The 72089-nt window shown below is 42.0% G+C and overlaps 1 protein-coding gene across 1 annotated transcript; it reads left to right on the top strand.

Annotated features, from left to right (window-relative positions):
- Positions 1-17177: 17177 nt before the first annotated feature.
- On the top strand, positions 17178-64186 carry Slc26a4 (solute carrier family 26 member 4). The gene is made up of 20 exons (XM_035445882.1): positions 17178-17368; positions 19225-19364; positions 24118-24228; positions 25636-25820; positions 26241-26405; positions 36132-36284; positions 36386-36468; positions 42289-42436; positions 43776-43889; positions 47780-47857; positions 47978-48073; positions 48325-48431; positions 51104-51173; positions 52368-52460; positions 54446-54541; positions 55113-55343; positions 57087-57141; positions 58067-58212; positions 61293-61376; positions 63664-64186. Exons 1-20 carry the CDS (start codon positions 17178-17180, stop codon positions 63685-63687), a joined length of 2370 nt encoding a protein of 789 aa, XP_035301773.1. The 3' UTR covers positions 63688-64186.
- Positions 64187-72089: the final 7903 nt, after the last annotated feature.

Below are 72089 nucleotides of genomic sequence, written 5' to 3'. Positions count from 1 at the left end.
TCTTTTTATAGGAATTTCAAAGTAAGAACAAATGCTTACATGTAGAAAACCAGTACAAATATAGTTGTGTTGTATTGGAGAATATTATTTTAGGGCATGTTACTTTTGTTTATGTTACATTTATCTAACTCTGTGAAGCTGTGTTACTATGCCTGTCTAAAACACCTGATGGTCTAATAAAGAGCTGAATGGCCAATAGAAAGGCTAGAGAGGCAGAAGAGAGAAATAGCCGGGGCTGGCTGGAAGAGAGGAGAAATATCTGGGAGAAAGGGTCTAAGATATGGGAATGAGAGAGGAAGTAGAAGGACTTTAGGGGCCAGCCACCCAGCCACCTAGTTACACAGCCAGACATGCAGAAGGAAAGACAAGGTATATACAGGAATAGAGAAAGGTAAAAGCCCTGAGGCCAAAGATAGTTTGGATAATTTAAGTTAAGAAAAGCTGGCCAGAAACAAGCCAAGCTAAGGCCAGGCATCATAAGTAAGAGCAAGCCTTTGTGTCTGATTTATTTTGGGAGCTGGGTGGTGGGCTCCTCAAGAAGCCAAAAGAGTAAAACATCACACAACAGTGTTGGGTTACTTTTTCATGGAATTATTTTTCTAGTCACCTCTGATAGAAACAACAGACTAAAGTGACTCCATCCACACCTAGCTTCCTAGGGTGAGGAGCCATTGACCAGAGTTATGAGCAACTTCAGTGACTAGGAAACATTTTGATCCTGAAAGACCCCTGGAGGCTCAGGCCCCCAGGATCTCTGCCCAGGACCAGTGCGACCCCAATCACCAGGTGGAGTTGAGAGCTTGATGCAAACAATAAGAGGTTTTATTGCAGTTGTTTAACGAGCTAACCCCATGTTAGCTCTGGCCTTTCATCCATCCACCATGGCCGATGGCTGGGAAAGACGCCCAGAAGCCACGGCATAGAGATCTTATAGGGGAGTATCTAGGGGTACGCAAGGCTCAGGATTGGTGTGCCTCCAGGCTTGGAGGGCTTGCCCAGTGTTGATTGGCCAACTGGTTGTTATGGCCCATAGGCCCTCCCAGGGCGATTGCTTTGCTCTTCTAGTCATTGCTGTGCACTTGTCCGTAAAGCACACCCAGAGATGTAAAGCATAGCACTACCAGCTAATTTCTGATTGCTTCCTTGCCAGGAGGCAGGCATCTGACCTCCTAGTGACCAAGGCAAGGTCAGGCAAGCACGTGTTAGGCTGTTATGGCTGCCAATATGGGGAGCTGGTCCCTTCAATCCTTCTCCCAGAAATGTTAGACATCTCTTCGGAGGGAGAGTTCTCTGGTCTAAGGGGCATTATGAGTCCTCCCTCCTTTCGGAAAGGAATGTGATTTTGTGTCTCCTATAGGCAATGGCAACTTCTCAAATTTTATAACAATAATGGCCAGGCTGCCCAGAGGATAGTTCCAGATACTCCTTCCTCCAGCTCTTATATTTCTTCCTCTCTTTCTTTAATGCTCCTTGAGCTTTGGTAAGGGCGATATTGACACGTGATTATCTGTGAGCATCAGGCCACTATGCCAAGCAATGTTACAACTCACGGCAACACTTATTCTCAATAGTTTGAATAGTTGTGAGTCACCACAGTAGCTACCCCCCACTATAAAAAAAAATTTCCTTCCATTAATGTTGGTAGGAGCAGTAATCTATGAGAGTAAATACAACTGTTTAGAAGGCAATTTGACAGGCATATTACGTCCATTTAACAAAACAATAGCAGTTAGCATCCCTGGTAGGGCCTTGATTTCCCCAGCCATAAGCTTTGGCTTCAAGATCTGCATTCCTAGTTGGAAAATAGTTGATTGTGCCCACAACAATTGTGTTGCTATTGTATAAGTGAGTACATTTTACACAAGGTCCACTGCCAAGAGAGATCACTGGCAATAATTCCTTGGCAACCTTCATAGAGTCTAAGCAAAAAGAAGCATCTAGACTAGTCCCAGCCTGATTTCCTTGTCCTACAAAGTGTGTAGTATCATTTACAATAGGGTTTTGACAACAGTAGTGGCATGACTTCTATTTTGGCAGGGGGCCTCCTTGAGTGTGGCCTCCTTAACCAATACCTTAGAGGGAGGTAACTCCCCTACCCTCATGAATGACCTTGCTTTATGACCTCCTTATCTAATACCTCAGAGAGATAAATCATCCCTGGTACCAACAACCTTGTTTTGTGAACATACCTTTTCCCCACCCATACTAAGTACCTTCTGAATTTGCATTTCTAACATATTTTTACATTTACAAACACAGGCTGTTGTAGGATTTTTATTTTATTTTCAGTTACCTTGTTGGGTATCATATGTGCCTTATAAAACCATAATTTCCCCGAGAGTTTCCCAGCTGTGCCTGGCTCCTGCACCCTTCTTACACTGTTTCCCCATCCTCGCTGTTTTAGATGTGCGTGTACCTATTTCAAATGTTTTGCTAAATCTGTGAAACATAGGTTAGCATTATGTAATGAAATCTGTTTTACCAGAAGGCACGCAGGATCTTTGAAGGCCAACCACCATTTGTCACAAGCAAAGGCCAATCGGTCTTGGATTCAGTAGCCAAGGGAATGCTGGGGGCTGGGGGCATAAGGAGGAGACACTGTTGCTTAGGTCATCTGTTCTGTCCTCTCACAAGAGCTAAGTTGGCTACAGCAGCAGAGCTATTTTACTTTGCTTGTTGGAAACCACAGTCATTCCCCATTCAGTCTTTCTGTCTCCTCATTCAGAGGCAGAGCTACATGTCTCCACGGGGAACAGTGAAGTTAGACAGCACTGGTTGGCCGGACTAAGGTCAGAAGAGAGCAAGCATGCTGTGGCCTGCTGTACCTCCTAGAGAGGTGGTTGGTTGAGTCTGACAAGCTCTGTGCCTGTGCTATGGATGTTGCTTCTGCACTGACCACACTTGACTACTGAAAGAGCCCTGGAAAGCAGCCTTCCCCACCAGTCTGCTTTCTTAAAGGAGAGATGTATACAGCATACCCTGGAGAGATAAATGCCTACCGGTGGAACAAACATGGTCTTTCTCATCTGTACCATGAATGTACTGTTCGCGCTTTAGAGCAGCGCTTCTCAACCTGTGGTTCATGACCCTTTTAGGGGTTGCACATCGGATATTTACATTATGACTCATGACAGTAACAAAATACAGTTAGGAAATAGCAATGAAATAATTTGATGGTTGGGGGTCACCACAAAGTGAAGAACTGTATTAAAGGGTCACAGCATTAGGAAGGTTGAGAACCACTGAGTTCAAAGGATTCCCAAGGCTCATGCTCACTGAGCTTGGCTGTTTGTACAGTTTTTCTCACAGGAACTCCAGCTCAACACAAATTTTGCTACACTTACATTGGAGTGACCTGAACAGGGCCCTTGGTTTTTGTTTTTGTGTTTTTGTGGGTTGTGTTGTGTTGTTGTTAGTTTGTCCTTATCTCCTGCTGATTGCTTTAGTACTTTGCAAACATAATTTAAACACTGGTCCAAGTAATTCAGATCTACATTAGCTTCTCTGGTCTAGTAACTACTGAGACTTCATACTAGCTAGTGCTGAGGCCCCTGCTGAGTTCACTTATTTTCTTTTCAACCGCCTGTGAACACAGTTCTCTCTGGCCAGTAAACCAGGTATGAAACACTAGCTCACAGTCCCTGTTCCCTCAGCACATCCCGTCCTTTCTCTGTTGCCTTCTAGTCTGATATTGGTGGAAACTTCAAGCAGTGATAACCAAGGTCCTTGTATTGACACAGACTATGTAGTCTTCATCTCCAGGGAAAATGAATACGACTTCCATGGCACTCATCCATCCTTTGGACCCCAGCCTCTTGAGCCAGGCTGTGAGAGACTCTAAATTTTTTAAAAGTCTTTCCAATCCAAGAAGTTCAAAGGCACTATAGTCCCTGATTACCATTGTTTTCTGTACTGGGCCTTTACTAAGTGCCCCCATATGCATTCTGAGTCATAGATTTTTCTTCCTTTGTATCAAAGTTTGGCCCTCATGACGTCTTTTACCATGTTCACCTCACTCTCTCCAATGTCCAAATCTTACCATGGTTTTTCTGTGTTTTTGGATGACATGAAAGACTTTAATATATAAACACACAGACTTAGTTTCTACCCCACCGCCCATAATAAACAGCAAGCCAATGTGTCAATCTCATCTGCTTTCCCCACTTTTTCTACCAATTCATGGTAGTGCAGCAATAGTACCCACATATCTTTTTTTCACTGTGATTCCTTACTTGTGCAACCAAGTTCTTTCTGGCACACAGCTTAGCCTCAGTTGCATGTCTCATCAGCCACAGATGGAGCTGTGTACCGTCTCCATAGCCTTCTTATGCTCCTCTCCCATAGGATCTTGTCCCATGAATGCTACTTTCAGGAATTTCAATACATTTTATAGTTCTCTAGCCATCTCTTGGAAGCCCCCAAAATCATGTGGTTGACCCCGTTCATCCAAGAAGTACACTAATTCACACCATATAGAAATTGTTTCTCTGTGCCCACCCCCAACACAATCGCAGACACTCCATCTCCACACAGTTCAGTTTCAATGGCATGACTTATATAGCCTATATCAGGGGCTATAAGACAATTACCACCATAACGAAAAGGTTCACCATCACACACAGCACAGGAAAAGATGGCTCTATTGTGATTGCCTTTGCAGATGTCCCATCCTCAGATCACTTTTCTGCATGTTCTAACATCCGTACCAGAGGCCATGCAACTGTTTTTCCCATACTCATCTTTGGTTCTGTCATGACTTTTCTGGGAACTCTATTTCTATTCCTCTCACAGAGAAAGGGCAACAATAGACCAATGAAACTATTCCACCCAAGTCTAACTTGTTGGACCAACAAGTTTATATGATTTATTTTCAGTATAGGTGAAAAGTAACTTACAAGAACATAGTTAACTTTAGGGACACAAAGGGCTCTTCTGGTTTTTCCCCAACACTGTTAATGGTTTGTATGTTATCTGAGAGTTAGGGAACCTCATGAGTCCTCCCTGTAATGATAGCTTCTCTGGTTTAAAGACAGCAAGCCCATATCATACTTAATGGATAGAGTTCCACAACAGAGTGAAAGCTAAATAGTTTAAGTGAAATAAGTTGTTCTGTTAAGAGGTAGGGCTGGGAAGAGGGTACAGTAGGGTAAGATTATTTGCTGTGTGTGAGGAACTGAGTTTAAAGCCCCCAGCACCCATGTGAATGCACATGCACCTGTAACCCAAGAACTCTGGGAGATGGGAAGTGGAGATAGGAGCTCAGCCCTAAGTTCATTGGGAAACCATATTTCAAAGGAATAAACAGAGAGCAATAGTGCAGGACACATACTGCCCTACTCTGCTCCCTGAATGCATGAATAGCTATGTGCGTCTGCACACAAACATATACATAGACAGGTACCACACACACACACACACACACACACACACACAGATATACAGGGAAGAGAAAGAGGTTCTGAGAGATTGCTCAGTGGGTAGAGGCACTTGCTTATAGGGTCTATGACCTGTGTTAAATCCCTGAATCTCTCAGGTGACAGAAGAGAACTGACTCGAGGCCCTTTTGTACAGTAGGTGTATGATGGCCTTGGTAAGTACCTTCTTCTCATCAACGCCTCCTCAAGAGTTGTCTGAGTTTTCATGGCACTACAGGTCATCAGCCTGTAACCGCTAAAAGATCCTTTCAAGGATCCTTCCAAGATGGCTTCGGGGCAAGTATATCTTCCTCCTCTCCCTTGATTCCTGTCCTGTCTTTGTCCCTCTGGGGCGAGTAAATCTCCTTTGTGCTGAGAACTTGGTATGGTATGTCCTGTGCTCACTCTGCTCCTTTTATCAGGTGGCTCACAACCATGGGTAACTTCAGCTTTGTGAGGTATCCAGTACCTATAGCCTCCTCAGGCACCTGCACTTATGAGGACATTTGCACACACAGACGCATACACATAATTAAACATGAAATAAATATCTTTTAAAAGTAACCAAACTAAAGGTTTCTTTGAAAAACTAGATGTTGCCCCATGATGTTTTCTTTAGTCTTTAGAATTTCAGAGGTATCTATGAGGAAAGAAATTAGTTTGACACTTTGCCAGCAGCTTTAGATCAGTGACATATCGCAGCCCAAGGAAGAGTCTGTACCGCTTAGAACATGGGCTGAAACCAAGGGCAGTGTCCAGCAGACAGGGGCTTCATTCACTTGAAAGTCATTTTCATCCTGCAGCTTCTTCATAGTTTCTGTAGTGAAAATAAATTATAATCCCTTTGGGTGGGAGAAACTAAATCAGGAAGAAAAGTGATTCAAGGCAGCTTGAAGTTTATGCTGCCAGATTTGTTCAACATGTGACTCAAGCTGTGGGTTAGTTGCCTTGGCTGTTCTCCCAATTATCAACCTTTAGCTTGCTTAAAAGCCAAATCAGTGACTCAAAAGAGCGTGCCAGGAGGAAATTTTTAACAGATAAAAGTAGCTATTCCCTGCAATATCAAATAACATATATACATACACTCATGTACCTTTTTCTGGAATGAAGCTCAAAATACACCAACACCTAACATACACAGCCCATGGGGCTCTAGAACACAACTTGATTAGCTTAACATTTACCAAGCACTTACTATGTGCCAGGCGTTTCATTTAATTCTCACTTCAGCATTATGAGATAAGCACATAGTCTTATTTTAAAGATGATGAAATAAAGGCCAAAGGAAGCTAAACTTCTCCCAGGTCATAGATCCAGAAGTAACAGAGCCATGACTGAAACTCAGTCAGTCTGATTCTGAAAGACTTTTTTCCCTGTTAAAAGCTTGTATTTATTCATCACAATTACACACATGTACCCCCACTGTCCTCTTATTCCCTTCCTTCCCCACTGAACCCCTGTTCTTCCCAACAAGTCTCCTGCTTTGCCCCCTCTCTCCTACTTTCATCTCTCTGTCTCTGTCTCTGTCTCTGTCTCTGTCTCTGTCTCTGTCTCTGTCTCTGTCTCTCTCTCTCTCTGTGTGTGTGTGTGTGTGTGTGTGTGTGTGTGTGTGTAAAAGATGTGTACTTGACTCCAAAGCCACAGAGAAACCCTGTCTCAAAAAAACTAAAACCAAACCAAACCAAAACAAACCAAACCAAAACAAAAGTATTTGGGGGCTGGAGAGATGGCTCAGAAGTTAAGAGCACTGACTGCTCTTCCAGAGGTCCTGAGTTCAATTCCCAGCAACCACATGGTGGCTCACAACCATTTGTAATGAGATCTGGTGCCGTCTTCTGGCCAGCAGGCCTATATGTAGGCAGAACACTGTATACATAATAAATAAATAAAATATATATATATGTACTTGAGCAAAGGCAATTTTCCAGTTACTACACAACTGAGGAATATGAGTCTATGGGGGCCATTGTCATTCAAACCACCACAATGATTTTCCTGCATTAGTACTTTCTGTCACTGTGAATATTAGCCCACAGAAAGGAAGTTTCCAGGTCAGATCCAGTCAAAGTATGTGATATTCTCAGCAATAGGTCTATCTAAGTATTGAGAGGCTGCCAGAAGTAATAGCAAATCTCTACATTGTTTTGGGAACCCCTCTGCAGGTGGTCCATAGTTGTAGAAGAAATCAAGCTGAGGGAAATATTGGTAACAAGTTAGTAAACAGCATTCTTCCCTTGTCTCTGCTTCAGTTCCTGCCTCCAGGTTCCTGCCCTGACTTTCTTCCTTTATGGAATGTAAAGTGGAAGTGTAAGCCAAATAAACCCTTTCCTTCCCTAGTTGTATTTGGTCATGGAGTTTTATCACAGAAATAGAAACACTGATTAAAGCAGAAATTGCTACTAGGTTCATGTGATGTTACTATGACTGATCTGATCATGTCTTGGGCAGGACTTTGGAACTTTGCAGATTTTAATGAGCTATTGTGGAATTCAGGAGATAATCCTGAAGTAGTGCCAAAGATGGAGGCCTGCCTTGTGAAGTTTCATGGGGAAATTTGAGAGTCCTGTAAAGACTCTATTGGGACCATTCAAAATCTGTGGTTCTGGTCAGCCGGGACTGAAGAATCAGCTATGATTAAGAAGAGACTAGAGCCAGGCAGTGGTGTTGCACGCCTTTAGTCCCAGCACTTGGGAGGCAGAGGCAGGCGGATCTCTGTGAGTTTGAGACCAGCCTGGTCTACAAGAGCTAGTTCCAGGACAGCCTCCAAAGCCACAGAGAAACCCTGTCTTGAAAAAAAAAGAAGAAGAAACTAGAACCACTGAAGTCAAACCTTTGCTTTGCTGGAATGATCAATACTGATAAGCTGGGGATGAAGACTTAACCATGATTAAGAATCGATGAGTTTAAAAAATTATAAAAAATAGAAATGGTCAGAATCACAGGCCAAATATTCTAGGAAGTGTTTCCTCAGATCAGAAGTTGTGGTTATATCTAGCAGCTGAACTTGGTAATATATGAGTTCCCCCTATGACACTGATTTTGAAAGCATGAGGGGCTCATGGAGAGCAACCCAGGCTTGGTACTATAAGAGGCCAGGAGATGCCATTGGTGAAGGTACAGCCTCAATTGCAGTAAAAGCCCCAGGATTGAAGGAGTCATAGTGGGAAGTTGAGGTTTGGCATCATGTAGCAGGATCAAGTCCCTGAAGAGAGTCAAGGAATAGCTATTGATGAAGGTACAGCCTAGCTGAGGTGAATAACCTATCTTATTTGAGATATCAACATCTAGGGATGACCACAAAGTATGAGCCATCTCTCTAGTGCCCTGAATTATATAGGAAAGTAGGAAGAGCTAGCCATGTGGATTAAACAAGGAAGCAGCATTCCTCCATAGCCTCTGATTCAGCTTTGCTTCCAGGTATCTACCTTGAGTTCCTAACTTCCTTTAGTGATGGACTGTTACCTGAAAATGTATGATGAAATACATCCTTTCTCTCTGTCTTAATCAGGGTTACTATTGCTGTGGTGAAATACCATGCAAAGCAACTTTGCATGGAGAGGAAATGGTTTATTTGGCTTACACTTCCAATATCACTGTTCATCATTGAAAGAAGTCAGGACAGAACTCAGACAGTGCATGAACTTGGAGGTAGGAACTGATGCAGAGACCATGGAGGAGTGCTGCTTACTGGCTTGCTCCCCATGGCTTACTCATCCAGGACCAGTAGCCCAAGGATATCACTACCCATAATGGGTTAGGCTCTCCTAATTAAGAAAATTCCCTAAAGCTTGCCTACAGCCTAATCTTATGGAAGCATTTTCTCAATTGGGGTTCCCTCCTCTCAGATGACTCTAGCCTGTGACATAAAATCAGCCAACATACTCTCCAAGTTGTTTTTGGTCATGGCGTTTTATCACAGCTATAGAAACCCAAACTAAGATAGATACAAAATCCTTTGAGTAATGCCTAGTTATAACGTCCTTTGAGTAATGGTATAGCTAGGCCAAATGGTAGCTCTATTTTTACCTTTTTTATTCTACAACACTTCAATAAAGTCTTTATCTTCAATGATTTTCTAGTCTAATACTGAATACAGAAAAAACACTTTCAATGTGGCAAGTGTTGAATACATCTGTTTGACTGTTGGGAAGCAACTATCGCTGGAATATTTAAAGCGAGGCAGGAAGGGGGTAAGGATAGAGAGGATGGGCTCACCAGTTCCCCACAAAAGACTCATAGTCCCTTAAGTCCAGGCAATGTGAGTGACAGTGAAAATGGAGAGCCATCTTGAAAGATTTAAAAACTAAGGATAGAATGGAAGACACATTTATTTTTTTATTTTTTATTTTTATTTTTGTTTTTTTGTTTTTTGAGACACAGTTTCCCTGTGGCTTTGGAGGCTGTCCTGGAACTAGCTCTTGTAGACCAGGCTGGACTCAAACTCACAGAGATCTGCCTGCCTCTGCCTCCCGAGTGCTGGGATCAAAGGTGTGCGCCACCAACACCTGGCTTGTTATTGTTTTTGAAACAGGATCTTCCTCTCAGACTTCAGCAGTCCTCGTGTCTCAGATTTCTGAGTACTGACACTTTTGGGGACTACTTCAGAGCATAAATGGTGAGCAGAGCCTTACTGTGGTCCTTGCCTGAACCCAGGCAGTGTTGATGGAATGGAAGTCCTGAGGATAGGGTTGGGATTGGGATAATGGGTTAGTGTAGAATTCTTACAGAGCATGTATTCCTATATGACCCTGAGTTCACCTCCAGAACCATAAAAACAAAGTAAACTTGACTGCAGAGTCATCTCTCCAACCCTAACATGTGCACCTTTTCATCAGGACATGGCTATTATTGCATCTAGCTATCTAGAATTATCAAGATAGACGTATATACATTTTTCATGTAAGTAGGCCATTTTAAGTATCATGGTCATTCTTTTTCAATTATAGAATGACATACAGAGAGAGTGCAGATAAACAATATAATATATTGTATAATAAAATGTCTCTTCATTAGTATGAGTTTATATTTAGCTTAATAGGTAGTTGCGGTGGTGAGATGGCTCAGTGAAGAAAGGCACTCTGTGGGTAAATCTGAGTTTGATCCCTGGAACCTACATAAAGGGATAAGGAGAAAACCAATTTCTCTGACTTCCACATGAACGTGTATCCAAAGCATCATCATCATCATCACCATACATGCATATATGTATACATATGTGTACACACACACACACACACACACACACACACACACACATATATATATATATCCATGAGTATGCAAAATAATATTCCACAGTAGGCAAAGAACCATTAATTCTCAGATGAAGTGATGAGATAGAACTTCCATGAGATGACGGTGAGGTGAGCTGATGCTAGGATACACTGGATAATTTCATATGAGCTGGCTGTGGAGTCAAACTACTTGACTTCATATTCCAGCTTGACAAAACTATAGACAAATTGTTATTTAGCATATCTACATGTTTCCTCAAATGTAAAATGAGAATAACATTTTACCTACCTCAATGCAATATTTAGGCTTACCAGAGTCTTAAATTTTTTTTTGTTTTTTTTTGTTTTTCAAGACAGGGTTTCTCTGTGTAGCTTTGGAGCCTATCCTGGCACTCGCTCTGGAGACCAGGCTGGCCTCGAACTCACAGAGATCCACCTGCCTCGCTTTGGAGTCTTAATTTCTAAGTCAATTTTCAAGTCAAACTATACAGGACAATGTTCATGTGACTTACCTAATTTCTGTAAGATGCTATTCTACCTTCAAATTAAATCTATTAATCACATATGACTTAATTAGGAATGATTGAATAAAATGTATTTATTTGTTTTTATTTTATGTATATGAGTTATTTCCTGCATGCATATTTGTGTATCATGTGTAATTCTCCTCAAGGATATACCTCCAATGATCTTCTGAAGACAAACCACTGGGCCCTACCCCTTCAAGCATTTCCTAGTAGTATTTTTGTTTTTTGAAGACTGACAGCCACTGACCTACTAGAATACAAGTCCTCTGCGGGCTTGTCAGACTTGCTCACTGCTGTGCATCCAATACTTTAAAATGTGTCTCATATAAGTGTGTGGGGAGAGCTCAATAAATATTCACTGAGTGCTTGGATGAATGAATAGAATAAGTTAATGAGCAGAATACTTCAATATTCAATCAGTACAATATAGTATTTAAGCAACTTTCCCTTGTTTCCCTCCATAACACTTTATAGGATTTATGGGATCAGATTGGCAGAGATATTTATGAAAGTTAAGTGCAATTAAAATAAACCTGGAAGAGTTCTCAAATTGTTTGTTGCTTAGAAAAGCTATTATTGTTTCATAATATCAAGAGACAAATATAAATTAACTCAAAAACTTATCAAATGTATGGTCTGAGAAATGTAGTGAGTTATGATTGTTGTTGACATTAAAAATGTTTTAAGTTGAGGCTGCCAATTGATATGTGCCTTACTATACACCTGCATCATCTTCAGATGGATCCCAAGGATTATAGTTGGATAGAAATGTGTGGCTTAGAGCCCAGTGTTGGGTGCTACACCTGTAAGCTAGCATTTTGAAGGTAGAATGTTGGGCCCTTCCCCCATTGGGGTCTGCTGACCATCTCATGACCAGGAGCTTACTTCTTGTTTCCCTCCTTCTGATAAGGCCTGAATGCAAGTTCCTGTTATCCGCCCATCCTTACTGTCTGAGAGGCCTGGGAACATGGGTAGTTTTCCACCGTGCCTGCTGACTGGTATATAAGTCTTCCCTCCTTTGTAATAAATGGCATTCTCCTTGCAGGAGTGATCCACTGTCTTGTCTTTATTTAAATCCTCAGGTCCCTCTCCTGAGTCAGTGAGAAGTGTTGTAGCGCTGGTGCTACAGTGGAAGCAGGAAGATTTAGGAGTTTGAGACTAGCTTGGGCTATATGAGAACTGATCCCCCCCCCAAAAAAAAACAATGAATGAATGAATAAAATGTACCTTAAGGCTTTTGTGACATTGAGGAAGGTTTAAAGAGGAAATTGAAAATTCAAAACACTAGGCAGTATTTCTAGGCGGTCATTTCAGTGAGCTGGACTCCGTTCCAGAGAAAAGCAAGAGCCAGAGCAATGCACATGGTTAGCACTTTATGTCAAGGGAGCGTTTCTTGTGTGGTAACAGTGTGCCTCCTGATGACAGAATTCTAAGTGGCTGATATATTTTATCCATCATGCTAATGTACAGGACTCTTTCGCCAAAAAAAAAATGTCCAGGAGAGATGAAGAGAACACACCCAAAATAAAAGGGAGAAGCCAGGAACTGTGTTCAGGAGGTTTCCTAGGGTCCCTGTGCCCGGGACTCAGAACTTCAGAGGAATGGCAGGTCAATACTTGGCTGCTTCTGTCACAGTACTTGTCAAACCTCAGCCGCACAACAGCCTCCTTGGCCAGGATCTTGGGAGCATGGCCCCTATATAAGCACTTCTTAGGGCTCTTTTCAGAGGGGGACAGGTCATGGTCAGCATAGTCATCAGGTTATCAGCAGTCAGCTGCTGTGGTCACTGTAGCCCTTCCTTCTCTGTGCCTCTCTGTCTCAGCAAAGCACTGGCAGAGCTCCTTGGTGATTTCTGTCCTACTCAGCTCGAGTTCTGTTTTGTCATCTAAATCCAAGCCTAGTTCTCCCTCTTCATGCAGTGCTCACCTTCTCTTGTGGATGCCTGGCTTCTGATGTCAAGTAGAGGCTGCCCAGGAAGACTCCTGCCAGGGGATGTGCTGTTCTTCAAAGTTCCAAGGATACCCAGTCTCATAAACAAGAGAGTGCAGGGAACAACTCCAACAGGGAAGAAACATAGGAAAGTGAAAGAGGAATCGCTGAACTTTCTGTAGGCATTCTGGTGACTTCACATCCAAACCATTGCACAAGGACAAAATGTCACCAGTATCTTGCACATACTCTGTGAGAATATCAAAATGCAGTAGCCCTCGGTTTTGATGCCATTGCTGCTATCTACAATTGCAAAAGTTCAAATGGGCTCAAAGCTTGACGATCTCAGGCAGTGGGTAATCACAAGCCTAGTTCTCTCTCTCTCTCTCTCTCTCTCTCTCTCTCTCTCTCTCTCTCTCTCTCTGTGTGTGTGTGTGTGTGTGTGTATGAATTCTTAATAAACTCTTGGATAAATGATATATAGATCTAACAATAGGGTGGTCTTACGCTCCAAAAGCCTGAATAACAATGCTTTTTTTTTTCTGTTTGTTTTTTAGGATTGCTGTTGTTTGTTTTTGAGACAGGATTCAGGATCTCATCATGTAGTTGGTCTGGAACTTCTTTATTTTACTTATGTGCATTGATAGTTTGCCTGCATGTATGTCTCAGAGAGGGTGCTTGATCCCCTGGAATTAGGGTTGTAGACAGTTGTAATCTGTCATGTGGGTGCTGGGAATTGAACCCAGGTCCTCTGAGTGCTCTTAACCTCTGAGCCATCTCTCCAGCCCAGACCTGTAACTTTCTATGTAGACCATGTTGACCCTGGAATTCTGGCTGTGTTACTGCCTCTGCCTGCCGAGTGCTGGGATGACAGCAGTGTGTCCCCTCACCTGGCCTTTGAATCAGCAACAACCGAGAAGTAAGTATCAAAAGGTACAATATTGCCCTGGGATGTCTAATTGAAGTGACACACTCACTTCTTTGAAACAAAACCTGGATATGATTAAATTCTGGTAAATTAGACCCACCCACTTCTATGTGAAACAGGCGAGACCTTATTTATAAAGGCAGCGTGAGTAACTGAGGAGTTGAATGTGACTAGTATAGGGGAGAGCAGCTGTGTTTACTGCCCACTCGTCTCTGGTTTTATGTTTTATTTATCCATTTATTTTTAATTTACTTATTTATTTTGTACGGGGGCATATGGAGATCAGATGACAACTGAGTCAGTTCTTTCTTTCTTGTAGGCCAAGGACCAGGCTCAGGTCATCAGGCTTGGCAACAAGTGCCTTTTCCACAGTGAAGCATCTAGCTGGCCCATTTAGCTACTTAAAACATTGCCAGTCTTTTAGTTATGGGAAAAGTAATTTTTTTCTTGTTTTTTTGAGACAGGGTTTCTCTGTGTAGCTTTGGAGCCTATCCTGGTACTTGCTCTGGAGACCAGGCTGGCCTTGAACTCACAGAGATCCACCTGCCTCTGCCTCCCGAGTGCTGGGATTAAAGGGATGCACCACCAACGTCCGGCTGAGTAAACCAAATTCTAAAAAAAAAAAAAAAAGCTTTATTACATTTTATTTACTTATTTTTGTGAGTGTGCAAGCAGCATAGACTGCTGTGGAAGTCAAGGCTAACAACTCCTCTGAGAATTGAACTCAGGATGGCAGGCAGTCTTGGTAGCAAGCTCCTTTGCTCACTGAGCCATCTCATCTCATCACTCCCCAAACTCTTTCTTAGTGTTATTAATTTTCTACAACAGTATACAAAATACTACATCTCATCAATACATCTTCACACATATGCATGATTATCACTGAACCAAATTCTTTTTTTTTTTTTTTTTGGTTTTTGGAGACAGGGTTTCTCTGTGTAGCTTTGGAGCCTATCCTGGCACTCGCTCTGGAGACCAGGCTGGCCTCGAACTCACAGAGATCCTCCTGTCTCTGCCTCCCGAGTGCTGGGATCAAAGGCATGCACCACCAACGCCCGGCCTGTACCAAATTCTTACAGTGTGTTAGCTACATCTCTGTTTCTATGACCAAAAGCAATTTGGAGAGGAAACCATTCATTTTTGGCTTATGGTTCCATTAAAATTCACAATGGCAGAAAGGCACGGCAACAGGGAGAAGGCTGGATGATAGAATTTTGACTGTGTACAGGCAGCAGAGAGTGCTTTGGAAGTGGGGCAAGGTCTCTTTCATCTTTAATAGTCTGAAAACCCCTCTCGCTCCTCCTCTCCCTGCCCTCGACCCTCCTCTCTGTTGCACAACCTGGTCTCAAAATCATGAACTCAAGTGACACTCCCATCTCTGCCTCCCAAGTGTCTTGAGACTATAGGTGCGTGCCACCGTGCCTGCCTGGTTCTTGACCTCTTTGGGTCAAGTAATTCTTTGAAAATCTGTTGAAAACTGGTGACTCATTCATCCCTCATGGGTGGAGGGGGGAGGGGAAACCACACATGCTTGCAACATATTGACTAGGGGATTTACTCTAGAGTTCTCCTCAGAGAAATTTTGTTTCCGGGAATCTATAAAACTGTCATGGTCTGTATTTCCCAAGTGGGTGACTGAAACTTGGTGTCTAGAGGATCCATATTTTTGAGTTTCTTCCGCATTTGCGTTAGAACACTAACCGGGCATGAATGACCTGAAGTTCCAAGCCCTTCTGCCCTTGTTTTAACCATGCAGTGGTTTCAGCTGGTTTCCCAACAGAATACAAAACAATATAGTTCAGAATCCCTCACTCTTCCTTGTCTTGATTCTTGCTTGTTCCATTGGCTCACCTCCTGATTATCTAGCTGGAGGAGAACAAATTAAAGAGTTAAAGAGGCAGATGAGAAAGGGACCACCAACACACCTGAGTTTGTGAATTAGATACGTGCACAAAAATGAAAAGAATTTGTGTCTAAAATCAGTGAGTAGACTATAACCTCCTCCCCACACCCACTGACTTCTCCACTTGGTGTAAGTGAGCCTAGACCAGGCTGTGGATTCTGACAACCCAGGGACAGGGGTCTCCCAACACAGAAGCCTTGGCCTGTCCCTAGCCTGTTCCTGACCTCACAGCCCTAGTAGTTGTGGTACAAGTGAAGATCCAGTGGCACCTTTTTTTTTTTTTTTTTTCTTGGTTTTTCAGGTCAGGGTTTCTCTGTGTAGCTTTGGAGCCTATCTTGGCACTCGCTCTGGAGACCAGGCTGGCCTCGAACTCACAGAGATCCTCCTGTCTCTGCCTCCCGAGTGCTGGGATTAAAGGCGTGTACCATCAACACCCAGCGAGACAACCTTTAAGAATCACAGCCCTCTGGGTTTGGGAAAGGCAAGAATGCAGGAGAGGTAGGACTTTTTTCCTGGTTAAGATTCATGGGGAAAGATTGCTGTTTCTGTGTCCTTCCATTCGACCAAGGTGTCTCTGTTGCTCCATAAATAAAACGTCCCACTGCTTTTGGTGAGCGCTATAAAGGCAGCAGGAAGACTGTCCCCAGGGCATTCCGGGCAGGCAGAGAGCGCGAGAACCCAAACAGGTGAGTTCATCGCCAAAGATGCAGTAGGCTGCACCCCTCCCTGCTGTAACTCTCTAGGGATGGGACAGGTCAGGCGCCAGAGGACAAGGCAGGACAGGCCTCAGAAAAGGCGAGACAAAAGGAAACTAGGGATCGGACTGGGAAAGTCGTTGCACCTGTCCCCAAGTGGGACGGCCCGGCGCAGCCCAGAGTAGAGTGCGGGGAGTACAGGACCCCTTCCCTGTCCCACGAGCCGGGTCCGGGGGAGATTTCAGGACGCGGACAGCGCCCTGACCGCCCAGGGAGGGCACCCGCTCCAACTCCCCCAAGTGAGGCTCACTCCCCGGGTATCTGGTGCGGGAGACACTGAAATCAGCTCCGTCCTTCAGGTGGCCGTAGAGGAGGTTTGTCGCCAACGCCAAGGACCGCAGCACCGGACCGGATCTCCAGCGCGGCTGCCACAGGTGTCACCAGAGGCTGCTCCCTGGTGCCCGCCGCGGACTGCTGGCCTGGCGTTTCTGAGCGTCTTTCCTCAGTGTGTCCCCTCCCGGCCGGTGGTCCCTCGGGTTCACAGGCCATGGCAGCGCCGGGCAGCAACTCGGAGCCGCGGCAGCTCTCCGAGTACAGCGGCAGCTACGTGGTGTCGCGGCCGGTGTACAACGAGCTCGCCTTCCAGCAGCAGCGCGAGCGGCGTCTGCAGGAGCGCAGGACGCTGCGGGACAGCCTGGCTCGGAGCTGCAGGTACAGGGGCGGCCGGCAGGTGCCGAGGTGACCCTTCCCGGGAAGAAGCGCTCGCCCTGCGCTCGGCCGGCCGGGCGTGATGCACCCCGCCGCGCCCGTGCTTCTCCGGTCCTTCCCGGACAGAGGTGGAATTCCTGTAACTTTGGAGAAACTCCGGGCGTCCTGTCACGATACCACTCCAGTTTCACTTTTTCTGTTTTTCCCCTTTAAATGAAACCTGAAGTGCTCCTTGGGGTCCAGAGACTGCTTGCTTCCAGGCTAGCGAAAAGCAGTAGGAAAGGGACTCACAGCCACCGATGACAGACAATCCTGGCCTCACCAAGGTCAGGATTGCTCTCAGAGACTTGGGATAAAAGCTAGAAGACAGGTGTTCCAAGAGCTTTGGGAGGAAATGGGTCCCCCAGGGATAACCACCATGTCCCTAAACCCCAATGAACCCCAGAACCAAACACCATAAACTTGAAAAATTGGGCAGGCACTCAACTAATTGCCAGATTTTTCTTTCTTAAAAAAAAAACACTTTAATTATCTAATATTTAAAGTATATACAAAGTGGATGGAAAGTATAGTAACTCCTGAAATTTTACAATCACCCACTTCAATAATGATCATTTTGAGTTTAGCTCTTCTTATCTCACTCACCGCCATTCACTTGATTCCTCTAGCATTATTTTAGAACAATATTTTGTTAATTCTTTGAAGTTTGTTTTGTTTTGTTTTGAGACAGGATTTCTCTGTGTTGCCCTGGTTGCCCTGGAATTCACTCTGTAGACCAGGCTGGTTTTGAACTCAGAGATCCGCCTACCTCTGCCTCCTGAGTGCTGGAATTAAAGGCACATGCCACTACTACCAAGCTTTACAGCATGATTTTTAAAAATGCCATGTATTGGATCTTTGGTGTGTTACTGTTCTCCTTTGGTATCTATAGGAGATTGGTTTTAGGTAGCAAAACCCCCAAATTCCCAAATATATGTATATGTAGTTTAATATAAATGTTTAATGTTTGCACATAGCCCATATACCCTTTGGCAGTTTTATCTCTAGAATATAATGTCTAATAACATGTAACTACACTGTTAACCACTGTCACATCATAAAGTTTAGGAAATAAAGGGGGAAATGCCTTCATATGCTCAGTACATTTTTCTTATTTTTTATCTACAATAGGTTGAACCCAGGAAAGCATGTGGCCGATAAGGAGGACTGCCATATTTTTTTTAGTATGTTCCTCCAAGGATTTAAAATACATAATTATGTTTTATTATCCACCTAAATAATCCCTTAATATCAAACTTGGATGACCTATTAAAATTTGCAATTATTTAATAAATTTAATTTTAAAAATAACTTTAAAAAGTGGAAGTCCTATCTATTGGTAGTTTTCGTTTTATCTATATGTTGTTAAATTTACAATTGCTAAGTAACATGGCACAAAGTATAAATTCATTATACTACAAGTTTTGTTAAAAAGCTGGCTCTAAGCTTGTATTGCCAAAATATCCCTGTGTTTATGCTTCTTTAAAGAAGGCAATGCCAGTGTTAGGAGCCTAAAAATTAATCTCTCACACAGAGACTCCACACTGATCATTTTCTGGCTGGGTCAGAAAATGAGTTCTTGTGTAGGAATATTTTCTCAGAGGATTAAGAAGGTGGACTAGGGGAGGAGTCATTTAATCCTGTGTTTCCTAGAACAGTACACTTAAAAGGATAGATACAATTCTTGGCAAAAACACTGCAAGCATTTCAGTGTCAATATTTTCCTCGTGGAACTCATTATTTTTCTGACTAGTTATAAAAAAAAACAGCAGAGTTTGGTTCATGACTTTGATTTGCAACTGGTTATGGTCAAAACTGGATCAGATTATTTTCCTGCTTTTTGACAGTTGCTCAAGAAAGAGAGCCTTTGGTGTACTGAAGACTCTCCTGCCAGTTCTGGACTGGCTCCCCAAATACCGAGTCAAGGAATGGTTGCTCAGTGACATCATCTCTGGAGTTAGCACGGGACTTGTGGGAACCCTGCAAGGTAAGATGCGGGTGGCCAGGTCTCCAGTGATTGTGAGTTTCTGCAGCCCATAGATTCGTGCCTTCCCCACCCACCTCACGATGGACCCAGTGCTCACTCTTCTCTCAAGACCTTCATTCTTTCTCTAGGGTGCCTTAGCAGAAAGAGTCACCTGTTTCCTCCTCGCCCATGTAGATATTTTCCTAGGCAACACTGTTGTTTCTCTAGTTGTGTGGCTCCAGAGTAGAGGTATGTCCTAAGTCAGAGCTTCCCAAAGTTACCATAGTACACAGTTAGAAATATGCATTGCATTATGGTATGTTCTCCTGAAGGTGACATCTGAGTTTGCCAAAAAATGGAGAGTAATGCAGGGGTGGGCATGTGGAGAAAGAACTTGAAAATAGACTATTTTAGAAGCTTGTAATAAATGTTAGGCAATATTGTGCATAAAACCTGGCTGTGGCCAGGTAGTGGAGACACACCCCTTTAATCACAGCGCTCAGGCGGCGAAGCAGACAGGTCTCTGAGTTTGAAGTTAGCCTGATCTACACAGAGAAATCCTGTCTTGAAAAACCAATAAATAAATAAACAAATGCTGTAAATTGGCACAACCCAGGGCTCCTGGGGAATAGGAGCCTTCTTCACCCCATGGCTATTAAGACTCTGTCTAGCACAGAGATCAGCACATAGTAGGTGGCTCAATCAATATTTAATGGAAAAAGGAAGGAATTTCATTCCTGAGAATAAATCTTTTTTTTTCCTTTGGTTTTTCGAGACAGAGTTTCTCTGTGGCTTTGGAGGCTGTCCTGGAACTAGCTCTTCTAGACTAGGCTGGTCTTGAATTCACAGAGATTCACCTGCCTCTGCCTCCTGAGTGGTGGGACTAAAGGCATGCACCACCACCACCCAGAAATAAATCATTTTTATACATGAAAAATGTGGTGCTTTTTTGAGGGGGGGCACCAGTTATTCTCATTGTCATAGACAAATCTGTTATAAAGATCAACTTACTGCTGGAGGATGGCATTCAATGGTAGAGTGCTTGGCTGGCAGGCATGGGGTTTAACCCCCAGATAGATTTCGCTTAATTTCCTTTCATTATTACATGAATTCTGCAAAAAAAGATACTATTATACTACTATAGCCCCTTTAACAATGAGAAATCTATTAATTCTTGCTCCAACCTTGGAGTGGCTGGGACTCGTATAGTCTGACTCCTATGTTCTCAACTTGCACACTGTAGCTCTCCATTTTATAGGTAGCTTGTTTTCCAGAAATAATGCTATAAATTTATCTTTGCTAGGTAAGTTTCTGGAAAGTTAATTTGGCTCACACACACACTTGCTTATCACTCATGCACATAATAAACTTTTATGGCTAATTCTGTACATCAGGAATTCAGTCATCACCAACGGGCTCATCACCAACAGATCTTGTGGATCAAGTCCAATGATAGAGGTGGGGATAGAGCATGATGGGAACTTATCTGGGAAGGAAGGTCTATTTTAGATATTGTGGGTAAGGAAGACCTAACTGAAGAAAAGAGATTTAGACAGAGCCCAGGGGATGACTGGGAGCCGCCCATGTGATAACAGAACTAAGATCACCAACTAAAGATGCAAAAGGCCTGAAGACAAACAGGGAGGAACTGGAGAATTCTGGTATGGTGAGGATGTCACTGAGGATGAGATCTGAGATAATTCTGGGCAAGGCTAGGGTTTGGGTGAAGCAAGCAGTCAGTGTCATGAGCATGATTAAATGATGTCCCCAAGGCACCTAACTGCTTCACTCTAAACCCAGCCCTGAGGATGGGTTTCTCACCTTGAGCTGGATCAGGCAGGACTTAGAGAGCGCTGCAAGAAATGAAATATATTCTGCGCTGGGGTGTTGGTGGCGCACGCCTTTAGTCCCAGCACTCGGGAGGCAGATTTCTGTGAGTTGGAGGCCGGCCTGGTCTACAGAGTGAGTTCCAGGACAGCCTCCAAAGCCACAGAGAAATCCTGTCACGAAAAACCAAAAAGAAAAAAAAAAAAAAGTAAGTGCAGCTGAAAACCAGGCAGCTCAGCCAGCCTGGGGAAAGGTACAATGGCAAGTAAATGCAACTGGTTTACCAGGGCAGTGCTTGTTGGGGCTTGGAGCACTGGTTAGCATTCATCAGTCTAGATTGTGTACTTGCTTGAGCACGTGAATGTTTGAGAGGTTTCCAGGTGAAAGGAAGGAGGTGGGAAGAAGCCAAGGGAGCATTTGTAAAATCCCATAGGCTGAGCTGACCCACGATGAAAGTGAGGACAAGATGTCACAGTGGCATGGACAGAGTGGTTGGTTCAGAGTAGAAGTCTTATGAAGATAAAGCGATGCCCCAGGAAGGCTTCTAGACTGTGTAGACTCCAGCTACAGCTAATGAGAGGAGGCTCAAGCAGGGACTTCAGAGGCCATCCTGCAGCTGCAGTAGTGACAGTCTATGTCTTGCTAGCTGCACCCTTGGAAATGAGAGGAGTCTGGGTTTCCTCAGGTTAGGAGGAGTCTTTTGATTCCTAATAATTAAGTAAATTCCTATTAAGCAACAAAAGACCTACAAGTCCCTTTATTGGTATCTTTACTCAACAATAGGGAGTTTCCTATCTAGTTTTTATCTTGGACATGAACTGATTTACTGAATGCATAATAGGAATTCTCAATTTTTATAGCTAAGAAGTCTAAATTCGTGGCCTATTGTGTTGTATCCACACATGGTGGGAGGCCTTTCCTTTCAGATGGCTTCAATTTAGCTTACATGCCACCATCCTATTCAGCCTATATACCAGTGGAGAGACAACACTGTCGATCATAGTTTAGGTTTCTTCACAAACCATATTATTTCAAAACTTTTGTACCAAGTTCCTTTGTAATAAAGATAACTATGTTGTACATGAATAAAAGTTACCCTAAATAGACAATGTGTATGAAAACTGAAAATACCCCTGTTTCCCAGGCATATTAAGACATGTAGGCAGAGGGCAGAGAAGAAAAAAACGGAGATACACACTTTGTTCAGGCAACACTCAATTTGAGGACTTGAAAACTGCACATAGGAAATAGGCAGGCTGTGCCTTCATAATCTCTGCTCCTTTTCCTGTTGTTTTTTGGTGAATCTGCTCTTTCTGTTCTGTGTTCCTGGGACAGCTGGTTATTTAACTTCCTAGCAGTAACTGGAATTTTAAAGAAGTGCACCCAGGGGTCAGGGAGACAGCTCAGCAGTGAAGAACCCTTGCTGCCCAAGCATGAGGATCTGAGTTCAAGTCCCCAAAACCTGTATAAAAAGCAGGGTGTACTTTAACACCAGCACCATGAAGGGGCAGAGACAGGAAGAGGGCTGCAGCTTGCTGACTGCCCAGCCTAGCTCCAGGTTCAGTGAGAGCTGCAAAGTAGAGCACCTGCTGTCTTTCTTATCTTCCAGTGTCCTGAAGACGAATGTGTTCATACAGCACCCGTGATTACCATACATCCATACACATATACAAAATTTTCAAGAAATAATATGAGAACCTGAGTTTGGCCACTAGGACACACACTGTAGAGAGAACCAACTGTCAAAAGTTCTGCTCTCACCGGGTGGTGGTGGCGCAATGCCTTTAGTCCCAGCACTCAGGAGGTAAAGGCAGGCAGATCCCTGTGAGTTCCAGACCAGCCTGATCTACAAGAGCTAGTTCCAGGACAGCCTCCAAAGCCACAGAGAAACTCTGTCTTGAACAAACAAACAAACAAACAAACAAACAAAGTTCTGCTCTCCTCTTCATATGCATGCATGCTGTGGCACGCATACATACTCCCTACCTCTTCCACAACACATGCACAAAATAAACTAAAATGTAACTTTTTAAAAGTTTTAGTTGATATTTGGTTGTGTTAGGGAAGAATATTTCTTTATATTACATCAGCTCTATTCCATTGAATTTCATACCCGCCCCTCCCAAAAGAAAAATCTCTCTAAAGCATAGAATCACCATGTTTAAAGTATGATTTCACTAACTGTTTTCTTGGGAGATATTCATTCAGTAGCTAAATTTAAGTGCAAATGTGTTTGGTCATTTAGGTTGTTAGTAAGTTTTCAGAAACATTACAAACAGCCCTTTATTAATGACTCAAGAGTCAAAGGGCTGAATTTTCACTCCTAAACTGTGAATTGTGGAGGTATACTATGTGAAGGCAAGCTGACTGCTGAAATATTTAGCAGAGGAAAAGAATGCACCATTATCCTTTTTCAACTCCCATGTCCACTGAAATGTTGGTTTCTCTATAGCCTGAGACTCAGAGCCTAGAGCCTGCCTGGCACAGCCCACTGATGGCTCGGCCTCCCTCATCAGGGTAGAGCAGTCTTGCTTTTTAATCTAACTTCTGTTCTCTAGCAAGGAAAAAGAAAGTGCAATGATGCCTGCATCCTTATGAACACAGAGAAATGAGTCCAAACAGAACTATCCACAAAAGCTGCTCTGGGCTTTGGGCCTGGATTAATCAAATTATACCGGAACTGATTTGATTATTTTCCAACTGGTATCATCAGCCAGTAACTGAATTACTGAGCAAAGGAGTCAGTTCATTGGAGCAATGGATGGATTATCCCAGCAAGTCATATTCCACATCCTAGTATAGCTGAAGTCTGCATGCAAAACAAGAAAACCATCAGGGCCGGCTGATGTTTTGAACCTATGAACTGAGTATGTCTATGAAAAAGCCTTTGTGTGATACAAGCATGCTATAATTTTTGTTTGTGAGTTTTACCATGTTGTACTTTTAGGAATGGCTTATGCTCTGCTAGCTGCAGTTCCTGTTGAATATGGTCTCTACTCTGCCTTTTTCCCTATCCTGACGTATTTTGTCTTTGGAACATCAAGACACATCTCAGTTGGTAATTACAAGCATATTTTACAGTTGTATTTGTCCATTTGTAAAGTGTTTCTTCTATGTTATATATACAATGCCTCCTGATCTTTGCCAGTGAGTCCTAGAGGAACCAAAATTCAGGGCCTTGCCTACTTTCTTTGTTAAATGGCAGTGTTAACTTTTTATGCGACTGTGCTTACAAGAAATGACATTGAAAGACTGAAAATTAAAGCCTATTTTTGAGTTTTATCACAGTTTAAAATTTTAAAATGGAATAAAATTGACTATCTAAAAATGTTTTTTTCAACATGTGACAGAGAAAAAATCTCCACAGGATCTAAACCCACTTACATCACTAGGTTAAATTTGCATTTACTGAATTACCATCACAAAATATATATTATTTCATTCTGATTTCAGTAAGGTAATATGGGAAGGCTGGCAAAATCCTGCCAAGATAATTTAGAAAAAGCTTTGTATTCCTTCTTGGCATGACTCACAATGGTTTTTCCTTTCCTTCCATACATTCAAGGTAGGTTTTTTTTTTTCTGGAATATTCCAGCAAATAAATGTTTTGATATGATCTTATGTGACTTTGACATCAGCAATGAAGATAACTTTGCTGCTACATCCATGTGCTGGTGAGGTATGTTGTCTGGATGAGCCTCTTGAGACAAATGTAGTCCCATCCTCGACCCCACCCCGTGTGCTTGTGCCTGTGTGTCCTCACCTCTGCAGAAGTGGGCCAGGAGGAGCTTATTAACTGAATCAACAGGAGAACCAGTCAGTAAGAGGCAAGCGGATTTGCCTCTGGCATTTGGGCATTTGCTAGGTTTAGATTTTCCTGGTTACTAGGTTTGGGTATTGAGGCCCCTCAACCATGAAACATTTTATAATCAAAACATAGGATCATCATCATCGTGGGGAAAAATGTAAGTAGTAAATAGAAGAAATCAGAACTTTAAAAACTAGGATTTTATTAACTGGCGTATGGTAAAAAAGAAACTATATTCCAATCCTTTGTCTATTTGGACACTGGGATATTGATGGAGGTACTTGTGCCCAGAGATGAGGGTTTTGGACACTCTAAAAGATGAGATCAGAGGGTGTAAATGTTAAATTGAACAAGTAAGGATTTAGTTTAAGAGTGTCTCTACCACAACCTGTACCACGAGGATCACACACAAGGCGGGGCTGGCATCCTTCCTATATACTCATGATATGTGCTCAACACTGTTTTACTACATCTACCTATATCCCATTCTTGTCCTCTCTGAGTCAGGAACACCTGAGATACCTACTTTTCAGCTTCTTTGAACAGTAATTCTTAGTTTCAGCCAACTGTCACACACCTTCCTAATCGTACATAGACATGTTGAGTCTAAATGTCTGTGATTGATTATTGGTTAGTTGACAAAGCCTTTTTCCCCAGGCCCTTTCCCCGTGGTCAGTTTAATGGTGGGATCTGTTGTTCTGAGCATGGCTCCGGATGGCCACTTTCTTGTGCCCAGTGGTAATGGAAGTGCATCAAACACGACCACGTTAGATATGGGAACCAGAGATGCGGCAAGAGTACTGATTGCAAGCACCCTCACTCTTCTAGTTGGAATCATACAGGTAATAGGCTTACATGTAAATGCAGATGAGTGTGATTCATATCTGAAATAATTAATTTTAAATATTAATTAATTGGAATAATTAATTTTAAAATATGGAAGATGCATCTAACTGCAAAACAACCTCGAAGTAAAAATTATTTTTAGTTTTAATGTTATTTTCTAAATAACATTGCTTTTGTCAGATACTAAAATGCCTTTGAAAACTTTAAAAACAAAAACCAAAATAAACAAAAATCAGAATCACTTGTCACCAAAGTCAGAGAAAAGAAAGCAAACAGAAGGCAAGTGGTTCAACTGGATGAACTGAAATGCAGTGAAGTACAGTATCTTCACTGATACAGTTTAATTTGTTAATATTTCCAGAAGATTGCTCCTTCTGTCAGGCAATACCTAACTTTCTCCTTTCTTCTTACCTTAGCTGGTATTTGGAGGGTTGCAGATTGGATTCATAGTGAGGTACTTGGCAGACCCTTTGGTTGGTGGATTTACAACAGCTGCCGCTTTCCAAGTGCTGGTCTCACAGCTAAAGATCGTGCTCAATGTTTCAACCAAAAACTACAATGGCATCCTCTCCATTATCTATGTAAGTTCTGTGGCATCACTGCAGAGACATCTCTGTTCCCTCTCTCCAGACTGAACCTGGGGAACCTGTTTCCTGGGGACACTCAGAACACACTTTTTTGAAAGATACAAACCATCACTTTTCAATGGCTCCAAAGCTTTCCCAGATGCTATGGTCCTCAGAAACATCATGGGATCTGAGGCAGCATAACAATAAAGACAACAGGGCTGAGATGTTATAGACTTGCATTCTGCTCCCGAATTGCCTCTGATAAGCTAAGTGACCCCTAGACAGATCATATAGGGTAGTGGCTGAAAGTTCAGGTTTGGAGCTGGGTGGGTCTGAATTCACACTTTGACTTTACTTATTTGTCTTATGAACAAATCACCATGCCTCAGTTTCTGCAGAAATTGTACAATTGGGTTGCAAATAGCAGCTGCCTCACTGGATTGTTAGAGGAAAGCAATTGGGTAATTGGTTCAGGGGATGGCATATAACAAGTTCCAGAAAAGTTATTTTTGTGGGATGATTATTGCAAGCCTTTCTTTTTCTTTCTTTTTTAAAAGATGAAATGATTGGAGATGTGTCTCTCAAGCCCTTTCTAATTATGAGCATCCATAAAATGCATAATATAGATGTTTCTGCAATTATAAATTATAAAGGAACATTAGATTCAAAGATGATCCAACATGCAAAAGAGATGCAAAAGAAGGATCTTAGATCATATGAAGTAGATTAGCAGTCTTAGATCTAAGTATATGCTCTATATAAAGTGTGTTACAGATGCTTGGGAAATGGTGAGAATAGTAACATGATGTCACTTTTTGGGCTGGGGGAAATGAAGCCATGAAAAGTGCATTTAAAAAAAAAAACAAAACAAAAAAAACAGGAACTGGGGATGTAGCTCAGTTGGTAGAGTTGCTTGCCAAATATACGAGGCCCTAGGTCAATTCCTATCACTGCATCTCTGTCCATCATCCTAACACGTGGGAGTTGGAGGCAGGAAGATAAGAAGTTCTGAGTTATCTTCATCTACATAGTGGTTTGAAGCCAGCCCGAACTATAAGATTAAAAAAGTAGCATCTGAAAACAATATATGGCCAAACACACATATAAAAGAGCAGGGTTGTCAAAAATGTTTGCAGTCTTAGTGCCATAATCCCTAATTATCCTTGCCAAGGATAATGGCAAGTGCTTGCCAAGTGCTCACTGCCAGGTACCAGGCTAGCAGTTAGAATCAATGGAGGAAGAGTAGCACCATATGGAGCTAATGATCATAACATTTGAATATCAACAGACTGGAGTCAGAGTCTTGGTTTGCCTACTTTCTACTTGTGTGGCCTTGGATAAGTTGAACATTGTGTGGCCCTGGGGCAAGAGAAATGAATCAGCATTTGTGAGCATTTGCTGTTCTTGCAGAAGATCTGGGTTTGTTTCCCAGCACCCACGTGGTTTGTTTCCCAACCATTTGTAACTACTCTTAAGGAATCTGATACCATCTGACCTCTACAGGCACCAAGCACACAAGGTGCACAAACATACATACAGGCAAAAGACACATAAAAATGAATAAACTTAATGAGAATCTAAAAAAAATAATTCCCTAGTACCCTGGGTCCTAAGTTTTAAAATCAGGGTAATAGTGATGGCCACTTCTTAGAGTTATAATGATAAGAAAATTTACATTAAGCATGTAATGCATACTTGTAAGCCTAGAACATGAGACGCTAAGGCAGGAGAATCTCAAACTTGAGGCTACCCAGGCTTATTAAATAGCAAGACCCTGTCTAGAAAACTTTAAGAAATATTTTATGTGTGTTTTGTCTGCATGTGTCTGTGTACCATGTTCATGTTTGATGCTGAAGCTAGAAGAAGGTGTTGGATCCCCAGGAACTGGAGTTCCAGATGGTTCTGAGCCCCCATGTGGGTGCTAGGAACTGCACTGGGCTTTGGAAGAGCAGCCAGTGCTCCTACCTGGTGGGCCATCTCTCCAGCCATATCAATCATTCGGCACAATATCTGCTACAGAAGAGCTCAGTTGTCACAGAACAGACTTCACTAAGCTTACCATCTGCTTTGACAAGGTCCAGCCCACCAGAGACATTAACAAAGGCCATTTCCTTCCTTTTTAGATATAGTATTTTTATTAATTCTTTGAGAATTTCATACAATGTATTTTAAATATATTCACCTTCTATTCCTCCCCCTAACTCCTCTCAGACGCAGCCTCATAGTCTCTCCCCCTCCAAATTTCATTTCCTCTTTTTAATGTTTTTGAGACAGGGTCTCACTATGTAACCCTGACTGACACAGAACTTGCTATGTAGATCAGGCTGACCTTAAACTCAAAGATCTACCGGTCTCTGCCAAAGTGTTGGGATGAAAAGCGTTAACTACAATGCTCAGTTCTTTATTTTTTACTTTTGCATAACTTACTGAGTCCACTTTGCGCTGCCCATATACTCATGGGTGCAGAGGCGTCCACTGGAGCAAGGCTGACCCGCCAGCTCTCTTCCATCTGCTGGCAGGAGTGTCGTTGCAGTCAATGCTGCGGAATCTTGAGCTCCTCACTTCATGCCAGAATGTTGTAGGTCTTATGCAAGCAACTCCAACTGCTGTTAAGTCAGGATGAAGTGGTCCCATAACTTCCAGAAGACACGGTTTCACTCCCTAATGTCTGCCTCTTAAAATTTTCCTGTCCCTTTTCTGTAACCATCACTGAGTCTTGCAGGTAGGTGATATAGACAGCCCATTTGCAGACGAGCATTCCCCTGGCACATATTCCCTGTTCTTTGGTCAATTGTGAGTCTCTGAGTTAACACTGCACTAAAGAAGCTTCTCTGGTGAGGTCTGCAAGCTGCCCCATTCTATGGGCATAGAGGTAAATTCAGAGGGCAGTTTGGTAGTCTGTCTCCTTAGCAGAGTAATAGTAATATGCTCACCTCTGGGCCCCAACACAGGCTGTTTTTTGAATCAGCATGATTTTCTTATTTATTTATTTACTTTGTATGCATGTATGCCACTGGATGCACAGGGAGCTCAGAAAGCAACTTTTAGAAGTTGGTTTTCACCTTCCACCTTGTGGCAGGGTTTCTTTTGTAGATTCTGTCTGTGAGTTGCCCACTCCGGGCTGAGCGGCTCCTGAGCTTCTGGGTGAGTGTCCTGTCTATGTCTCCTATCTCGGTACAAACAGCTCTGGGATTACAGATACATGTTACCACAGTCAGACTGTCACATGACTTCTGCCAACCTGGGGACCAGACCCAGGTTGGCAGGCTTGCATGGCTAGCACCTTCCCCTGCTGAGCCTTCTCCTTAGCCCTCAGGAATTCTCAAAACTGCCAGATTTCTTTTTTCTAACAGCAGGTTCTGTTTTTTGCATCCCTGACACATCTTGTTTTTTACACCTTATCAACTCTTGATGTATTCCTTCTTTCTGACTCACTCACTTCACTTATTCGATAAATACTGAGTGAGGGCCAGACAGTGTTTGCATTCAAACACACTGACTATGCCCCACCCACCACATCCCTTACTGACAAGGTTTGCTTACTTATGTAGGGACCACTAGGCCTGTATCCACACAGCTCTCGGGAAGCTGGGGCCAGCACTTGGAGCCTTGGCAGTTGTTGCACCCCTGTAGAACGGGGAGTTGGTTCTTCTAGCATATGGTTATGAAGAAAGCTGCAAATTGCCCCCAATTTGCCAGGGGAAAAAGTGACATACTAAAGTCAAAAATAGTTTTTAAACAAAAAAATTATTATGTGACTTTTTCCTGTTTAATATTATTTCTAAAGTCTAATTTAGTAACAATCATACACTTTTTAAATTAAAATTGACATACAATATATTTTTTAAATAATTTATTTTTATTTTATGTACATTGTGTTTTGCCTGCATGTATGTCTGTGTGAGGGTATCAGAAGTCCTGGAACTAGAGTTATAGACAGTTGTGAGCTGCCATGTGGGTGCTGGGAATTGAACCTGTGTCCTCTGGAAGAGCAGCTAGTGCTCTTAACCTCTGAGCCGTCTGACCAGCCCCCCATGCAATATATTTTGGTCACATCCTTTCCCCTCCTCATCTCCTTCCAGATCCTCTCTGTGTGCCTATCAACTCAACTTCAGATCCACCTCCCTCCCATAGGAAAACAGACAAATGAAAATCAAATAAGACAAAAATACCACAACAAGACAAAAAAATTCACAAAAAAATATGGGCCCATTTTCTGTTGGCCAAGTCCTCCTGGGCAGGTCATATAATTTGTTAATGGACTTTTCAAAAAGAAGTTTTAGGCTCACAGGATAATTGAGCAGAAGATATGGGGTTCTTATCTACCCACCTTCCCAGTCCAGTCTCCCTGGTTACCAATATTCTATATTATGCTAGAGTTGCATATTTGTTACAATTGATGAACATGCTGCCATAGAATTTTGCAAGAAATTCTTCTCAAGCCAGTCAAGTTGAAAGGAAGTGCTTCAATTATCCTGTGTGATCATTAGTATTGACTTTTTCTGAAAAGAACGGGCTGCTCTGTATGCTATTACATAGGATTGGAGGAGCCCTTGGTTCCTACACAGAGAATTTTGGTCACTGTTACAATCACATATGAAGGAATCCTTCAGTAGCAGTGAAATACTGTAACATTGTTGAAAAATATTTTTTCCTGCTGTAGTAGCTAATGCATTACAGTGTTATCCATACCATCTTTGTTTTACGAATGGGCCACTCCTAAGACATACTAGCAATTTTAGTAATGGATGAAAGGAACTAGAGAAATGAACGAAAAGCTCTCATTCACAGATGTTAAAGGATAGGCCAGAAAGGAGAGTGGCAAGATGTTAGTGATTATTTAGTATTAATAATATTGTGTTTAAATCTTACAGTCCTCTTAAGTGTTATCATGTTCTGTCAGCATTTGCTTGAAATGGGTTGTGTGGGTGGTTTGAATAGGAATAGCCCCCATAGGCTCATATATTTAAATGTTTGACCATTAGGGAGTGGCACTATTTCAGAGGGATTAGAAAGTGTGACCTTATTGGGGGAAGTGTGTCACTGGGGGTGAGCTTTGGAGTTTCAAAAGCTCAAACCAGGCCCAGTCTCCCTCTCTTCCTGCTGCCTGTGAATACAGATGTAGAAGTCTCAGCCACCATGTCTGCCTTTGTGCTGCCATGCTTCCTGCCATAATGATAACGGACTAAACTTCTGAAACTGTAAGCCAGCCCCAATTAGATACTTTCCTTTATACAAGTTGCTGTGATCATGGTGTCTCTTCACAGCAATAGGACACTAGCTAAAACAGGTTGTATTCTGGTTTGGTTCTGTTGTTGTAATATAACACTGACAAAAAACAATTTGGAGGAGGAACGGGTTTATTTGACTTCCAATTTACAATATGTCACTGAGGGAAGCCAAGGTAGGAACTGAAGTAGAGATCACGAGGAACACTGCTTACATGGCTTGTTCTCCATGGCTTGTTCAGCCTGTTTTCTTATACAGTACAGGCCCACCAGCTGAGGAATGGTACAGCTCACAGTGGGCAGCTCACAGCAATCAAGAAAATGTCTCCCACACCAATTTGATGGAGGCAATTCCCAAATTAAGATTACCTCTTCCCAGTTATGTCCAAGTTGTGTCAAGGTGACAAAAGCTAACCATGACAAGTTGTTTCTGTACACAAGTGTCTTAGTTAGGGTTTCTATTGCTGTGAAGAGACACCGTGACCACAAGAACTCTGATAAAGGAAGACATTTAATTGGGGCTGGTTTACAGTTTTAGAGGTTTAGTTCATTATCATCATGGCTGGAAGCATAGCAGTGTGTAGGCAGATATGGTGCTGCAGAAGGAGCCGAGAGTTCTACATTTGGATCAGTAGGCAGCAGGGAGAGAGAGAGAGAGAGAGAGAGAGAGAGAGAGAGAGAGAGAGAGACATTGGGATTGGCCTGAGCATCTGAGACTTCAAAGCCTGCCCTCACAGTGACATACTTCCTCCAACAAGGCCACACCTCCTAATAGTGCCACTCCCTATGGGCTAAGCATTAAAACACAGGAGCCTATGGGGCCCATGTCTATTGAAATCACCACACGGGATGCCACTTTGCTTGGTTGTTAATGGTACCTGTACTACTGCCACCTCTAAAAGTAAGATTGCTCTGAAAAATGTTCTGCCTAAAGTTGAGATTTTTAACTGTGTGTAAGGGTGGACAACTTAATTTAATTGTGTATAAGAGCTATCCATTGCAGAGGTGACTTCTGAGAGTAGAGTTTAGCATGATAGAATTTGTTAGTTGTAACTCATAGCTGTGTGCAAAATTTACACCATTACGATAAAGAAAGTAATGCTGAGAGAGGCAGTATCTGTAGCAGGAAATTCTGCATGGCGAAGGTGATTGTAAAAAGTTGTTACTGTCATACAGAGAAGAAAGAAAAGAAAGTCAGCGCTAAAAGACCCAGTGCATTTTCTCAGATACATACATTTTTTTTTTCCTTATGGCTTTGCACTTGGTGAGAACTATTATGCAAATGAAGTGGTTTTAAAATTCTTCAAACATCATAATAAAATAAAAATTATCCATAACTGATATCTTGATTTGACCTGTATTTAGACTAGTAGGCTAAACTACAGAATTATATTGAGCTATAATTTAGAACTGACAGAAAATTAAATTACTGTTCAGTGCATTTTTGGAATTTGTTTTTATTGACAACAGTCAGACCACTTTCATTTATATAGCTGAGATTTATTTCTACACTGATTAAACCTTCTATTGTAGACCTTTCCACAACAAATGCTGAGCTCATAATGTAGGCAACTATAAGTCACCTTTGCTCAATGCAGGTGTGTGACTTTGCTTTTGGTAGCATTTAAAATACACTAGGGAGTCTTTACATTGTTATTTTCAATTTCTGTGTGGGTGCTTCGCCTGCAGTGTGTATGTCTGTGCACCATGTGTATGCCTGCAATGTCTACGGAGGCTGGAAGACAGCACGGCATGCAGTGGGACTGGAGTTACATACGGTTTTAAGTCACCGTGTGGGTGCTAGAAATCAAACCCGAGTCTCTGGCACAGCAGCCAGTGCTCTGAGGTTCTTTTTATTTCAAAGGTTTAACTAATCTCTGTGCTGGCTTTTCCCAATTGGCACAAACTAGAGTCACCCAAGAAGAAGGAACCCCAATTGTGGAACTGCCTTCATCAAATTGGCATGTGTGGGGCATTTTCTTGCTTAATGATTAATATGGGGGAGGGCACAACCCACTGTAGGTGGTACCATTCCCGGGCAGGTGTGTGGTCCTGATTGGATAAGAAAGCAATCTGAGCATGCCAGTGAGCAATGTCCTCAGGATTTCTACATCAGGCCCCAGCCTTGGCTTGCCCCAGTGGGGGACCTGTAAGCCAAATAAACTTTTTCCTTCCTGAGTAGCTCGAGAGGTGTGTGTGTGTGTGTGTGTGTGAGAGAGAGAGAGAGAGAGAGAGAGAGAGAGAGAGAGAGAGAGAGAGAGAGAGAGAGAGAGAGAGAGAGAGAGAGAGATGAGAGAGTGGGGGAGGGAGAGGAGGGAGGGAGAGAGGGAGAGAAGGGAGGAAGCAAGGGAGGGAGGAAGAGAGGGGGAGAGAAGGGAGGGAGACAGAGAGTGAGAGAGAGAGAGAGATTTGAGACAGGCTGCTGTTGAACTCTGTTGTACTCTATTATAAAGAGTCAGTCCAGCCAGGCTTTGAACTCAAGGTTCTCCTGCCTCTGCTTGCTGAGTGCTAGGATTGTAGTCAGACAAATGATTTTCAAATTAACTTTGCTGTTTCAAGTTGAGAAGTAAGCCTTCATTGTATAAACAATCAAAACATTATACCTAGCTCATGAATTGATAAAGAGTTCTTGTTAGAAACTTGACTATATAAGGGTGGGGTGGGCCCCACACCCAAGAACATTTGTGCAATGCAATTGGGGTCGGGGAAAGAACACAAAATTGGGTGAATGGACAGGTAGGCATGGATCTGGGAGGAGATGAGGGAGGGGTGAGTATGATCAAAATACATTGTATGAATTGAATTTCTCAAATAATTGATACTGTTTTGTTTTGGTTTGTTTTTTTAAAGAAAATTGATGGAAAGCGCCAACAAGCCTCTGGAGTAGGTGACAGGGTTCCTGCCTCCTTGTGAGGTACTCTGAGATTTAGTTGTGGCAGTATTTTCCTGGTTTTCCTTTCATTCTGCAGCCACCTATTTCATCTTGTTGCTTCATGCATCTGTGTCTAACAATTTTAAGTGTCTCTGGAAAGCAGAGTTAACATGATATATTGGGTTTACTGTGAGAGCAAAAAGGCCCTCTAGGAGAGAAAGCTGAAAAGGCTTCCTCCAAGTTAAATGACTAAATCCTCTCCAAATGCTTGCTGAGATAAATTTTGTTTTTAAAAGACCCTCCACGCCCTTACTTCTGGAATCACTCCAGACAAGTGAGGCTGCCGGCAAAATGAATTGATGTTCCTTATATGACTGATACTGGATTATCATAATTATTTACAGTATTTCACTTATCTGTAAAAACAAATCAAGATACAAGCTTTAACCATGTATCTTTAACCTAAGATGCACCATCCTTTTATGTCAAATGAAACCTAGCTATAAACAGACGTGATCAAAAGAAAGTAGCCACTGGCATGGCTTGTCTCATAGAATTGAGAGCGGCCTCCTTGACACATGACTTAGCTAAGAGACTAAAGGAACAAAGAAGCCACTGTTCTACCTGGGTGTCTCCCTACTGACTCCCTGGAAGATGATTCTGGTGTCCCAGAGATCTCATGTTTACAAAACAAAATGAGTTTCCTTGAGGTGGCTTCTCTGCCCCCTTGAAGAAACTAGCTTTTAGTGTTAAGCTAATTTCTAAACAATATGTACTTGGCCTATATATCCATTCAGTGGTTTGAATTTGCCATAAAGAATTGATCAGTACCACTTGGATTTCCACATGGAACACTTTTTGGGAGGCTTTTGTTGTTATTTTCTGTATATTCAGGCTGGGGGAAGAATATTACTTAGGATGCTGGCTGGGAACTAAAGAAAAGTAACTAGACCTTTTGAGTTGTCAGACTTTGGTTTCAGTAGCACTATCTACACAGAGACCTCTGAATAGCACCCATACAACCTCCTTAAGACATAAACTTGATTTATTTTTCTGTAAGTAAAAGCATTCCACAGTTTTCCTTGAAAAATTCTCCATTTTATCCTAAAAAATACAGATAAACAAACATAAGAATGTACAAATCACCTCTCCAGGTTAATCACAATTAGTAACTTTATGTGTGTGGATGTCAGAAATTGCATGTTCTTAATGGTCCTTGTATTAGTCCATAAATTTTTTATCATTTTAATAATAGTTTTGTATTATTTTTATGCATATGTAGATTTTTGATATTTTATATGCTTAATGGTTCTTGTATTAGCCAATACATTTTTATGATTTTTAGATAATAACTGGATTTATTTGTGTGTGTGTGTGTGTGTGTGTGTGTGTGTGTTTGTTTCCATGTGTGCTACAGCAAAGGTATGGAGGTTAGAGGACAATCGTCAGCAGTCAGTTTTACCCTTCAGTCATATGGGATCTGAGGATGGAACTGGGACCATCAGCCTTGTCAGTGAGCACCTTAACCCACTGAGCCATCTTGACCGCCCCATTGTTAAGATTTTTTGCATGAGACTCGAATGTGCTGTTTATGTGTCTGTATGGCATATGTCATATTCACCCATTTTCTCTTTACAGACACTAATTGAGATTTTTCAAAATATTGGTGAGACCAATATTGCAGATTTCATTGCTGGGTTACTTACCATCATCATCTGTATGGCTGTTAAAGAATTAAATGATCGATTTAAACACAAAATCCCAGTCCCTATTCCTGTCGAAGTGATTGTGGTAAGTAGAATACATGATCAAAAAATTCAGCCCTAATTAGGTTGACAAGCAAGGAATTGTTAAAGCCAATGGAGTTAGTTTTTTCCTTTCTTTTATTTCAGACAATAATTGCCACTGCCATTTCCTATGGGGCCAACTTGGAAAAAAATTACAATGCTGGCATTGTTAAGTCCATCCCAAGGGGGTGAGTGTGGTGTTCCTCTCAGATAGCACTAAGAAACTAAGGCAGTACTTTGTTTAAATGAAACTTTTTATTACAGGTTTCGCTTCACCATTGATGGTCTCACTTTCATGTGATCTTGAAATGCCATGTGCACAAAACATCAGATGAATGGTGTATGTGGAGATCAAGTTTAGGCCAGCTGCTAAAAGCAGACCATACATGCTCCTTTTTCTTAGATTGTGGCAAGACATGTACATTCAGTACATTCAGTACCAGACTCCTAATTACAGTGTAATATGAGCATATTCACAGTTAGCATTGATTGCATTATGAACTTTAAGGAATCTAGAATGTCTGAGTTTAAATTCTCTACCATGGAATCAGCTACAGATAAACATGCTATCTTTCATACCAATAAATAAGTTGCATTATTTTCATGTAAATTTCACATATATTTAGAATTTTGTGAATTAGAAGAGTAAAAGGACAAGGTCCTTAATCCATCTCTGTCACTGTCAACTTGTGTGGCCCTGGGAAAGTTCTTTTGTAAAACAAAGGTAATTACACAGATGAAGCCTCAACTCCAGCTTGTGAAATGCTCCTGAGAGCTCTCCTAAAAATGCAAAGCAGATGAAGTAAGTGGCTCACACTACAGTTAAGAGGAAGCCTACATATTTGCCACATCTACAATACTGACGACAGCATTTGTAAGCAGACTTGGGATCAGTCAATAGGGGTAGTTTCTCTTCCTTTCCATCAATGGTGGCGCCATATTGTCCTAGCTTTTCTACGCTTGTAATGGGAATTCCCAGTGCTTCCACAGCAAATGATCTCATTTGAGTAAATACCTTACAGATTTTCTAATATGAATTTAAGGATATCTAAAAAACAACATAGTAACCATTCCAGTATTAGAAATGTACCCTTAGGTAACACCCTTGATCTATTCTGACATAAATTTCTGCTTCCCACCTCAAATGTATGGATTCAGGCTGTCTGGAGGAAGCCTGGAAATGATTCTTTTTTTTAAAAGTGTCTCAAGTGATTATTCTGATCAGGTAACTAGAGAAACTCTACACTAGAAGATCCACATTTAGATTGTAAGGGTTAAGACTGGAAGAAATGCCATGATGAAAGTTGCAATGAAACTTGAGCTTCGGAATTTCTGAGTTGTTTTGTAGTCACAAATGCTCATGCAGACGTGTGTAAATGCAGATCTCTTTCCTTAGCTTCCTGTGTGCACACCCAGAGGTGAGCTGCAGCACAGGCCTGCCTTGGGAAGCCTCGCACCAGGGCTTGCTTGCTGTGGGGAATCACTCAGCTTTGCTCACACTGTCTTTTCTGGTGCTCTGAAAAAGTCCCTGGCTACTCCCCTTTGCAGGATCGTCAGTCTCCTGACCTTTGGTTTAGCCAAGCTTAGTCCTCTGATTGCTAATTGAGCTCTGGGGAACCCTTCATGGTAGTGGTCCCGTTTGTGGGATTTAACTCTGTCTCCCTAGTACAACATCTACCTTACAGTGGGCTCTCAGAAAACATTTCTTGAGGGAATAAGTTCCCTAAGCCATGCCACTACAAATAAGCCCACAAGAAAGGCTGACATGGAAAGATGAGAAACCAGAGTGGGAATGAGAACGTTCTAGCGGCTGAGGACAGCACCAGAGAAGGAAATGGAACCTCCTTCCTGCATCTCCAGTCAGATTGCTGCTGGCAGCTTCCTTTTGTCTCTCTGAAGGTTGGGGTGACATTCGGTCCCCAGAACAACCTCCCATAGCACAGCCCCAAATGGTTACTGTTCCCCCTTCTTAAGCTTGTCTCTTCTCGACATTTATCTATGTCAGTGTGACCCCATGAGTAATTATGTCATACTCTGAGTTGTACTTTTTTGTTGATCAAGTTGTCTATTGGGGACATTTAAGGCTCTTTTGATTAGTTCCCGTGTCCCACTGCACATATTTCACTATGGCAGACTCTGGTTGGTTTTGATTTTTAGAGCATTTCCTTACTTTCTGTACTCTGATACTCAGAGATAATCTTAAGAATGTCTTGCCTCAGTACATTTCCATCAAAATATTTCAAATATTTTCTGTTTGCTTTGTGCTTCTCCGGCTCTCCTGAATGTCTTGGTTTTTGATTGAAGAGACAGTTGTGCTTATCTTTTGGAAACCAAGACTCCCATGAGATGATTAAACTAACTCATTATATTATTTACCTGACATTTGTCATTTATACACAAAACAATGCTTCAGGTCCTTACATTCCTCACTTACCTGTGTGGAAGCACCTACCATTTGGTAGGCAGTGTGCTGGATGTTCAGTGGGTAGTTCCCAGTCTAGTGAGGACACAGTCATCCTTCAGGCATAAGTGCTGAAGTAGAGGTTAGCTTGCTATGCATTAAAGAAGGACAACTTCTTGATATTTGAAGGATGATATTAATCAGCCAAATAACATAGGGAACACTAAATAAGGCAGGGCGGTAATGGGCTGCTGGAATAAAACATGCAGCTTATAACAAAGAATATGGCACTTTGGAGGTACAACAAAGAGTTCATTGCAACTGGAGCGTAAAATGAGGTGAGAGGTGAGCATCAGCATAGAAACCAACATGAAAGGCCAAACACCTTTGTGTCTGTATTAGTAATTTTTCAGGCACTGTTGGGGGGTTTTAAAGCATAAGAGCAACCACTTTTGTTAGCCTTGTAGACAGTGAATTAAAGCAGCTAAGCAACCAGATGAGGAATCCATTCCAGTAGTGAAAGAGATCAGGGGAGTGGTCACAGTGATGAAATAGAATGTAGGGATTGAAGAGGTGAAAAGGAAGTAGACTGAGCAAACCTTATCAACAGATGAGTGTGAGGTGGAGAGGACTGGTGAGCAGCAGGGTGTCTCTGTCCTCCTCTCTGCTCCTTGTTGGTTAGAGAAACACAACCTATCTTTGACAGGTCAGTGTCTTAGTATTCACTCAAGCCTTGACCCTGCCTCTCTCCTCGTGCAGCTGATTCTATTCCTGTAGTTCTCCTGTGTGTCTAGTTTTCCATTCATTTCAACATGTGCTTCTCCTCCACCCCACCTGTCTTCGTGTGTGTGTGTGTGTGTGTGTGTGTGTGTGTGTGTGTGTGTGTGTGTGTGTGCTTTTGTGCTCTGAATTTCACTCCCTTTACTAGCTTACATTGTCTCTGCTCTCAGTGACTGGTTCTTCTCTCACCAGTCAGTACCAGAAGTGCTCTTTGTCATAATATTTAGTGCCACTGTTTTCACTCGGTGTCCTTTGCAGTGAACTTGGAAGTATGGCCTATGAAAGACAGTATGATAGGATAGAGACTGCTGTTTCCTGTGGACTGCTGCCCTTATTTAGCTGGATTGTGGAACATTTGCCAAATATTCATATCCGACCTGAAGTGAAACATTTAATTTACCACATGTGACTCCCCCTTTATGTGTTATTGGGCCCTTTGGGGTGCACTGTTCCCCATTCTCATGTCTTCAGGATGAGTATGTGTTCATATACTCCCTTCCCTTTATGACTGGGTCAAACTGGGTTGTCTAGGGCTAACAGGCCCATGGGGTGATCATGTAGTTTTAGGAAGTGTTACACCAGGTAATAGAATATATTCTTGCCAGGCATTGGTGATGCACGCCTTCAATCCCAGCACTCGGGAGGCAGAGGCAGGTGGATCTCTGTGAGTTCGAGACCAGCCTGGTCTACAAGAGCTAGTTCCGGGACACCCTCCAAAGCCACAGAGAAACCCTGTCTCAAAAAAAAAAAAAAAACAAAAAAACAAAAAAAAAAAAAAAAAACCAAAAAAATAGAATATATTCTTTTTTTAAGATTTATTTATTTATTATGTACACAGTGTTCTGCCTACATGTATGTCTGCAGGCCAGAAGAGGGCAACAGATTTCACTACAGATGGTTGTAAGCCACCATGTGGTTGCTGGGAATTGAACTCAGGACCTTTGGAAGAACAGGCAGTGCTCTTAACCACTGAGCCATCTCGCCAGCTCCTAGAATATATATATTTTTAAAGATTTTATTTATTTATTTATTATGTATACAGTCTTCTGCCTGCATGCCAGCAGAGGGCACCAGATCTCATTCAGGGTGGTTGTGAGCCACCATGTGGTTGCTAGGAATTGAACTCAGGACCTCTGGAAGAACAGTCAGTGCTCTTAACCGCTGAGCCATCTCTCCAGCCCTAGAATATATTCTTTATTGGGTCATTAGAAGATGTGCAGACAGAGCCTTCACTAATTCGGACAAATAGTTGACATCATTGAAGTCTAGCAAGAAAGCAGAAGTAGTGATGGGAAAGTGGTAGGTTTAGTTTCTTCCAGCCTAGGCTGAGCACCACTAGTAGCAAGGAGCTAACTAGTTATACAACAATATCTCATTAAATTTCATGAGAAGAGGGCACAGTCTTCCTATGACAGCCAACGAAACAATTTATAGGTTTAACTACTAAACATTTAAACAACATGCCCAAAGTCATAAAGTCACTCAATGACTGAGTCCTTTGACTTCTTAACTCACAATTTTTAACCCTAGTAATTAACGGTTGGGTAATATTTGGAGAACACTACAGTCATGGAGGCAGTGAGCATCATGCTACTATCAAAACTAAAATCTTTTCAGGGTTTGGCTTTGATAGCGTCCTAGTTACTTGAAGTAGACTTGACTGGGTCTTGGAAACATCCTATTAAGTGAGATTTAAGGTCAGATTTAGACTAGTAGGTGATGTGATCCTGAGTCACTCAAGTGTGGGCCGTTTCTAACATTTTGACTGTCTACAGCTGTGATCCATTCTGGACCCTACACATAGGACAGGAGAAGGGATGCAGGAGAAGTCTGAAAATTAACTGTGCCGAGAAAGTCTTACAACAGCAGAGCCCTGGCAGGTCTTACTACCCAATCATACAGTCCCTCACATGGACCCACTAAAACGTCAAGCCACTCATTTCTGTCTTCTGGTTGCAGTTCTCACATCAAGATGAGAGAGACAGGTCCAGGAGCACCCTGAGAAGCTCACTAGCTCAAAACTTCTCTACAGTTTGTCTCTAAAACTCCCATTCCCACTTTTTAAAATTTAATTATAAGATACACAGGTGGAGGGATTTGTTTAAAGGCTGGGGACTTTTGGGATTGCACAATATGGACATTCTGTGGGCAAATGAAGCTCTTTCTCCTAAATTTTACATCTGGGGACAATATCATGTTTACATGTTTATTTTTGTTTGAAAAGTTTATAGAAAAACTCTGGTTTTGTTACATAGTCAGTGAAAATACAAGCGTTGTGTTATTTTAGTGACTGTGGAGGATGATTATAATTATGTAAATTTACTGTGGGATGAGGGTTTCTTTCTTGAATTAAGATTTTTAAATGTCATGGCTCTTTAGAATTTTCTGTTTAGTTCTTTCAGTATCATATATTCTTTGTCTCTTCAACAGAACTGACATCTTTTCACACAGGCTGAATTTTATAACATACCTAGAATCTCTTGGATTGCCAAAGACCTTGAAGGTGAAATTGTGTGAGGAAAAAGGTTACATGTGAAATAGCACGGATGGAGTTGTATTAAAGAATCCATAGTGAAAGATTTATTCATGTCAGAGGTATAGAAACAAAAAGAAACAACAACAACGAAAAGCCTTCTCAAGCAGCCAGTGAGCTATCACTAACTTCTGGTTAAAAACTAGAAAAGCAGGTGTTCCTATTTATGCTTCTCATGAGTGTTTGTCTTCTTGGGCCATGTCTTTTTGTGTGTACCCTGTAACTGGGTGGACCCAGCATTTGGTAAGGTTGGGAAAAAGTTGCCAAATCATTACAACATTTTTTCCCTCACAGGTTCTTGCCTCCTGCACTTCCATCTGTGGGCCTGTTTTCTGACATGCTGGCTGCATCCTTTTCCATTGCTGTGGTGGCTTATGCCATCGCAGTGTCTGTAGGAAAAGTCTATGCCACCAAGCATGATTATCTAGTCGACGGGAACCAGGTATGGTCACCTATTTATTAAGTTGAGTTTTATAACACTGAAAACAAGTAAAGAAAACACAACTGGGGAGATATTGGAATCACCTAAGGAAACTGATGGTTTCTTTCACTGGCCTTTATTGAGCTGATTTTTCTCTCCTGTACTTGCTAATTATTTTTTTTAATTATGCAAGTTAAATCACCTTGCTTCTTTTTTGTCTTTTTTTTTTTTTTTTCTTTTCAAGACAGGATTTCTCTATGTAGCTTTGGCGCCTATCCTAGCACTCGCTCTTTAGACCAGACTGGCCTTGAACTCACAGAGATCCGCCTGCCTCTCCCTCCCAAGTCCTGGGATTAAAGGTGTGTGCCACCACTGCCCGGCCACCTTGTTTCTTAAGAAATAAGCTAGAGTAACACTATCTTGGTCAGGGTTTCTATTATTTTGGTAAAACATCATGACCAAAATCAACCTAAGGAGTTTTATTTCAGCTTACATTTTGCAGTCTATCATCCAGGGAAGTCAGTGCAAGTACTCAAGGCAGGAACCTGGAGACAGAACCTGATGCAGAGGCCATGGAGGGGTGTGGCTTACTAGCTTGCTCCCCATGATTTGCTCAACCTGCTTCCTTACTGCACCCAGGACACCAGCCCAGGGATGTCACTGCTACAGTAAGCTGAGCCCTCCAGTTAATCACTAATCAAGAAAATGTCCTATAAACTGGGCAGCAGTAGTGCATTCCTTTAATCAAAGCTCTTGAGAAGTAAAGGTAGGCAGATCTCTGAGTTGGGGGCCAGCCTTGTCTACAGAGATAGTTCTAGGACATCCAGGGCTACACAGAGAAAGAAACCTTGTCTAGAAAAACAGAGAGGGGGGGAGAGAGAGAACTAAATGCCCTCTATGTTTGCCATAGGACAGTCTGGTGGGGGTATTTTCTCCAATGAGGTTCCTTCTTTCAAAATGACTCTAGCTTCTGTCGTAAATCATCAGCACAAACACTAATTAAAAATGCTAATTCAGTCAGGTCAAAAAGCAATGTAAAAATTAACTATGAAGTTAGACAAAGAGCTTTTCATTTGGCCAAGTAACTCTTGGTAACTTATTTTCCTTTTAAATGATTGTTGTGTGTGTACACATGATGTGTTTGTGTATGTGTGCCACAGAACATGTATGGAGTTTAGAGGACAACTTTGGGGTCAGGTCTCTCTCTTTTCACCTCTTTTCTATGAGCCATATGAGGGAGGAAGTTGAACTGGTGTCATCAGGTCTGCCTGGCAAGTACCCGTAGCCACTAAGCCATCCTTGATGAGGGTCTGGCAAGCATTCTCTTTGCTACATCACTGTAACCCAGTCTCTCCCTTAGGAATTTGTTGCCTTTGGGATAAGCAACATCTTCTCTGGATTCTTCTCCTGTTTTGTGGCTACCACTGCTCTGTCTCGAACGGCCGTCCAGGAGAGCACTGGGGGAAAGACACAGGTATGCAGTGACAGTGGGATGACACTGATAATGGGGAACAGGAAGGGGACGGTGGCTCAGAGAGGCTTCCATAAGAAGTGAACAGGACAATCAGCCTTCAGAGAGATTCGTGTTTCCTCATCTGATCCAACTTGGGCCTCATCTCTTTGACTTGCGTAATCCTTATCAAAAACTTCTTTAAAAGCAATGTATATGGTCTCCTGAAACTGTGATTGCCAAATCTTGTGTGTCGGTGTTCTACACTCAACCTGGTTAACCAGGGACAGTCACACTGATGCTATTTATCAGTTTGTTATCTAGGAAGAGCAAAAGCCTGGTTTAAAAAAAAAATCCCACAGCTAGCCTGGTGGGCCAGGATAGTAGTTCCAGCTACTTGGGAGGCTGAGGCAGGATTGATCCCAAATACAGGAAATCTCTGTTTGGGTTACAGAATAAATTTGAGGCCAGCTGGGACAATGTTATGCAACCTTGTCTCAAAAGAAAAGGGGAGAAAAAGGCTGAGGATATGCTTTAGTGGAAGAATGTTTGCTCTGTGTGTCTGAGGCCCTGAGTCCCGTCTCCATTACCACAGTGGGAAAATGAAGCTCTTTGCAGCTTTGCAAGTTATATTTTCTTTTAAATTTATGTGTGTAGGTGTTTTACTTGCACATATATACCAGCATCACATATGTGCAGTGGCCTGAGAGGCCACAGAGGGTGTTGGATGCCTCGGCCCTGGAGTTACAGATGGCCAGGAGCCTCCACGTGGGTGCTGGGAGTGGAACCCAGGTCCTCTGGAAGAGAGCAGCCAGTGCTCTTAACCACTGAGCTCTCTCCAGCCTCCAGTTATTGTACTTTCTATTCATATGTCCTTTTCAGAAGCCAGCAATGTCCTCTAGAGGGTTTTAGTCCCACAAACAACAATTTGTTAGACAAGATTTTGTTGTAACATTTTGGCATTTCTTCCTAAGTAATATTTCTGTTCTTGAAGTTCTGAATACAGCTTTAATTTTGTCTGTTAAATACGGATTTTGGTTGTTGCTTTCACAAGGTAACCATAAACCTGGCTAATTCCCCTTGAGGCTGGTCAGAAAGCCCAGAAAATACTCCCGAGTCTGCTTGAAACCACACTCAGTCCCATGCATAGGAAAGCCAAGCCTGAGACTAAGACTGCCCTCCTGTCAAGGCTCAGAAGGCTTTGGCTTCCTGACATAGGAAAGAAATTATTTAGGAAAAAAGAAAGAAAAACTCCAAGACTATAAATGAGAATAAACCCAAACTGCTGTAAAACACACAGTCTTCAAGGCTTTGTTGAGGCAGAGGTGCAAGGATGAAAGCATTGCCAAGAAAACCATGACCTGCTGAGGGAGAACTGTAAATGTCCTCACAGCACATTTGATGTCCCCACGATATGGATGACATTACCAAATTAGTACAGATGACGTCACCACCTGTATGTGATGCTCCTCTCCTATTAAAATGGTCTCTCCCAATTTTTTGGTTACAATGAAGCAAATTTTAATTTTAATTCTTAGAGGGCTTTTTTGTTTTTGATTTTTTTTAAAGCTTTTTGCAATTATTTCTATCTTGGAGGAAACAGGTAAAGGAGCCCAGTATGCTCTAAGAAGCAAAAGCAGGGGTCTGTGGCCAGGGGGAAGTATGTCAGCACTCAATCCCAAAGCTGTGCCTGTTGTAGCTGAAGCTGGAAGCAGCTGGAGCCCTTGCTACTTGCTGTAGGGGTGAACACTGACAAGCTCCCCAGGACACATGGCCCCAAGTGGGTGCAGCTGGATCCGAGCTACTCATGTAGCTGTTATCTCTAGGCTCAGACAAGGCATGAGCTGCCTGCCCCAGTAATAATGTGTAAAGTGACCTCTTTGGCAAAGGGCTCAGGGATAATGGTATTCTGGTAAGTTAATATCCTCTGCCATACACTGGCCTGTATTATATTTAGGAGGGAAGGATGCCAGGAGCTCAGCATTGAAGAAGGAAACAAGCAGAAATGGCTTGATATTTAATTACTGGAAAGCATATTAAGTTCTAAGGTTAAAAGTCTAAGACCTTGGACAGAAATCCAGGGACCTGTGACCAAACAAACTATCAAGTTCTCTTGTGTGGTTTCTCATATTTTGTGCCAGAACCTCAATTTCAGCTGAATGGGACTAATTAGACCCACCTCAAAGGGATGCTGTGAGGACTAAGTGAGACAATGGAAAATCCTAGCACACGCTGACTACTAAATGCTGAGTATTCTCCACTTGAGGGAGGAATGGCCTTTTAGCGTCTGTGGCACGTGCTGGGCAGGAGCACCAGGAGCACCAGGCAGTTGTTGAACAGCAAACAGAAGAATGAATGTTGGTGGACTTTGACTGTGCTCTTTGTATTTGTGGACTGTAGAAGCTAACCCTTCCTTCCTGCCCTTTCTCTCACCCCTACTCTGACTTATGCTGGCTCATAGAAAAGTAATTAATACAAATTACTCCATAGCTCTAATTACCTTTTCACTTAATAGTAATTAACTTGCCAGGAATTGAATCTTCCCAAAGATATAAAATCTACATTTTTCCACAAACCAGCCTTGTACAGTAAATTCAAGTAATTAATCCCTTATAGGTTTTAATATCGTGATCAAAATTAGCCTTGGCTCTATAATTAGAGACTTGCTATCCCATATCCTTGGCAAATGATGGCCAATCTCTTGCCCAGAGTTGTGCAGATAGTTGTTCCTGTCTCCAAATATAGCTCTCTCCAATCCCTAGAGCCTAGATGCAAGTGGATCAATAAATGTGGATCCGAAAGTAACAGAAGGAAGAGGACTTGAAGGGAGGAGGGGGGGAGGACACTAGCTTCTTAGACACAAGAGGCAACTGTTCACCATGGTGCTGGGAACCTGGACCACGGAGTCAGAAGACCATAGAAAAAGGAAGTTACACTTGCAAAGTGAGATTTTTAATAGCTATATATTCATGATATTGCCCAAGCTGACCCATATGCAAACATAAACGACCAATGTACCAGATGGAATGAATGTTCTCCTCTTCAACTTGCCATGCCTGCTTCCTTTAGTTAGGACACCATGAATGGGCAGTGCTTGTGCTCAGTTCATCTTGTCCCCTTCTGCTCTCTAACTGGTCTGCTTCTGGCTCTCTGTCTTTTCTCATTTGTTTCAGAGACTCTAGTCTTCTGCTCAGCTATGCCCCATGATGTCTCAGCAGAGAATTCATTGGCCAAGCCAACTGATCAAGCCAGGAATAGGTCTCACCCCTCAGCCTGTCTCCTATTTATGGATCTTAGCAGAGCTTTTTTTTTTTTTTTTTTTTTTTTTTTTGTCAGCAAAGGTAAAGTTTCTGAGTATCTTTACCCTGTGATTGCTCCACTGCTGCAGCCAATGTTTGGAACCTGGGCCTACAACTGTTGGAGGAGACAGGAGCTGTGATGTGCCATTGTGACGCTGTGAATTTGTAATAGGATGGCTTCATTTATTTTCTCTGGGTTGTTTATGGCAATTATGAGCTACAGGTGCAACATGAGTAATCGTTATGGCTGATGCTTCCACAATGTGGAAGAATCTAATGAATAGCAGAGGGGTTCATTCTCAAAAATGTGAGGGTCTGCGTCTCAAGGCATGGCAAACAACCAGACGGTTGACCTCCTAAATCACACTCATAGGCATCAGCCAGTCAAATGAAATTCAAGACAAACAAGTCTTACTTTATCAGGTTTAGGTGTTTTACATTTTCTTTAATTTCTCAGCAATAGTGGGTATACACTGCTTGCATGGGCTTTGCAAATAATGCTTATTTTTCCAAATATTGAGCAGAAAGGGAGAGATGAGGGAATACTAAGTGTGTCTATGTGCAGGTTCGTATGCTCACCTGTGGTGAGCCCACCTCATGGAAAGTGTCTTTCAGGTTGCTGGCATCATCTCAGCTGGGATTGTAATGATTGCCATTGTTGCCCTAGGGAAGCTTCTGGAACCCTTGCAGAAGGTAAAACCCTGCTTTTCTGTGCATCAATTTCTCTTTACTAGACTGTTATCAGGCAAAGAGGGGGAGATTAGAAACCGACACATTGCCTTGACTAACACAGCCTTTGCTGTCTCTGTGCAGTCAGTCTTGGCAGCTGTTGTCATTGCCAACCTGAAAGGGATGTTCATGCAGGTGTGTGATGTCCCTCGGCTGTGGAAGCAGAATAAGACCGATGCTGTAAGTGACCACCACACAGCTTTCTTTAACTAGGGCTCAGTTCTGGCTGCTCCTAGCTCATCGCTATGTCCCATTTCCAAAGGCGAGTCTGAACTTTCAAAGCTCCAGAGCAGAATTAGAGTGGTGTAGAGAAGCCAAAGGCTTGATGTCTCGTATGTGTCAGTTTTGGATCTTTGAGATGACTTGTTTCCAGTCGCTTGACTGTTATCTGATGAGCTCATGTAATTTTTTTCATTTCCATTCCCCTCTAGGTTATCTGGGTGTTTACATGCGTAATGTCCATCATACTGGGGTTGGACCTGGGTTTGCTAGCTGGTCTTTTATTTGGACTACTGACTGTGGTTCTGAGAGTTCAGTTGTAAGTACAAAAAAACCAAAAAAAAAACCCCAACCCAACCCCCCCCAAAACAGGTATCTCATAGACAGCACAGCCTGAACTTTCCTAGGTTGTTTTCATAAACATATAGATACGACTTCTTTTTTTTTTTTTTTTAAGATTTTATTTATTTATTATGTTTACAGTCTTGTGCCTGCGTGCCAGGAGAGGGCACCAGATCTCATTCAACGTGGTTGTGTGCCACCATGTGGTTGCTGGGAATTGAACTCAGGACCTCTGGAAGAGCAGTCAGTGCTCTTAACCACTGAGCCATCTCTCCAGCCCGATACAACTTCTTTTTATAAAATTTTATATTGAATGAATGTATAATTTGTACACACAGTACTTTACAATGTTGGATAGCTCTTATCAGCCTTGTTCTACAGGTGAGAAAGTTTAAGCTCAGAAAAAATCTTTTTAAAGATTTTATTTATTTATTTATTTATTTATTTATTTATTATGTATACAGTTATCTGCATGCATGCACACCAGAAGAGGGCACCAGATCTCATTACAGATGGTTGTGAGCTACCATGTGGTTGCTGGGAATTGAACTCTGGTCCTCTGGAAGAACAGTCAGTGCTCTTAATCTCTAAGCCATCTCTCCAGCCCCTAAGCTCAGAAAATTTAAAGATCTTTCTTGGGTTTTTTTTTTTTGTTGTTGTTGTTGTTGTTTTTTTTTTTTTTTTTTTTTTGGTTTTTAGAGACAGGGTTTCTCAGTGTAGCTTTGGAGCCTATGCTGGCACTTGCTCTGGAGACCAGGCTGGCTCGAACTCACAGAGATCCGCCTGCCTCTGCCTCCCGAGTGCTGGGATTAAAGGTGTGCGCCACCAACACCCGGTTTAAAGATCTTTATTAATGCCTACAATTACCAATTGTCAGACTTAAATCCCAGGGCATCTCACCCCTAAATCTATGCCCTTACTCACATGTCCCACTCTGCTCTCCTTTGGCTGTGCTAAAGTGAAGACACACAGATCACCCAAAGACTGAACTTGCTTTGTTGAAATAATTTTTAAATTGGGTGAGTATTACAGGCATTGGGCACCAGGCACAGAAAGGGGCACCAGCACAGAACAAATCAGCTCCTCAATATGCTCTTACCTATTTTACTTTTTTTGAAGCTAGTAACTAATGCAGCTGGGAGCTTTAAAATGGTTATTACAGGCAGGATTCATTCAAATCTGACAAATGAGGCACATACCCAATTATGTGAAGTAAATAAGATTAGTTCATACGCTCAGTGGGAGCAGCCGGCTATGAGTCATATGGTGGAACCGCCTATGAGGGCAGGTGAGGCAAGCTGAAGGCAGGTTATCTGTGGTGGGGATGGTTTTGTTCTGACTTTGGTTTCAGTTATGTGTCCACCCGGACTTGGGGGAGCACAGCCCCACCCCCTTTAGTTTTTCCTCGACTTTGCAGACAGACATCTGGCTTCTTGGCATCATCAGCTTAGCATGGGCGGCCTCTCCTATCCTACCCACCAGCCCTCCTCCTCTTCCCTTTTCTACCCCACCCACCAGCCCTCCCCTCCCTCCCTCTCCTATCCCACACACTAGCCCTCTCTGCTCCCTCCCTCCCTCTCCTGGCATGGTGGTGCCTACCTGAAAGGCCTGTGGCTGTCTCTCTCACATGCTGGGAGCACAGGGTTCTGAAAGGGTCCATTACCTTCCAGAGGGCCCAGTTTGCTGCTAGGGAACAGTGAAGAAGCTGTCTGTGGTCGACACTGCCTCTTGTGCTGATTGTCCGTTTGTTTGTTTTGTTTTTAAGAGAAAGATTAACTTATGAGCTTTAACTTAAAAATGAGCTCAGTTGTTGTGAGCCAAGGGAAAACTTGGTGGTACGCTTTAGTTGCTGGTTTGGTAACCAGGATCCTACCCAATGAAAAGCAGTACCCTTCACAGTATTTAGTTTCCAGTAATTATAATGTTGATCCAGAGAGCACAATGCTGAACCGACCTCCGACAGACAGTCCTTCTGCAGGGGCTTAGTCCTTCTCCAGGGATTGCATTCAGCATATGTCACCAGTCATAGCTGAAGAAACATGGGTTTTATCTGATTGCACCAGGAACAGGAAATCAGCGGTCTGGTCAGCAGGCATGACTCGTTTCACCCAGACTGCCATTTCTAAAACAAGGACTAATCTGATCACTTGCAGACACCATACTCCATTAGGAGGTTGCAAAGTCACAAAGAAGTGGGAGGAGCCACAGATCCATATTTTAAAGAGGAAACCTGTGTGTCCTATTCTCAGCGGCTTCTCTAACTCCTCTCTGAACATCTTTTTATGAACTAATAAAACTAAGATAATAGTGCTGGCCATTCAGAGTTATGGTTGGGCTTCCAGGCGATTTAGCATGTGAGAAAGGTTGGCACTTCCCCATAATCATTATGCACAAGAAAGTGCTCATTATCTCCCAGCCATCAGAAGAGGCTCACAGTTACTTCCTCTTTCTTCAGTTCCACGCAAACACCAGCTGTTCATTTCAGAGTTAGATACAGGAAAATGTCATCTGCAATAAAGACAGAGTTCAAAACACCAGAATGATGTTCTCTTTCATAGCTGTTATCTCCTTTTAACTTTGTAGTTGAAAAAAGTGACTGTTGTAAAAAAAAAAAAAAAAAAATCCTGATGTCCATTTTCCTTCTTGCAGCCCATCATGGAACGGCCTTGGAAGTATCCCCAGCACAGACATCTATAGAAGTATCGCACATTACAAAAATGTAAGTGCCCTTGTGAGACGCTTGTCACAGGAGGGCTTGCTGTTGACTCCTTGAATACCAAGATTGAAGATACCAGATTTTTCTCTTAGCCTGCTAGGTGCAAGCCAAGATGTCTGTTGTGAAAGTTCATCAGCAAACTGGGAGTGCCTTTGGATTTAATGTGCCTTTCGTTATAAATTGAATACAGGAATTCTGACCATACTAGTTGAATGCTATTTTGGGGGGATGATCATGAGGGATTAAATATAACATGCAATTAGATTACTTCCAGGCATGTAATAAAAGCCACGTTTCTGTCTGGAATCCATAGCCTGTATGAAACAGCCTGAAGTCTCTGTTAGATTCCTTTATTCAGCTTTAACAAGAGGTCTTTCCAGCTCTCAATCACCAAAGTTTTATTTGGCATTTTTTAAATCACTGGAATTGAAAGAAATAATTAATATATGAACCAAGAAATGAAAGCAAAAAAACTGTGCATCACAATGGGAGTTGGGTGTGGCTCACAAGCAGAACTGTAGTAAAAGAGATGTACAGCTAGCTACACCACTCAATGCCAATGTTCAGCTTTGTGGCTTAGCAGGGAAACCTAGCCCAAGTTTGGGAGCTCCTGATTCTAAGCTCTGTCTTGGCAAGACTTTACCCACTCAGCCTCATGTTCTCATATGCAAGGGACAAACTGAGATGTCTGTGACTGCTTAAGACTGTGGGATTCACTTTTGGAGCAGCTACTCTGTGTTAGGATACAAACAAAAATCATGGTAGGGCAAAATTTCTGAAACCCCCCCCTCCCCCCACACTCACCAGATCCCTTTTGTCACCCCCACCCCACCCTGCGGCAAAGAATTTTAGCGAAATTAACTGTCAGTAGTGGAGGCTGGAGACCAGTCACATGGCCTGTAAAGCCACTTTCTTCATATGGGTAGCAGCCACCTACGAGATTCTGATTCTGACTCTGATTCCACAGCCTCTGATTCTGGGCATCTTCTTAGCCCATTGACCCCCATCTCAGAGGAGCCGGCCATGGTGTTGTCAACACCTGTGAGTGACTGTGCCACCCCTGCAGGTAGAACTTCAGCTGAGGATCTGAGGTGTCTTATTTAACCTCTCTCTCTCCCTCCCTCCCCCTCTTAATCCCCCCTCTTTGTCTTTCTCCCCCTCTCACCCTCCCTCTCTCCTCCTGTTTTAAAATGCCAGCTTGAAGAGCCTGAAGGAGTGAAGATTCTGAGATTTTCTAGTCCCATTTTTTATGGCAATGTTGATGGTTTTAAAAAATGTGTCAAGTCCACAGTAAGTATTTTATTCCTACAAGTTTTTTTTAAAAAAAACTTATTTTCAGATTTTACTTATTTATTGGGACCAACAAGGAATAAGGTCTTGGCTTGGTTCTCTGTGTGGGCATTAAAAATTATGTTGTGGCATGGTGTATGGCAATACATACCTGTAATCCCAACATTTAAGAGCTGAGGCAGGAGGATTACTGTAAATTTGAGGTCAGCCTGGTTTACATAATAAGTTATAGGTTAGCCAAGGTTACAGACTTAGACCTAGTCTTACAAAAGCAAAATACATAATGAACAAACAACTATGTCATAACATCTATGCTTCATACATATAACCTAAAAAATGGGAGGGAGGAGGCGAGGAGGGAAGGGGAAGGGGAAACGGACAGGGATTTGGAGCTGGCTCTGTGGCACGCAGGTAGGAAGCATAGAGGCAGAAGGCTAGGATTTGCTGAGTTCCAGAGGCTGTGTGAACAGGTTGCTCCAGCAGAGGCAGGTAAGAGAATCCAGCTGCTTTTCATAAATAGATACAGCTATTCAAAACAATACTGTGCCTTGAAGAATTTTTGTTGAAAAATAGTTTCGTTCATAAAATATGTAGTTTTGCTGGCATGTATTAGGTTTGTTTCTTTAAGAAATAGTTTTAACTGGTAAGAATATTTTCTGACAGAAGGAAGAAGTTTGCATCCTGTACTCCCATCAAATGGCTCATAAATACAAACAAATACAGTTCCAAGGGATCCTGGCATCCCTTCTGGCCCCCATGGGTACCGTGCACACAAGTACATCTACATACACATAAATACAATATTTTTGAAAATAAATTAATAAAAGAAGTTTTACTTGCAGACATTGGATGTCTTTTAGGTGTCTATTGCTGGGATAAAATACCATGGCCAAAAGCAACTTGGGGAGGAAAGGGTTTATGTCGCCTTAGAACTCTCAGGTTACTTTCATCAGCGAGGGAAGTCAGTGCAGGAACTGATGTAGAGGCCTTGGAGGACCGCTGCTTACTGGCTTGCTCTTCGTGGCTTTGTCAGATTGTTTTCTTACACAACTCAGGACTACTGGCCCGAGGTGGCACTGCCCACAGGGGTGGCTGGGTCCTCCCACATGAATTATTAATCAGGAAAATCACTGATAGATTTGTATACAGACCAGTCATAGGGAGATATTTTCTCAGTTGAGAGTCCCTCTTCCCAAGTGACTCTAGTCTGTGTCAAGTTGACATGAAACTCATCAACGAGTGGTGTGAGGAAGGGGTATGCTGGGTGTCTGGGAAGTGTGTTAGCTGAGAGAAGGAGAGCGTGGAGGAGCGGGCAGGGGTTGCCCTGCTCGAGTAAAGAGTCAGAAGCATCAGTGTGGTAAAGGGGTAGAAGGTTCTTGTCACCAGTGCTGTGCCTGCTTGGGACTTTCAGTTTGCCTCTGGGTGCTATATTCCTGTTTCCAGAGTAAATTAGCTCAAAGGGAAGCTAACAGACCCCCTCCCCACTAACAAAGTGGCTTAGTAACATCAAGAAAATACAGACTTAAAGATAAACAGTCCCCTGCCCCCGGTTTTGTCTTTTATACTGGCTTAGAGCCTTTAATCTGCTAGTCTTCCCTCCTCATCTCTAGTGGGGTGGGATGCCTGGCAGTGAAGAGGAGTCTACTGTCTTAGACCTCACTTTTTTTTTTTTTCTGACAGGATTTCTTTCAAAATAGTATCTTTTAAGAAATAGCCATTCTGGGGTCTGGAGAGATGGCTCAGCAGTTAGGAGCACTTACTGATCTTTGAAGAATCAGTAGGGGAGCTCACAACCAGCTGTCACTCCAGCTGCAAGGCATCTTTCACCCTCCTCGGGACTCCTTGGACATTGGCACTCACGTGCACATACCCCCCCCCCCACACACACACTAGCTAACAGTGAAGGAGAAACAGCCCCTCTGATAACAAATGCCATGAGACATTAAGAACCAGACATGCTAAGTGACTGACATTTATCTTCAAAGGTTGGATTTGATGCCATTAGAGTATATAATAAGAGGCTGAAAGCATTGAGGAGAATACAGAAACTCATCAAAAAAGGACAACTAAGGGCAACAAAGGTGAGGCAACATCTTTCTTTTCCTTCTAGGTCCTTTCTCTGATGAAAGCCGTTAGATGATCTAAAATTAAAGCCACTCTGTTTGGTATCCAAATGCACAGGGCAGATGACAAACAGATATCAAAGAACAAATGGTCTGTTCTGTAGGTTCCAGGGAAAGGTGGGTAAATGAAACCAGGAGAGCTCCATCAAAACAGTAGGCCCCATTCAAAATGAGCATCTGTACTCATTTTTAAACATTATTTTTACTGAGAACAAAATACAAATTCAATGCCAGAAAACTGCAATGGTAATTTCATGAACTTTCACAGTTTTTGCTGTGACTTTCCTGTATCTCTTGGGAAAGTCCCACAATCATCCAGAAATCCAAGTTCTTAGCGCCTCATTCTTCCATTTTCTTCTTAGAGAGCATCAAAACATAGAAGGCAGGAAAATCTACTCCTCAACACTGCATCCCCTTGCAATTTTGTTTTTCTAAATAGTTCATGCAGGACTTTTAAAAGGTTTGGGATGAGTTAATGAAAGGTGTTTTGTATTATTGACATTAAAGTTGGTGGTGTTTTCGTTGTTAGAATGGGATCATAACTGATGTTGGCTCTTCAAATAATGCTTTTGAACCTGATGAAGACATTGACGAGCCAGAGGAACTTGATATCCCAACCAAAGAAATTGAGATTCAAGTGGACTGGAACTCTGAACTCCCGGTTAAAGTGAATGTCCCCAAAGTGCCAATCCACAGCCTGGTGCTGGATTGTGGAGCCGTGTCTTTCCTGGATGTGGTCGGAGTGAGGTCACTTCGAATGGTGAGATTCTGGTTGTCTGTACGGCAGACTTGAGGTACAAGCAAGGATAAAGTGATGGAATGGGTCACTCAGCTGTGTGAAAGGGCTCTAAGTGAATTTTCTTCTCTCTTCTTCCTTCTCCCCTTCCTCCTTTTTGGCAATAGAGCATGAGCTCTGGAGTCAGGCTCTGTGAGGTGAGTCCTGCCTCCACTACCAAGAACAAGTTTCTTAGTCTGCCTGTGCCTTGGCTTCCTCTTTTGTAATATATATGTAATGATGGTATTTATTCCATAGGAACTCAGAAGAGTGTCTGGCACACAGACATCTCTTAGAAGATGTTAACACTTAGTATATTTTCTTTTTCTGAGAATGTAAATGGACCATGAAAACAAAGAAAAGTACAGTTTGTGTTAAGTGTTATATGCTACTTGTTGTGGAACAGCAATAGGACTGGACGAGCAGAGGCAGGCATTGTGAAGAAGCAAGGGAAGGCCTTGGGTCATACCCAGGAAGTCAGGGCAAGAGTGAGCAACATGCAGGACACAGGCATTCGCAGACCAAGAACAGTAGCAGAGGCTCAGTTTCATTCATTTGATGCTTTGATGTGTGCTAATTGTTCCACTGAGCAGAAGACTCATGTGTTGAGGCAGGCATGGTTGCCTGAGTAGAGAAGGCAAACAGTAAATACTAGCACAAACAACTGCAGTAGGTTCTCCAAATGACTTTAAATAGGGGTTATCCCAAGAGTCAAATTTAGATGAGGCTTCGGATAGGTATCAAGAGGGTCAGACAGAGAAGTCAGCAGGGTAAGGCACCAACATCAGATATATTTTTCAGGAAACAGTCTCCGGTCTAGTTTCAGCTTAGCTGAGGGCTACCACTGCAGGAGCAGAAACTGATTCCAGGGTCTGGGTGCTAGGTAGGTAAGTAATTACACTTGGCAAAATACTGTGAGAATATGCTGTGAGGTTCTGTTCTCTCAGCAGGTCTGTTAGCTCATTTGAGAACACATGCTGGCTCTTTGTTGTTTATCTCCCTCTGTGCAGTGAATCAGACACATTAGGGATTATACTGGCCAGTTGGTTTAATGACTTTGTAGAGTTCTAATGCCAGAGTATGTTCCACACTTGAATAGTTGCTTATGTTATAGTGACAATTGCTATTGCTCACAGGCTTAGGGTCTGGATTTGTTTTTTTTCTTAAATAAAACTTTTAATGGTCATTGTAAATTCACATTTAGTTTTGAGGGATATTAGAGGGATATATGGTATTAAAAAACTATGGTACAAAAGTGCAATCAAGATATTTGACACTGGTACATTTAAAACAAAGACCTGGATGTTTAGTGAGATTTTACTTTTTGATAAGTCTTATACTTTTTGTTCCAGTGAGTAAGAACTATTTGGGAGCCTAGCTACTTCCTGTTTCCTTTCTTCTACGAATATTTATTGAGTGCCCCTGTGTTGTGAATGGCTGGCTATCCTACAATGGATGCTGTTCTTTCCCTGTCTTTTTCAAAACAGGTCTTGCTATGTAATCCTTGAAATAAAGGATTCCTTGCATTACCTTCATGAGCTACCTTACTTGGTATGCAGTTTCTTAAGACACACACACATACATCTTTATATGCTGCATCATATCCAGCTGAAGATATCTGTGGGTTTCCAGCAATAAACTCTCCTCAAAGTCTTGACTAACCATAGAAATGTTGACATTTCTTCTGAGCAAATGTTTCAATATGGCTAAATTCTTTTCTATTTTTAGATTGTCAAAGAATTTCAGAGAATTGATGTGAATGTGTACTTTGCTTTGCTCCAAGGTAAATGCCTATGTGCACATCTATCTAACTTGCTCCACGTCTCCTCCCTTGGAATGTGAATATATGATGTCTGAAGGCCTTCTAAAAGTCAAACAAAATTAAAAGAAAACTATTTTGTATTGTAATACAGATGTCTAAGAAAATGCCATCTTAGTTACCTTTAAATATGTAGTTAATCACAATATTAAATAATTGTGTGCTATTTCCAAAACTTTTCATCACTACAAGCAACTCTGTACCGATTACAGTAGCTTAGAGTATTTTTGAGCTTGGAAAGAGATTTCTTCCAATTTGTGCCACAGAGCTGGCAAAGTATAGAAGAAACTTGTTTCCTGACAGTGGTGCTAGTGATTATGGGACCATTGTTTTGGGGATAGCAGAGGTGAGACAACTAAGATCTCTTGGAACAGGAGAAATACCATGGCTATGAGTCTCTGTGACTTGTCTGTATGTAGAGGACGGTGCCAGGGTTAGGGTAAGTTCTCTCAAAGAGCCTGAGATGGGGATTTATGCACAAGTATTTGAGGGAGTGTGGGACGGGGTGGTTATGCAAAGCCCCCCTTTATATCCTCATCTGTCAGTCAGTGGATACAGGTCAGGTATGTGGGGGTGCCCACCACCCCCAGCAGGCCTCTTCAAGTTAGACAGCTCCCTGTGGCCAGAGAAGGGTACAGCTGTGAGCCAGCAGCCAAGGTCACAGCAACTAGGGGATGGGAACATTGGATTGGCAAAAGGTTCACCAAGACAGACTGCAATGAACTGTGGGATAACCATTCTGTGTGTTGATGGCAAAGAAAGATAGCTATGTTAGAGCAGGGTCACAGTTTAGAAATGAGAAAACAGTGCAATGTGCTACCAAAAAATGGTATCATTTGATGTTACAAAATCCTCTTTCTAGCAACTAAGCATCCTTTTTTCCTTGCAGACGATGTGCTAGAAAAGATGGAACAGTGTGGGTTCTTTGATGACAACATTAGAAAGGACAGATTCTTTCTGACGGTTCATGATGCTATACTCTATCTGAAGAACCAAGTTAAATCCCGTGAGGGCCAGGATTCCCTTCTAGAGACGGTAAACATTTCACCTAACTCTAGTCTGAAAGCCAGCCTAACCTCTGGCTTGCAGGCCATCTGTTGAACTTCTAAGAGCCAGTTTCTCATCAGTGAAGTGGGGATAGAAACCATTTATTTCTGGGAAAACTGGAGGACTAAGGTAGTTTCTAGGAAGGTTCCTGGTTGTGTCCAAAACCAAGATGGCATTACCTGTGATGCTTTTTTAGAAGACAGTATTGCATTTCAGAGTTTCGTGATGTGTGTGCATAAATGTAATTGTATATTATACCAGTGGGGAATCCTTCATTTACAAAGTTAAGATTCAATTCATAAGAGCTTTTTGAAAAACAAAGATCAAAAAAATGAAGGACTGGGAAGACTGACCAATGGGCGAAGGCTTGATTGCTGTGCAAGTATAAGGGTCTGAGTCAGCCCCACAGCACCCATGCAAATAAGACAAATAAGCAAAACATCAGAAAAACAGGCTTGGTGGTATATGTGCCTGGGACCCCACTGTTCCGGTGTAGAAATAGGTGAATTCCAGGGCTCTGCCAGCCAGTATAGCAACAATGATTCCATGTTTAATCAGAGACCCTATGACAAAAAATAAGATGGAGAGCAACAAAGGAAAACACCCTGATATCAACCTTTGCAAGTACAGCCCTCCCATACAAACAAAACCATAAACAAATCTAGGTTCATTTTCTCCCACAAAATGTAAAACACTACAATTTACTATAAGCCTTATTTTGTCAGTTCTCCTTTCAAATAACAAAAAGAGGCAAACTTGCTTGGACTCCCTGCTTGGGCTTACAGGTAGGCCTAAATGGGAGCCGCATTTCTCATGATCCTTTCACAGGGAATTTGGGACACTGTAGCAGTTTCTTTCCTGTTTCTGTGATAAAAATATCACAACTAAGAGTTTATTTTTGCTTATGGTTCCAGAGGTCCAAAATGGCAGGGAAGGCATGGTACAGAGGCAAGAGCTGGAAGCTGGCTAGTCACATTTCATCCACTCACAGAAAGACAGGACAGGAGGTGGGGCAAGGCTATGAAACCTCAAAGCCTGCCCCCAGTGACATTCTTTCTCTAGCAAGGCTTCACCACCTGAAAGTTCCATAACCTCTCCAAACAGTGCTACCTACTAGGGACTAAATGTTCAAATACATGAACCTATGAGGGACATTTTCCAATGAAATCATCATCAACATTTATGAAAAACAACTATCCTTGTAACATAATCATATTGTATCACTTATGTTTTCTAAGGCTAAGATAAGCAGATCTTTTACTACAAATTAGAAGTTGGTATTGGAAGTAAAACAAATCTAGAAACTATTGCATTATTCTTTTTATCTGTCAGTACAGAGGATGCTCTACTAACATTCTTGGTGAACAGAGTGGCCCAAGCTATTGAAAGTGTCCACCTTAAATACACAAGTGTCCAGCCGGGCATTGGTGCCACACACCTTTAATCCCAGCACTCAGGAGGCAGAGGCAGGCGGATCTCTGTGAGTTTGAGGCCAGCCTGGTCTCCAGAGAGAGTGCCAGGATAGGCTCCAAAGCTACACAGAGAAACCCTGTCTCGAAAAAAAAAACCAAAAAAAAAAAAAAATACACAAGTGTCCACACCTACTAAAAAGAAAAGCTAGGGGCTGGAGAGATGGCTCAGTGATTGAGAGCACTGGCTACTCCTCCAAAGGACCCGGATTCAGTTTCTAGCATTCCCAAGGTGGCTTACAACCAACTGTAACTCCAGTTGAAGGAGATCTGATACCTTCTTCTGACCTCCGTGTGTACCAGACACACACTTGGCACACATACATATATGTAGACAAAACACACACACACACATAAGATAACTAAAACTTTCTTTTTTCATTAAAAAAGGGAAGCTACATGTAAGATGCTAATCTAAAATGCACCACCTTTGTTTCCTATCCCATTTAAAAATTTCTAACCCTAGATTAAAAACAAAGCTGGCTCATATAGCTTTTGAGGTCACACAGGAAAGCAGTTATGTGAATTGTTAGCACCCATTCTGATGTAAAATCTTAGACCACAAATGTGATGAAGCTATGAGAAGTGTGTCAGACTAGATTGATTCAGTCAGTGAGGTGCTGTGAGTGGCTGGCCTAGATTTTCACTTTCAGTCTCTGTTATCTAGAGGTGAGCAGAGCATTCCTGGCTCCAGTGAGACTGGGAACTTTGCCTGTCTCACAGAATCTACCATGAACCCTGATCCATCCTCTCCAGTGGTTTCCTTCCCTTCAGAAAGTCGCTTGTTCAGAAGGATATTTAGATGCACAGATAAGAGCCCCTTCCACCCTCTGATCTATTCTAAGATTTATCCTAGAATAGCCACAATCTGTAGCTATGATTCCCATCACATTAACACTGTTCATATAGGGTCTTGGCCTTCTAACTGACTTTCACATCAATAAAGGGCACAGGCTGTGAAATGAAAAGTAGAAAGCCAGTACTATAGGATGGCATTTTAGTTTTAGTATATATTTTATGTTGCTTTAGAAATATCCTTCTATTTGTCTATGAACAAGACAAATGCAAGTTGTATTGATGTCCTCTGTATAGATGATTAAACAATATATTACCTCTAAAAAGCAGAAATGTCCTAAACAGTCAACTCCTCCTCTAATAAAATTAAATTCCACTAAGTTAAAGTTGGGATCCTATATTGTCCTCAGTCACCAGTACATGGTGGTATAATCAAAGTGTGCTCAAAGCTGCACCAAGTGTTCTTAGCTTAGCTGTCAGAAGACAAGTAGTACTGACTGCCCGGTTGCGGATGTCTTGTTGAGAGGCACATACTTCAGAGGCAGAGAAGAGAGCTGTAAAAGGATTTTACACAGTGAAAACTGGACCAGTTTGAATGTAAAAAGCAAAGCAAAACAAAAAAAAAAAACCCAAAAAAACAATGGTAGAGGGACAATCCTAAGATGAGAACTATGAAAGAACATGAAATCAGAAGAGGACTCTGAAGTCTATAGACGACAGGTGACAGTAAACTGTTTTCAGTGGTGTGTGCTACATCGGATACTATTGTATTTCCAATAAATACTGTGCATGTTCTTTGTCAAGATCACTCTCATTCAAGACTGTAAAGATCCTCTTGGTCTGATGGAAGCAGAGAAGAATGAGGAAGAACTTGATGTTCAGGATGAGGTATGATCATTATCTTCTTATATAAAAAATAATTGGATTTAATATTGAACAAATGGAGTGAACAAGCAGTGAGTAGTTTAAGAGCCACCAAGGGAAAAATCCAAAAAGCGTCCTGAAAGGTATAGATAGCTCATAGGAGGAGAAGTGGGAAGAGGAAATTTACTCAAGGGTGACAAGGACTTGGGGAACTTTAGTCTCAGGCACAGAGATGACCAGTGACTGGTAGCCATAGGGCTAGTTCTGATTTTATATTGAACTCAAAACACACCTCTTCCTAGAGACTGGAGGCTTTGGGGAAAGGAAGGGGGGCAGGAGATTTCTAACTCAGGGCCTCAGCGCTTTCTCCACCTGATTGATGGCGGCTTACACACTTCCTCTTCACCAGGCTGAGGCTGCTTCAGGTGCTTGTGCCGTCACACTGTTCCTAGGAATGTTGACAGAACTTGGAGAATCTGAGTAAACTTCAGGGTTTTATATCTAAGCGAAATGAGAGCAACAATGGAAGATCAAGTCATTTTTGATCATGAAATTAGCAAAGGATATAAATAAAAATAACTTTGATACTTGATCTTAGCCAAAAGGCTAAGTAATTAAAAGAATTTTAACTTGAGGGCCGGGCATTGGTGGCACAGAGGCAGGCAGATCTCTGTGAGTTCAAGGCCAGCCTAATCTTCACTTAATTTAGATTCTCTGTGAAAATTTCCAGACACTGGCAACCAGTGACTTCCCAAAGGAAGTTTCCATGGATAGAAGTCCCTTTTAATTGTGCCTATGAAAGTGAACATGGTCTTTCTATAATAACCACCCAGCTATGCTTGCCCTGGTAGCACAGGCCTTCCCTTGGGCCAGGCCATTGCTTATTGATAGCATCTCTGCTTCCACCAGACTCCCAGAGCAGCTTTTTCTTTTCTTATGTCTTCATAGACGTGCAGTCTGCCAGTGTTTTACTGGCCAACAAGAGGACCTACAAGTAGTTAGGGTGCCATGGAAACCATGCAACCATGACCATTTTGAGCTCATGGAGATATTTAAAGAACATGTGTCTGTTTTTATTATAGGTACATCAAAATCTTGAGCTCTGCTGAACAAGAGTCAGACACATGCATTTTCACACAAACTATGATGGACCTGGGTTCTCCATTCATCCTTAGGCAATTGAGTTCTATCTCAAATGCAAGATCACATTCAGTTCTGTTAGGTTGCATTTTGGTCCACTTTATTAACAGTTTTAACTCTGTTTTGTAGACAAGTCTGATAAGCAAGCTATGATGGCTTTGCAGGTCCTGATGAAAAGTACTGGGTAACATTCAAACCTCTGTAAGAAAGTCAGGCAGATAATTTCATGGAAGAAAGTAATGTCAGAATGAACACCACAAGCCTGGTGTCTTGGCCCATCAGCTTAATAAGACTATGGAAGTCATAATTAAACCAAGAAATCCTTTAACCCTTGTAATTTATGACCCTATGAGGTCCTGGATTTGATTCCCAGCACAGAATAAATAGACACCTGTAATTCCAGTACTTTGCAAGTAGAGGCAAGAAAGATTAGAAGCTGAAGGGTATCTGCAGCTACATTTGGAGCTTGCGGCCAACCTGGGCTAGAGATTTTACCCCCAAGAAATAAATGGATGAATGAATAAATAAATAAACTTGAGTGGCTGCCGCACTGTGGAATAGATAGTTACTAATTTCCACATAGAAGGATCCGTTCAAGAAAGGTTGAGTCGGGTGTAGATTAGCAGAAAGGATATGTGATAGGTAGGGCTTTAGTTGGGGGGGGGTATTGGTAGGGGAGGAAGGGAGGGAGAAGGGAACTGGGATTGTCATGTAATTCAATCTTGTTTGTAATTCAAATAAAAAAAAATGATAAAAAAAAAGAACGATCCACTCAGCCATGGCCTCTAAGGTCATGAAGCATTGTAGCAGTTGAGATCTGAAACCAGAAAGGCCTGTGAGCTACTCCTGAATCAGTCAGCACAAACCTGTTTCATTTCAGTATCTAAATGTAAAATCGAGATGGCTAGACAGAGTGATGAAAATTGGAGGCTGCATGTGAAGAGTAGGGTTTTGGACTTAGTGTCTAATGAACAATGATAACTGCTTTACATAAATCCAATTAGAAGTATGATGAGAGCTGAAATTGTCTTCTCTCCTTTTTTTTTTTTTAATAACACATACCTGGGTAAAATCAAGCAACCAATACTAGAAAAACATATTTTAAAAAACGATAATGTACACCTAAAGAGAACTAAGTTGGTCAATATTTTGTTTCCCTTTTCTTTCACAGGCCATGCGTAGACTTGCTTCCTGAGAGTGGGTTCAGGAAGTCACTGTCAGCAAGGACTGCTAGACAGAACTTGGCCATCAGGTCGTTCTCCACAAGTGTTCTCTGCACTGACCACTTCTTCGTACTTAATCAGCCATCCTTTTACTGCTATGTTAAAAATATCTACATTTTTAAAAAAACTTCTTAGGCATTGCACAAGAAACACTGGTCATTTCTATGTCTTAATACAGAAAACACATAGCTTAGTTCTAAAGTATCCAAAAACCATGAGAATCATCCCTGAAAATCAGTAATGTCTGGGACCTAGTGACAGTGCTCAGTGCTGCTGGCACCATGACAGGTTTGTTGTGTCCACAGGGTATGCTCTATCCCTGTTAAGTTGTTAAATGTTGACCCAACAGCCTTTATGGGCAGGCAAGCCAGGAAGGGCTAATCACAAAGAAAGATGATGGATCCTGACTGACCTTGAAATCTGTGAACTAATGTACTCATTAATGAACTTAAAAAAATAAAACCAATAGTTGAAAAATAATTTTGTTTAGATTTATTTTGTAAATGAGTATTTTGTTCATATATATACACACACATATATATATACATATACATACACACACATATATATATATACATATACATACATACATATATATATATATATGTCTGTGCACCACATATGTTCCTTGTGCCCAAGAAGTCATAAAAGAGCATCAGATTTCCTGGGAATGGCATTATAAATGGTTGGGAGTTGCTATAAGGGTGCTGGGAATTGAATCCAGGTCCTCTGCAAGAGCAGCAAATGCTCTTAAGCACTGAGCCATCACTCCAATCCTATGATTTCTATTTTTAAAATGCAGCCTTAGCTTACTTTTTGTATATAAGTGCTCCTTGCATAATGGCAGATAAACTCTCTTCTACATAAGGTCTAAAATGAAAGCCAGGCATGTTGGTGCATACCTGTACTCCTAGGCCTTGAAGTGCTGAGGCAAGAGGACCGAGAGTTCATGGTCTGTTGTGCTACATAGTGATACCATATTTTTAAAATATCTAATATGGCTGGTGGTGGTGGTGCACGCCTTTAATCCCAGCACTTGAGGCAGAAAAACTTCTATGAGTTTGAGACCAGCCTGTTCTACAGAATGATTCCAGACTGTTAAACAGAGAAACCCTGTCTCAAAAACAAACAAACATTCTGAGCAGCATCATTAAAAACAGCTCTGATAAAGCACCATCACTACTATGTATCATAAAGCAGGTCCACATATGAGTGAGTACATATCATGTTTGTCTTTTTGTAATTGGGTTACCTTGCTCAGAATGGTTTCTTCAAGTTCCATCCATTTTCCTGCAAATTTCAAGATTCCATTGTTTTTTTCTGCTGAGTAGTACTCCATTGTGTAAATGGAGAATGGTTTCCTCCCAGATGATGACTGAGAAGCTAATTTAAAAAAAAAAAATGGTGCCAAGTACCACAAGAGTAACAGAACTGTGCTGTTTTCTGGGATTTTGTTTTTTACTTTTTTTTGTTGTTGTTTGTTTGTTTTGTTTTTGTTTTTTGTTTTTTTTTTTTAATGGAGAGTGCTGGATGTCTCTACAGTTTTGTTCAAATGACTGCAGAACCTGAAAAGCTGTTGCTGCTATTGATGCATAACATATTGCCATTATTGCTCTCTATATATATATATATATATATGCTAATTGAAACTCAAATATGTGATGAATCCAAGGTGTTTCAGAGAGTGCTCACCTGTGCATGCAAATTTGATTTCATCTTTAGTAAGTAGTAAAGTTATATGCTTGCCAAAAAAAAAAAATAAGTGACACACTGGAAGACAAATGTCACACAATTCCAATTTTATGTGTAACCTAGAAATGATGAACTTATGGTAACAGAGAGCAGAATTGTGGCTATTAGGCTTCAATGTGGGTCTTTTAACAATGGGGAAACGATTGGTTTAAGGATATAAAACTGCAGTTGGACAAGAGGAATGGACTCTGTGAAGTCTTGAGGTCTACTGAGAGCATGATAAATATGGTTGATAACAATATGCTATATTTTAAAAGTTGTGCATATTCTTTAAGTGTTCTCAAAACAAAAATGATGAATATGTGTGATATAACATGTTAATTGGTTTAATTTAGCCATGCCATTGTGAACATACTGTATTCTGTATCATAATTGTGCATGACTTTATTTATGAGCTAAATAAATGAATGGAAAACAAACAAACAAACAAACAAAGAACAACAATAAAAACAAACAAACAGACAAAACTAATATGAAGATAATTTTGGCCAAGCTCTTTTTGACAGAAGACCCTGGTGATGAGAAAAAGCTTTCCTCTATTTAATAGTACCCAGAGGAAAAGTCATAAAAGAAATTATTTTTTTGATTTTTTTTTTTCGAGGCAGGGTTTCTCTGTAGCTTTGGAGGCTGTCCTGGAGCTTGCTCTGTAAACCAGGCTGGTCTCGAACTCACTCTGCCTGAGGAGTGCTGGGATTAAAGGCGTGTGCCATCAACACCCTGCTTTTTTGAATTTTTTACATTCCAATCCCTGTTGCCCCTCCCTTCTCTCCCACTCTCCCCTCCTTCCCCATCCCACCTCCCATGTGGTCCTCAGAGAGGGTAAAGCCTTCTTTGGTAAGTCAACCAAGTCTGTCCCATCACCTCATTGAGTGAGGGGCCTCCCCTGCCCTCATGTCTAGGCTGAGCGAGGTATCTCTCCATATAGAATGGGCTCTACAAAGTCAGTTTGTGCTTTATAGTTAGATCTTGGTCCCACTGCCAGTGGCTTCATATACTGCCCAGGCCACTCCATTGTCACCTGTATTCTGGGGTCCTAGTTCAATTCTATGTCAGTTCCCCAGTTGACTGTGGAATCAGCTCTGGTCAGCTGATTCTGTGAGTTTTCCCATCATGGTCTTGACTCCTTTATTCATATTGTCGCTCCTCCCTCACTACCATTGTACTCCTAGAGTTTGGCCCAATGGTTAGTTATAGATCTCCACATCTGCTTCCATATATTTCTGGAAAAGGGATCTAGCTTCTCTAGGGTTGTGGATTGTAGGCTGACTATACTTTGCATTATGTCTGATATTCACTTACCAGTGAGTTCATACTGTATTTGTCTTTCTGGATCTGCATGAATTTTTTTGTAGTTCTGTCCATTTACTTGCAAATTAGAACTCTGTTGTGTAAACAAACCACATTTTCTTTATCCATTCTTCAGTTGAGGGACAGCTAGGTTGTTTCCAAGTTCTAGTTATTACAAATAATGCTGCTCTGAACATAGTTGAACAAATGTCCTTGTGGTGTGAGTGTTTCTCCTTTGGGTATATGCCCAACAGTGGTATTGCAGGATCTTGAGGTAGATTGATCTGTAGTTTTCTGAGAAATCATCATACTGATTTCCACAGCAGCTGCACCAGTTTGCACTCCCAGGATAGCCAAATCAACCTGTACAAAAAAGGAACTTCTGGAGTCATCACTATCCCTGACTTCAAGCTCTATTGTAGAGCTACAGTAATAAAAACAGCTTGGTATTGGCATAAAAACAGAGAGGTAAACCAATGGAATCAAATAGAAGACCCTGACATTAACCCACACATCTATGAACACCTGATTTCTGACAAAGAAGCTAAAAATATAAAATGGAAAAAAGAAAACGTTCAACAAACGGTACTGGCTGTCAACAGGTAGAAGAATGCAGATAGACAGATAGATCCATATCTATCACCATGCACAAAACTCAAGTCCAAATGGACCAAAGAACTCAATATAAATCCAACCAAACTGAACCTCATAGAACAGAAAGTGGAAAGTACCCTCGAACGAATTGGCACAGGAGACCACTGCCTAAAAATAATATCAACAGCACAGGTACTGAAAGCAACAATTATAAATAGGACCTCCTAAAACTGAGAGGCAGAGAGGCAGGACTGGTAGGAAAAAAAAAAAAAAACTTGAAAGGCAAAGGACACAGTCAACAAGACAAATGGCAGCCCACAGAATGGGAAAAGATCTTTACCTACCCCACATCTGACAGAGGGCTGATTTCCAAAATATACAAAGAACTCAAGAAACTAGACACCAAAATACCAAATAATCCAGTTAAAAAATGGGATACAGATCTAATCAGAGAATTCTCAACAGAAGAAACTCAAATGGCTGAAAGACATTTAAGGAATTGCTCAATATCCTTGGTCATCAGGGAAATGCAAATCAAAACAACTCTGAGATATCATCTTACACCAATCAGAATGACTAAGATAAAAAATACTGAGACAGTTTATGCTGGGGAGGATGTGGAGAAAGGGGAACACTCTTCCCATTGCTGGTGGGAGTGCAAACTTGTTTTGGAAATCAGTATGACAGTTTCTTAGAAAATTGGGAATAAATCTACCTCAAGACCCAGTAATACCACTTTTGGGTATATACCCAAAGGATGCACACTCATACCACAAGGACATTTGCCAAATTGTGTTCATAACAGCATTACTCATAATAGCCAGAACCTAGAATCAACCTAGATGCCCCTCAACTGAAGAATGGATAAGAAAAATTTACATGTACACAATAGAGTACTACTCAGCAGTAAAAAACACTGACATCTTGGAATTTGCAGGCAAATGAAAGGAACTAGAAAAAACATCCTGAGTGAGGTAACCCAGACCCAGAAAGACAAATATGGTATGTACTCACTCTTAAGTGGATATTAGGCATAAAACAAAGGATAACCAGCTTATAGTCCACAACCCCAGAGAAGTTAGGCAAACAGAGAGGACCTACATGAATTCTGCTAGGAAGGGGAAATAGACATGATCTCCTGAGCAAATCTGGAGCATGGGAGGGCATGGGGGTGTGGGAGGGGAGAGGAGAGTAAGAGAGGGGCAGGGGGACAAGAACATGAGGGGATGGGATGGTTGAGTTGGGGGAAGGACAGAGAGGGACAGCAAGGAAAGAAATATTCTGAGAGAAGGAGCCATTATGGGATTATTGAGAAACCTGGCACTAGGGAAATTCCCAGGAACACACAAGGATGACCTCAGATGAAACTCTAATCAATAGTGGAGAGGGTGCCTGAACTGGCCTGCCCCTGTAATCCCCAGATTGAGGACTGCTGTAATTGTCATCATAGAACCTTCATCTAGTAACTGATGGAAGCAGATGCAGAGACCCACAACTAACCAGTGGGTGGGACTCCTGGAGTCCAGTTGTAGAGAGAGAGGAGTGAAAATAAGCAAAGAGGTCAAGACCATGATGGGGAAACCCACAGAAACAGCTGACTCCAGACTGTCAGGTCGGGAACCTGCATAGGACAGAACTAGGCCCCCCTGAAAGCAGGTGACAGTGGGTGGCTTAGGAAGTTTGTGGGGACACTGGCATGATCTATCCCTAGTGCATGAACTGGCTTTTTGGAGCCCATTTCCTGTGTAGAGAGACCTTGCTCAGCCTAGACACAGGAAGGAGGACCCTCAACATGGTGATCAGACAGACTTTTTTGACTCCCCATGGGAGGCCTTACCCTCTTTGAGGAGCAAATCGGGGTGGGCTGAGGGGAAGTGAGGGAGAAGGAGAAGGGAACTGGGATTAGTATGTAAAAAAATATATTTAAAAAAGAGAAAGGTAGCAGAATGTGAGCCTGGGAACAAATAAGTGAGCAATGTTCCTTCATATCCTCCAAGGTCCTGGAGCTCCTGCCCTAGCCCCCCTTAACGACAGACTGGTACTTAGCCAAATAATCCCTTTTCTCCCAAGGTGCTTTTGATCAGTTTTATTATAGCATCAGGAAGCAGATCAACACAGTCTCTTTGAAAAGGTACTCTAGATGCAGGTAACCCTTGCCACATCACATCACCCTCAGACTCTTGGCTGAACAAGGACTGTTGGAGTTAAACTTCAGTCACCCTGGTAAATTGAACATTTAGTCTGAATGTAAGGACCCACAAAGCAGGAGCTCTACAAGGCTCTTCGGATGTGAGAGAAAATTATGAATCCTTAGCCTACCAGCCTCCCCAGTGGGACTTGGGTTGGCTTTTGTTGTAGAACAATGTCTTCAGCATAACAACCCTCTTCATCAGAACAACTTAACCACATGTAAACACCCCACAAAGTTGGATGTGTTGATTGCTGATGCTTCCAAACAGAAGGAGGTGAACCTTCACCTAAGATCTTGTTTACTTACTCCTGTTCTTCTGTGTTATTTGCATATAATTGTGTGAGGTGCTAGTGTATATAAGCTGCAAAAGGTTACCTGAAGTTGTGTGTGTGTGTGTGTGTGTGTGTGTGTGTGTGTGTGTGTGTGTGTGTGTGTGTGTGTGTGTATGTGTGTCGGGGTGCTCTTACAGTCCAAGCTAACCCAAACATAAAGGTTAGTCCAATTGGACTAGTCAATCACTGGATTAAGGGACTATTCCTTGGGAAGATCGATTCACCTAAAGCCAAGCTAAAGAGATGGGAGGAATAGTTATCCTTTTAATGACATAATATACTTTTTTGAGATAATGAACTTTTCCTTCACAGAAATCCTATGCCTGCTATAGTCGTTTATGGAGACATAGCCTTGTTAAGCATGTCTGCTTTTCTAAGTATTTACTTAGAAAAGTGTAACTTTCCCTTTTCCTTTTCCTCCTCCTAAGCATGCTTTCTCTGACACTGAAACTCCCCACACTCTTAATTATTAGGTGGTTTTCTATCCACCATCTGGCTTGGCCTCCATTACTGAACACACAATGCTTAATTCAAACTTCATGGTTTTCTCTCTTCCTCTTCATCATCTTCTCAGGACATCTGCTGAGATATAAGCTTGTCTGTCTTGGTGTTGTTGTGGGATATTTGTACACTGTGTGAAGATGTATTGCTGTGATTGGTGTAATAGAGAGCTGAATGGCAATAGCTGAGCGGGAGGTAGAGGCAGAGGCAGGACTTCCAGGCGAGAGGATGTGGGAGGAGATAACCAAGGCACAAAAGAGACGCCAAGGAGGAAGTTGAGCCTGCAGAATGAAAGAGAGGTAAAAAGTCATGTGGTAGAATGTAGATGAATAGAAGCAGGCTAATTGGCCGGGCGTTGGTGGCGCACGCCTTTAATCCCAGCACTCAGGAGGCAGAGGCAGACGGATCTCTGTGGGTTCGAGGCCAGCCTGGTCTCCAGAGTGAGTGCCAGGATAGGCTCCAAAGCTACACAGAGAAACCCTGTCTTGAAAAACCAAAAAAAAAAAAAAGAAGAAGCAGGTTAATTTAAGTTATAAGAGCTAGTTAGGAACAATCCTAAACTATACGTCAAGCTTTCATAATTAATAAATCTCCATGTCATTTTTTTTGTGAGCTGGCTGCCCAGAGAAAAATCCATCTACAGAGGTTTTTCTTATAAACACTGATAAAATTGCCCTCAAGCTTTCTTCTGAGTCAGTTCTTACATTCATTTACTAACAAGACTAGGAAAACTGAGAGAGGATCTCAACACCCTGGTAATGAATGGCACTCCATGGTTTCTGTTAGAGCAGGAAAGGTCGGGGGCACATTCAAGACTTGTGATCCCATGGCCTTTACTCTTAAGCTTCCAGCTGAGTCAGGGGAGGAAGTGGTGAGAAAGGCTGGAAGGTGCACAGGAGCTGGATAAAGAAGAGTCTCACATACTGAATTAAGGAGCTTGGATTTTAATCTCATCTGGTAAGAGATAAAGGCAAATGGTAGGTTACATTACCTGGCTAATCCAATCAGCTGACCTAGGTACCTAGAAATAGATTCAGAGGAAATTAAAGTGGAGATGAATGAGGCTTTTGTCTTTCTTTCTTTCTTTCTTTCTTTCTTTCTTTCTTTCTTTCTTTTTGTTCCCAAGTAAAGAGCAGAAGATGAAAGGAGAGAGACATAATTGCTTTTGTGATTTAGGATTAAAAGCCGGTTAAATTGATGTGATGGTTTCTATGGTTTATTCTTTCAGGATTTTAGTACTAAATTATATAAAATTATATGAAGCCTTATTTTATGATCAAGAAAAATGTACTATTTTAAAACATGGACGAGAGAGTAGACACTGGTTTTAGATTGTAGAGTTACTCTTTCCTTATAAGTGTGTGAGAGCTTACTTTTTGTGGTTTTACTTGCTCGTAAAAAAAGGAACATATAGTCTCTAAAACAAAGAAGAAATTGCTTAATATTTTTGTTTAAACCGGCTATTAAATGTCTGTGGCAAAATAACAAGCTTTAGTAAATGAGGTCTCTATGTTTCTGCTTCTTCCCAAGGAATTGAAGTGCTTGGAACTCTGGGAGTATGGTGTATGTGCTCTCCTCCACCCTGGTGGCTGGCCTATACAGACCGTCAGTCACACAGGGTGAGGAAGCTTGGCCCAAGGAGTTATTCTGGAGAAGTTGGAGATCAACTTTGTTTAAGAAGTCTACACTACTTTCCTTTTGTTTCATCAGCTTCTCC

This window comes from Cricetulus griseus, chromosome 5, assembly GCF_003668045.3.
Source record: "Cricetulus griseus strain 17A/GY chromosome 5, alternate assembly CriGri-PICRH-1.0, whole genome shotgun sequence".
Taxonomy (NCBI): Eukaryota; Metazoa; Chordata; class Mammalia; order Rodentia; family Cricetidae; genus Cricetulus; species Cricetulus griseus.
Note: the sequence above shows the minus strand (reverse complement) of the source record. Positions and strands in the feature narration are given on the sequence as shown.

Bases quoted from the DNA above. Each gene is read 5' to 3' on its own strand.
- Slc26a4 (XM_035445882.1), top strand. From the start codon at position 17,178: ATGGCAGCGCCGGGCAGCAACTCGGAGCCGCGGCAGCTCTCCGAGTAC. The intron at 26,406-36,131 runs GTAAGTTCTGTG...TTCTCTTTACAG, and splicing joins GCATCCTCTCCATTATCTAT to ACACTAATTGAGATTTTTCA. The intron at 36,469-42,288 runs GTGAGTGTGGTG...TTTCCCTCACAG, and splicing joins GTTAAGTCCATCCCAAGGGG to GTTCTTGCCTCCTGCACTTC.